Consider the following 72,089-nt stretch of genomic DNA (forward strand, 5'->3'; position numbering starts at 1 on the left):
AAATCCCACCTCAATTTAACCCAGACTGGTCATACACTTCCAAATAACCCCAGCATACCCAGAACCTGAAGAACAAACCAAACGTGGCGCCACAAAGCACATCATTCAGCTAACACTGCAAGTCTCACTCATGAAGACCAACCCTCAGAAGTCAGGGTCCAGGAGCCTGGAAATCAAGGCCTATTTGAAATCGGCTGTCACAACCCCACAACAAAGCGGCGTAGGGTCGGCAAGTTATAACGAGGAGACTGGATGTTGGTATAAAGTTAGGAAGACCGTCGCATCGTGCATCTTAACCCCACGACGAAGTGGCTTCGGGTCGGGAAACTGGGTGTCCGATTATCTGTTAAATATCAAACCTCAAACTAACTTTACTTCGGTCTGAAACCGAGGTCTGAAAGTGTCCCTGGAAGTTCATTTCCTGAATACAACAAAACCTAAACTATTTCATAATCAAGACCATGAAAAAAGTTTCTTTTCCTTTTTGACTCTACCATTTCTAAACTCAGCAATCATTAATAAGTTTTATTCAATGCATTTTAAATGATTTCCAACAGCGCAATAAACAAACTTGCTGAAAGACAAAAACTGCGCAGTGGAGGCTTGGTGCTGAACAATGGGGCAGGGGTTTCTCTCCACATGTGCTAAAAACGTACCTTTCCCAGTTTGATCCAAACGGAGGAAGACAACTTGATTCAGCTCCCAGACTTTAAAACCTTTAAGCAAGCAATTGTATCTCACGGCTCCACCGTCTGATTCACCCGAAGAAGACAATAAAATCCATTAAAACTAAGTACGCAACAAAGAAATAAGAAACTGCACAGCTTCCTGGGCTACTTCTACTCCCTGGCAACACCCACTTCCTCCTACCCTAACACCAGCAAGTTTTGCAGGCTTCCTTTTCCTTTCGCACTCCTTGTCAAGAGAGGAAATATGCGTGCGCATAGTTATGTCATTGTGTATTACGGTAACCACCGTCGAACACAAACGTAGACGTACAGCTTCTTGGTCATGTCACCCATTGACACAATCTTTTTTACCCTGGTTTATGGTATTTTAAATACTTACTAAACAATGTATTAATTTAAAAGAATGTAAATGGTTGCAGACTGAAGTTTAGCAGTGCTAATGTCACTTTTCCCAGTTTGTGTATTGATGAGACTGAAGTAGAGGCAGCAGGCTGGGTGCAGGTTGGTGGTTTTTGTGCAAAGAACAATCCTACACTTATAATGATATTAATTACTTTATATGTTTCTTCAGTATCTAATTTCTTGATTTAACCAGTGTGTATGGGTTGTTGTTGTTTTCTTTGTATTCTTCTTATGTCTTTATAATGTGTACTGTTCTATCATTAAAAACAATGAATGAATCAATCAAATAAACAAAGTCCTGATGGAGTTATAAATAGTTTTCACATCACTTTTATCACTCTTGTTTATTTCTTTGTTTCACTAATATGTGAATACCTAACCTTTATTGAGTATTTGTGATAAAAGGTGGTGAGCGAGGCAGTAGGTGAAGGTGCAAGGAACCAGCAACTTAACACAAAAACAACATGTCTAAGAAAGGTTACATGTTAAATATGCTGTGACATTTAATTTGCCATTCTCAAAGTTATCATCCATATGGAAATGTATTACTTAGCTGTTTCACATGCTTACGTGCTCTTGGGCAAGACATTAAAGCCTGTACTACTGATTTGCTAATCAGTGTATGTATTGCGCTTCTTTGAATGCGTGAATAAAAAAGTCCATACTGTAAGATTTAGGTTGGACTGAAACAAAAAATATTGTTTGTTGTTTTCACTGTCAGGATATTGTTTCATGATAAGTCAGATTCTCAGTCATTTATTTATTTAGATTACTGATTGGGTAAAGAGACAGAGAATATGCTATAAGAGTTGTGATGTATGGGTTTGGAGTTTGTTTTATTTTCTTCAACTATTTTTTTATGTATAAAAAGCACTTTGTGCTAAATAATGTATGAAAAATGCTGAACAAATAAAACTTGAATTTGAACATAAACATACTGACAAAGACACAAACATGATAACATATTCTGTCATTTAAAGCTTTATTGACAAAAATGAAGACATTATTAACAGTGTCATCATTAGTGGCACTGCACATGTTTTCTTCCAAAATATAAGGATAAAAATGTCATACTTTCCGTTCTTCCCTCCTGTTTATTCTTAACACAAGTTGATATTACTGATAACAGGAGATATAAGAAAAGCGACTGTTTGGAGGTCTGAAGATGGTAAAAAATTTGCTTTAAAACCTGGCTTTATATGACTGTTTAATCATTATGGAAGGATTCAGGTTTTTAATGTGGTAAAAACCCGTAAGATAAAGCTCTGTATCTGTTTTTAAATCTCTGCTGAAGACCCATCTGTTTATGCCGACAAGCCAACATTTTGACCTGATTTTAAATAATTGTAATTATTTTACTCTCATTTCTAGTATTTATATATTCACGTCCTCTTATATGTTTTTTATTCCATTTAGTTTAACTCTGCACATTGTGGTGTTTGGGTCAACTTTGTTGTTTTTAAAGTGTCTTATGAATAAAGTTGCATTTCGTTTCAAGCTGGTGGATGAAGCTTTTCAAGAAGCAAACATTGTTTTCGGTTTTATGAATAAAGACCAAATTTAATTTTCACAAGCACTGAAAACAGAGGCTTAAAGTTTACTGCTTTTTGGGAATCAAACGTTAATCTGGAAGGCTTACTTTGATGAGTCAGCTTTAAATCTCATGGCTTATTTTAGTGTCTTTAATAAAGAGCAGAGCTTTTTCTATATGAGAGCAGGCTTGTTTGCTTTTATACCTACATGCATTACTAGTATCCTTCCAAACTGTGCAAACGTCCTGCGCTCAAGTTTGAGCTCTTCCCTTCTCACTCAGACTCCTTATCAATAAATAAATCTGTTGCTGACAAGAGGTTCGAAGAATTTAACCTTTTGTAATGAGTATGAAGCCTCTGACGTGTTCAGTAATAATTCACTGCATTATACCTTTAAAGTTAAAGAGAAAAAGCATCAAATACTTAAAAAGTAACTGTGTTGGAGAAATAGAGATCATTTAACTTCTGGAGCATATTCTAAAGTAAAACAAGTGTTTACAGGAAGTTATAGAAGACTTAATCGACCATTAAACATTTAGGAAGACGGAGCCCAGTTTTAAAATAAAGTTTGACATATTTGCAGGGACATTTTGTGTCAAGTAAAGAGTTCAGGGAGAGCTGTGTGGTATCTGAGAGTAAACCTGGCAAGTCTGCTGTTAGAGCCATGTAAAAGTTGTCTTTATTTTGTATATTTTTGTACATAACATTATAATGGAACCATTTTGTTGTTATAAGTAATGCACTTTTTATCCTGCCATGGAAAATTTTGTTAGGTTTTGTATAGTTTAATAATATTTTTGCCTTTATGTTTCACAGTTGAATTGACCATTTCAGGCTCTTTTTATGCTCCTGTATTTAGGACTGTGAAGACAGTGCGCTGCGGAGTGCGCTTGTTCAGTGGTTTTTGTAAATGAAGCAGGACGAGGAGCTACAGTTTTTCTGACCATGAATAGAGATGTTTATATTTATATTTTGTTTGGTTAAATATTCACTGCAGTTTTGTGGTGTTTTTTTTTTCTTTCTTTAATAACCGGCGATAATTTTTTGTATCCGTTTGCTTCATTTTTTCGTCTTGAGTCGGAAACCTCGTGTCCTGCAAGAGTGGCCTGAACAGGTTCGATTATGTTGATTTTACATTGCCACTACACCTGCTCTTAAGCATTAATTATAACCAAACTCAACTTTAAGAGGTTGGTTCTGTTAGACATTTAAATTCTTTACACGTGACAGTGCTGAGTTTCATCTGAGATATAGTTATTCCTTTTACAAAACAAAGTCCCACAGGGATAAGGCCTCCTAATAAAACGACCGCACACAATCCCAGTACAACAGAAAGTTGAATCTGTTCCAGACTCCATGACTGTGGGTTCATCGTTGGTGTCTGAGACTGGATCTGATCCCCGGCTGCTGTGAAGGAGATGAAATACATCTGTTAATACCTGTTCATGATAACCAAATGAATAAATTAGACTCAATAGAAATTAGTTGAATCTTGAACCAAGAATCTTTGTGGGTGTTTTGACAGATTTATAAATGATGCTTTGGTGGAACCAGTGAAACTTGTTCACAGAGATTTAGATCTTATAAAGCATTAATTTTCTTGCACTCAACTCAAAATGTATTTAATTCTGGTGATTTGCATTCTCCCTCTTGTATTGTTGATCCACTATGATGAAGATTGAGTACAAAGATTTTGTAAAAAAAAAAAAAAAAAACTCATTAAAACAGATTTAATGATGTTTTTTCGTAGACTTGAAGTCAACTCACCTTTGACATTCAGTTGACAGCATGCAGAATTGGATCCACAATTGGTATTCACTTCACACACATACAGACCAGAGTCATTAGTTGTGAGTCTGGACGCATGAAGTCTGATTCGTCCTTCTCTGATGAGGTTTTTATCACTCTGGACTCGTCCTGCAAACTGTTGATCCAGAGACTCTGGTGCCTCATCACCATCATATACTTGATACAGATCTGAAGATTTGTGATCAGATAATTTATAACAAAGGACATTTATAGTTGTTTTGATGTTATGTTGCACGCCATCATATTTTTGTCAACTTTGCTGTTTCTCAATATGAAGTTTCACCACTTCAGACTGACAGAAGAAGAAAACAGACTAAGTTTTATCCTGATTGTACCACAGCAGGAAAATCAGCAACAAGCCACAGAGCACATAAACTGCAAAGGATACAAAGAGAAAGGCTACACCTGACACGTCGTGATCACGTTAAATACAAGATAAAGTTTACAATCTCTTTCCTTCATCCTAAGTTTTACCAATAGCCCGAAAATGACCCGGTTCCTTCTCACCTGGAGAGAAAATCACTTCCAATGTGGTTTTTATGTTTTCATTCGAGACGCTGTTTCCAGGATCGCAGCTTGATTTAGTGACAAATTTATCCTTCTGTACATGTGTCTGCTCAGCAAGATAAAGGTTTTAGGGGATCAGATGTTTCCGCGAATTGTTCTTTACTCATCAGACGATACTTCCCCTTTTGTTGTTGTGACAAACAGCAGGGCCTGCTCTCTGAACTTATACTGTACAACGCCGCTTCTGTGAAACTGCGTTTTGCTGAATTACAGCATGAAACTAGTCGTTAATGATCACGGTGTCAACAAGTAAAATTGAATTTTCGATTAAAATTTAAATAAACTGAATAAAAAAAACAGAAGTAATAGTATTAGCACTTGAAGTTTACTGCTAAATGTGAACAATATCTTAGTGATTCTTTCTGCTGAAACATCATCTCCCATGAGCCTTTGCGGCTGGTGAGAAAGATGTGTCTCTTTCTGTTTCATTATAAACTGGCTGCTGTTGTCAATAAATATATTCCTGCTACTATTCAGACATGGATATTTACAGAGGTAACATGGTTTCATTGTCAGACTCCGTTTCAGTGTTTTCTCATAAACTTTATTATTAAATGTCCTTACAATATAGATAACATTTTATATGAATTAAGACAAAGAAACTAAAGAGCAGAAATCCTTTTTTCTCTCATTCTTTCATTGTATCCAGATAAACAGTTTGCAGGACGAGTCCAGGGTGATAAAAACGTCCTCAGAGAAAGAAGAATCAGACTTCATGTGTCCAGACTCAGAAGTGAAGACTCAGGTGTGTACAGATGTCAGGTGAACACAGGTTACAGATGGAGCTCTGCCAACTTTCTCCACTTTTATACACAGTTGTCTTCTGTTAGCTGGACTAAAACAATGAGTACAGTAACTATTGTCTATGAAGGACAGGGCTCAGACTGAGAGGTGGACATGAGGGATATTTCTGTGGTCCTCTGCCACAGTGACAAAACATCTGGACATGTCGACTTGCAGTGCTTCCACAATGTCAAAGAGACCATGTGTTTTGGGAGGACTGACTATTTACATGAGAAGGGAATTTAGTTTTGACACGTGAGTGAAGTGTTTTGGGAGAGATATGAGCTTCTGCTGGTGAGCTGTGGTGTTGTGCTGAACTGTAAGACTGTTTTGTTAAATGATCTGAGAGTTTAGAGAACGTCTTTTCTGTTTCAAGAAACGAGCCAAACCGATGGAGAAGAACTGTAATGTATAGTTCAAGGGTTTATCCTGTATTTATCAAGCTGTCAGACCTCCAAACAGACCCAGTTGTTCCAGCTCACTGTATCACATGTTTTCATTTTAATTATTGTTTCATGCACTGCCTCACCTCATGTTTCTGTAAAATTATATGTACATAATATAAACTTTTTTTTTTTAATCAAACATTAAACAGTTTATCTATGTTTTTCTATTGCTGATATTTTTTTTTTTAAACAAAACAATCTTTTTACCAGTAAATATTTAATTTTATATCTACATAACACTCCCACTAACTACATAAACCAGTGGATATCGATAATGTTGTAGGGGGATAAAAAAAAAAAAAAAAGGAAGCAGAAGAGAATATAAAGCAAAATACTAGAATAAAAAACAAATATAAAGAGTCTTTATAAAAGTAAAATAATGAGTGTAAGAAGAACTTTACAGACAAACAGGAGAAAACACAGTTACATTTCTATGAGGAGCATCTGGATAAACACATCTCTGTTGTTCCAGATTTGTCCACCAGGTGGCAGCACACCATCATGCTGACATAGGAAGTAACATTGACAAAGGTTTCTGTAAAAACACACCTCAGTGTGTTCAAACTTTTCAGTGTGTTCATCATGTGGAGTCATGTCATGATAAAGTGAAGCGTCAGGAGACATAAAAGCAAGAAGTTTTTATTCTAATCTTTAATATCAGCATCAGGACTGTGTGTCTGATCCAGTTTCATCATCACACACAGGATAGAAAGCTGCTGCTGCATGAAGAAACATCCAGAACTGGAATAAGAAACACTCTCATCACTCAGTTTCCCTCCACTTCATTTCAGCCCAGACCTTCCTCATTTCCATCTTTTCCTTTATATTTTCCATCAAGTTCTTTTGAGGCTCAGTTTCCTGTTTTATGTTGGAATATTAATTCCTCACCGTACCGACATGAGTTGTTGTTCCTTCCATAAATTCATGGAGCTGCAGTTCTGCCATGTGAGAGAGAACATTATTATTTACCTCATTATTCCAGATGCAACCCTGGTGGAGCTAAACTGACTCGGACCAAGAATAAAAACATAGAAGCCATCATTGACGAGGCTTTATTTTCTAATCAAAAGGATGCATCTGTCCCTAGTAAATATTTCTCTCCTGTTATATCGCTACTCCGCGAGAAGAAGTGGCTTCTCGTGGAGAATGTAACAAGCTTATAAACCTGACTTCCACTGATGATGTAGAAAAACAGGATCTTTACATCAACACAGTTTCATCTGAATTCATTCCCAGTGATCATTTATTGATCAGCTTGTGACACATCCTGCAGCCCACTGTGATGTTTGTCTTCATTCTGAATTACAGGATGACGGTGAAACACTCTTTATGTGAAATCTACAGTCAGAGAGAAGCTCCGTGTTTCTGCAGCTCTTTCACATGTGGATCATCCTGTCATTCATCAGCTGAGTTCAGGACCTCAGTCCTGCTCTGGATCTGTGTGACTGATAACAGACAGAAAGTAGAGATGAAACACTGGAACAGTCTCATCAAAACTTTAATAAAACATGTTTAAATGGAGCTGATTTCCTTTTGCCAATAATAAAAGTAAAGATTCTTTGTAGGAGGATTGAAATCACACAATTTGATGAGACGGAGGTGTTAGAAGCTCAAACTTGTGTTTCTTTTATTGTTTGTTTAAACTTTAGTCAGAACTTCTGTAATTACTATGATATTCATTGAAACCTTTGTTTGGTTCATAATGCTTGGAATAAAATGTCATGAATCTGGTTAAATGAAACTCAAAGAGTCTCCTGTTAACTTCCATCACATCCAGTTCAGCTGAGATTTTTCCTCTAAATAAAGAGTCTGAAATCATTTCTTGCTACTTGCAGCTGCACAACTAAAAAGTACAAAGGTAAAACCTGCAGTAATATATCAGGTTTCATTCTGAAATGGATCAAGTTCTTGTACTAAGCAAAAGTAAAAATGGACTTTGTCCCTGAAAAGCTGATTTTAACACTCATTGTTTTGTAAAAGAAAAAACCTTTAGAGGCTGACAGAACAGTGATGTATCTGCAGTCAGAGACATCAGATTGTAGAATAGACTGAATAAAACTGTAATAAGAGAAACTTTGACAAGAGTAAAATAGTTTTCAGAGATGTGAAATGACAGCAGTTTTCTCTGGTTCCTGGTTGTCAGGGACCAAGCAGTAAAGCCATGAGGACACAGAGGTCTTTTCTAAACCTGGGCTTTTATTGCTCAAACATGAGTGCAAAGAATCCAAAGAAATGAATAAACTAGCCAGCCTTTAATAGAGGTCACATAAATATAATGACACTCAGTGTCACTTGAACAGATCAAACTCAACTAAAGAAAACTGACCTCACACAGAGACACATCAGGGTAAGTTAGAAAGTGCTTCAGCCAAACCAAATTACACAGAGAGGGGAAAACAACATGCTGAACAATAACCAGACTAAACTCAAGAACCTGCATAGTAATAATGTCCATCAGCTGTAACAGCTTTCAGATATAATCAGAGTCCACATCATCATGTCTTGTTGGGTCCAGACAGCAGTCTGTCTGAGTCAACATGGGACTCTGTAAAAGCTACATTACTGCCATCTACTGGTTTTACTGGGAGATGCAGTTTCAGGATGATCACTTCACACCAGCAGCTACTTTGTCAGAGTCTGAATGAACAAGTCTAAAGAGAGATAAAGAGTTCATGCTGTACTGTCACATCATCCCATAAGACATTAAAGTATCATTTACACACATGCTGCTGAACAAAACACTGAATGTTTCTGGTCTAAAATCCATTTCTGCTCTGATGAAACCATATGAGACATCAGGACCAGTTTGCTTTCCATCTTGTGAGTCTAAACCCTGCAGCAGTCTCACACAGTGGTTCTTCTTCTTTCCACCTTTTACAAATATTTTACATGTATATATGAGTGGAGCAGAGAGCACATGTTCCTCTCAGTCTCTAATCACATGTTGGTCGTCTCTCTGTCTCTCATCCTGTCTGTTTGTCTCAGTGGGTGAAGATAGAAAAGAGAAAAGGTCAGAGGTCTGTCAGGATGTTCAGGAAGACCAGCATCATGGACCTTCATCTTTCTGCTAAACATCTGCTCTGACGTTGCTGAGATGGCTCCATTATGATTTTGTTTTGAGTATTTGCAGGAGTCGTGCTGATCAGTGGTCAAACCTGGGTCATGTCTGACCACTGATCAGCTCTGGGTGACTCCCAGGGTTGGGATGCAAATAATGTCTGCTTCCCTTCTTTGCAGCCTTTCAGCTGGGCTGTAACAGTGGTCTCCACAGTAGATTTAGAAAAACAGATTATTAAAATGAATCCAGTCATCAGAGCTGCTGCTGTTATCAGTCCCAGTGCAGCAAAGAGGCCGATCCTTCCTCGACTGTCTGCTTGTTGTTTCTCAGCTGGTTTCTGATGTTGATCCTGATGAGAAGCTGCTGTAAAGGACATCAAATATAACATAATTACTCTCATGATGAAGAGAATCAGGGTTGTTGTGTTAAAAAGGTTTTCAGAGCAGATTTCTAGATGGAAGTAAAACTGTGTAGAAGCTGCTCTTTTTCCACCATGTACAAGGTCAGTTCATAGAGAACTGGGCTTTATGTTAGAACTGGACTGAAACTGAACATTCCTGTGTGTTGTCAACTCTGAAAAGTTGAAGCTTATTAAACTTATTCAAGTTTGAACAGAACATGAACAGAAAATCCTACATTTGTTTTGGAAACAAGAAAATCTTTTTACAAAAGAAAGAAGAAAGTAGCTTCACTCACCTGTAACATTTAGTCGACATGTTTCAGTGCTGAAGCCATAATCTGTCGTTACGTCACAATCATACAGACCAGAGTCATTAGTTGTGAGTCTGGACACATGAAGTCTGATTCGTCCTTCTCTGATGAGGTTTTTATCACTCTGGACTCGTCCTGCAAACTGTTGATCCTGAGACTCTGGTACCTCATCACCATCATATACATGATACAGAGTTAAGACTCTGTTATCAGTTATCAGTCTACAGGTGATAAACAGGAACCTCCAGGATGTGTCAGGTTTGGTTGTGAACGTCCACTCCAGTGTGATGTTGTGCTTCTCCTCTGCCTGATAGGAGCTCTGTGTCACATTCACTACAAATGTTGCTGCTGAGGAGACAGAGCGGGAAAGAGAGGAGCAGACACACTGACAACTGGAACATGGGAGTCTTTAACTACATCTAGAGACGTTTCTGAAGATGAAAACTCACCACAGACACATGAGATGAGGATGAGGAGCAGCAGCGTCCTGCAGATCATCTTCTTCCTGTGAGAGGAGACAGAGGTGAAGAGTCATGAACACATGAGGTCAAAGTTCAGTCATTCCAGCATCTGATCCTGTTCATCATCCTGTTTATTACACATCACTGACCAAAGAACTTTCTGACTCAACTATATGAACTACAACCACTGACATGGAAGCTGTCACCATGGAAACCTGCACTTTGTGTTTCTATGGAAAAGTTTGATTTGTTCTTCAGGAATGTGTTTCTACCAGCAGGAGGCGCCAGAGACAAACTGCAGCTGAAACAGGTAAACTTAGCAGCTGGAAGTAAAGAGCATTTATTCCTGCTGTTATTTACAAGTTTATTTATTACAAGTAGGTCTGATATTCACAATATCATCCACTAATTTTACAAATTCCTCTGATTTAATTTTACTTTGATAGTCAAGGTCCTAGCTATACAGCTTTTTTTTTTTTTTTTTTTTTTTTTTTAAATAAAATGAATGCATTTTAATGCTCTTATGCTACTTATATTTGTTGTGTTATCATGCCGAATGTCGTAAAATGTGGGTCAACTTTGTTGCTTTTCAAAATGCATCATCATAAATATGATGTTGCACCACTTCAGACTGACAGAAGAAGAAAACAGACTAAGTTTTATCCTGATTGTACCACAGCAGGAAAATCAGCAACAAGCCACAGAGCACATAAACTGCAAAGGATACAAAGAGAAAGGCTACACCTGACACGGACAAGCACACAAATAACACAATCTAGATCACATTGTGTGGAACATTTTGTTAAAGCTTCCACAACAAGAAACTTTCATGTTTTTCTTTCTAAGTGTTGTTAAACCCAGAGGGCAGAGTTAGGAGGTGACTACTTGGACTCAAGCTAATGGAGCTAAACTGCTCAAACTAAACATGCAGTGAAATATTAAAACATGCAGAAAAAGCCGCATCAACAGCGATCCTGTCACATGTTTACTTCACAAACACTAAAATAACATGTTTTATGTGTGAATGAAGCTGAGAAGACTGCGTGGGATCTTCCTCTAAAATACTGAGAATCAGATGATTCAGAAATGAAAAACAAACAACAGACACGTGAATAAAGTTAAAGACAGAAGTTAAAACATCCACACATACCTGCGTACTTTTCCACGTACAACATGAAACTTTTTAACACTATAATGAAGTCGGTTATGACGTCACATCGCTACATTCTAGTAAAAAAGTACAAACTCTATTCTTCATCCAAAGTCCTCACAGTCCAGCCTTTTCTCCAGCTGGACCGCGTACAGCTCTTGTTATGGCTTTTTAGACGTTAGACACGAGTGGATTTTATCACGCCTTTATTCTGGTCTCGACATTCCTCCCGCGTGCATGTCAACCCGAACCACACAATCAGACAACCAGGAGGTAGATTGATGAGTGTTTTCTACATCATGTCTCCAAGCAGCTGCAAAAAACCAGCACTGACAGAATGAGCGAGTTATTCTGTACTTCACGTCATTAATAAGACGGTTCCCCCACTTTACATCCAGTTTTTCATTCGTTTAATTTAATTCATAAAGTGACAACAAGTCACCATGGATTATTATATTTTCATTCATCGTGTCCTTTTAGTTTATTCCTGTTGATTTATTGGTGTTATATTGAGGTGCAGACTGCATTTCACTGCAATCGCCTCACATCTGCCTCACTACGAGCGTCCCGGAAGTCCACCTTACACAACCACTCTCCTGTGGATGGCATGTAGACATGTAGACATATTAACTACTAAAACTAATCGCTCAGTGTTTTAAAGGAGTTTCCTCCAAAGACCCACAAATCAGAAACAGAGAACAGCTGAGTAGAAAACATAATAGACTTTATTTATAGCAATTGATAGGAATATCTAGTTATCGTCCGACAACACACCATCCTACAGGAGGGATAACAGGCGGCGGTGTGTTCATAAATACTCATAGTGAAACATATCAGGGTAGACCCCCCCCCTAACCACATACACACCTAAAACAAAGTCTTGTATGAGCAGCAATATCTGCTCGTCATTTATTCCACAGGTTACAGAGACATTTCAGAAAGAAAAAAGGAGTAATTCTGACAAAACAACGTGAGCAGCGAGCGCAGCTTACTTCCTCATCTCGCGCACAGCAACACATTTTGGCAGCCATTTGGTGGAAGCAACACTAAAACATCCATTACAACCTGAGTAAAATAAGTCGGGGTAATTTTAAAGAAACTGAAGAACATTTAATGTGTTTCAGACTTGGAGTGTGTCGGAGAGCTGCAGAAAGCAGAAAAAACGGGAAAAATACTTACAGAGAAACTTTATCATGATCTTTTCTTGTCAGGTCTGTGAACTGTTCAGAGTTTCAACATAAATCTCTGAGTTGTAAATTAGAAAGTAAGTTTTAGCCGTAAGATGTAAGAAACTGCTTCAGAGGCAGCTGTGGAGGAAAGAAATGAGGAAGAGGAGCAAAGCTTTCCGGGGGCAGATGAGCTGTTTGATGAAGCAGGTAACGTGACAGCAGGTCAACACATGACAGAGCAGAGCATCATAAACATGTTCTCAAAAACAAACAAACAAACAAAAACATTCCCTCATTTCGTCTGGTTGAGCCGTCTTGCTCAGCAGCATGTGGACGTTTGGATAATAAAAATGAGCTTGTTGTCAGGATGAGGAGAGAAACAACTGCAGGACTGTTGAGAAGACGATGACTGTAGCTGCAGCTGATCCAATCTGTCCACCATCGCTTCATGGATCCATAAAACTTATTGCAGTCATAAATTCTTTGGTAAAATAACAATTAATTACATGTTTGTTTTAAAATAAGCACTTATTAACCTCAAACTTGCAGGTAAAAGACACCTGTTAGTGTGCCACCTTTCTGACAATCTAAAGAAGCCCATTGGAAAGCCTTCTTTTATTTAGACTCACATCAAACAGCAATAAATAGCATAAAATGATTGCTTATCAAATTATTACAAATCTCATCTCAGTTTAGTCTCTAATATTTACATTTGTTTGAAGCAATACAATATTTAAACCACTACATCTTACATGCATGACTTATAAGAGCCAAGAAGTGGGACAGATCTGCTGAAGGTTGGAAAGCAGCTTGTCACTGATTAGCAAAAGACTTAATTAACCAATAAAGAAGTGACCTACTCATCCAGGAATGCTCCAGATGTGGATGGACGCTTTGCAGCAGGAACAGCTGGATGATAATGTTGCAGAAAGGAAGCAACATGATGCATGTGAAGTTAGACTGCCCTCCATTTCTTCTTTACACATGTTGTGGAAATGTCATCGTAACGAAGAGGGCCCATTATTGGCGGGTTAATTATTGCTAGCGGGTTCAGCTACAGTGATCTTTCATGGCAAAAGAATGCAGCTGATTCACGAGTGTAGCAGTTGAAGGACTGTATTAGTAAAAGATAGTGAATGACTGTTCCTGTTTTTGGGTTATTTTTCTTCTTTGTCAAGTCTGTGTGCGTTCAGAAAACAAGTGAGTGTTTAAGTTTGTTAGCTGACCTGTTTTAATGTTGTAATTATTAGGCCTGATATTGCTATTGTTGCAGCATGCAAAGCATGGCCCAGTCATGGGATGTAGTTATTTACTTATTTGTCTTTATTGTATTTTTTTATCTCTTTGTTTGCTCCTGTATGATGTAGAAGTATTTACCTGGATATGTTTATTTCTGTTCTTAGAGTGGTTGTAAAGTGCTCTAACAGCTAAATATGTATAGATAACATTTTATTGTGTATTATATGTCTGTTGCTGAAAACCCCACATCTACAAGTCAACCCAAACAGTTATTTCCATGTTTAAAGTCATAAACAACCCAGACCAAGAAGGAACTTGTCATCCTTGTGCATTCTGACAGATGCCCCCTGGTGGCCACAGTGAAATTAGTCAAGTGCTACATCCTAACCAGCCAACAAAACATTCATGGTTCAGCTTTTTATTCATCTAATCCATCGTCTATACTTTTTATTTAATAATCCTGATGCATTTGTTATTGGTCTGAAGTGATCATACTGCCCTTTGAGCAGCTCTGGACTTCCTCTCTGCGGATTTGAATCTGTACCACTCTGTTCATTTAATACTGTTCAATAAACTTTGTAATCTTTTCATATCAGAACCAGCGTCCTCGTGATTGACAGAATGTTTTTCCTCCTCACACACATATAATTACATTATATGAAAATTTCTATAACTAGAGTCCAATTTTACCATCATAAGAACGTAAAACTTCTCACCGTTCTGTGCTGTTCAGCAGACGGAGGCAGTTAAATGGCTTTCGAGTGTTCATCACATGGTTCCTCCTCTTTCCTGTCAACATCTGCTATAAAACCACAAAACAAAGCTGCTAACATGAACTTCAAACAACATGAAGCAACATGAAAACTTCTCGGTGCTTCTTTTTTCTTTTCCTTTGTTAAACAATAAGAATCAATATTCTTTTTCATTTAATTTTATTTGTAATCTGATTATCAAATTCTGAATTACAGTAAGAACAAAACAGCTGGCAGGGTGTTGCCAGTCAAGTCATAAGGATTAAAACAAACAGTGGATAAAAAGGCTTTTAAAAATAATAGACACAAGCTCTTTCCACACACTCACACACACACACACACACACACACACACACACACACACACCCACACACACTCACACACACACACACACACACACACAAGGACATCGAGTAAAGAACCCACCCACATTCCCCGAAAACCATCATTGCCTGAATACTGTCTCTTTAACTGAATTCTGGTTAATAAAACAACTAAAAACATGAAGTAAGTGATAAAAATTCTGACTTGGTGCTGATGTGAGGAAACAATACCTCGGGATCCATCCACACCAGGAGCCAGTCCCCCGCATGCTCATAGGGGCCGCTGCCACAGCAACCGCACAACTCCCAGGCAGCAACGGGGCCACCCCGCAGCCGTGAAGCTGCAGTGCTGGACTTTGTCTAAAAGCTCACACTCAAAGAAACCATAAAAAGTTTTTAAAAGCGATGTGGGGATCGGGTCTAAAAAGCAGGTTGTTGGATTTAGCTGGGAGAAAACTCGACCAAGCATCTGTGCATCAACCAGAACAAAACTCTGTTTCCTCAGATAAAAACAATGCTTCAGATCGATTAAAATCAACACTATGCTGAGATAAAAGACTGGATCTAAGAGTATTGATCTTACTTCTGAAGTGGTCTGCATAGTCCTCACCATCACCATCAATGGTGCTGTGGAAAGGGAACAGTAGCAAGATCCTGGACGTGCACATCAGTGAGGATATCCCAGGCCGCCAACGGCACATGACTGGTGAAGAAAGCCCAGCAGTGCTTCTGCTTTTTCAGCAGATTAAAGAGAATGAAAGCCTGATGGACCGGCTGCATCAGGCCTGGCAGCTGCAGAACAGAAAAACTCTGCAGAACACAGCAGGGAAGATCATCGATGTTTCACTCCTCCTACTGCTGGAGGTTTACAGCCTGCTTCTCACCTGGAAAGCAGTTGTCTTGTAATGGACGTGGTAATTCCAGTATAAACTGGAAAAGCACTCGGAGAGCGGAAACCTCCGCCAAGCACGATGTTAAAGAATCCTTTAAAAAGTTCCTGGATCCAAACGGTGATTTGAATCACCACCTAAATTAAATCTCATCTTCTTTTTAACATTTACAACAAGTCCTGAAAATTTCATGAAAATCCGTCCATAACTTTTTGAATTATTTTCAACACAAACAGATAAATGCCGGGTAAGACATGACATCCTTGGTAATAATCTGAGATCTGCAGCATCATAAGGTCTGTTCTGTATTTTACATTGTACAATATTTTCCTTGTATTACAACCTCACTGTTTACAGGAATGTTCTTTTGGTTTGGAAAGTTTATTTTTGATATAATGAAATAAAATAAAATGAAAAAAACATACAAAAAACAAAAGTAACTTAAAAAAAAACAGTATGTTTACAGATTACATCAAAACAAAATAGCAGATTACAACCTGCACTACAGCTCCAAATAATAAAATTATTTATTCTGGTCATTATGGGCATGTATGCGTGTGTGTGTGTGTGTGTGTGTGTGTGTGTGTGTGTGTGTGTGTGTGTGTGTGTGTGTGTGTGTGAATGTATTCATGGATCATTTTTGTTTTTGTATCTTGTTTTTAAAAGATACTTTTTTTTTTTTTTTTGCAGTGTTTGCTGGAGACAAACGTCCTTTTTTCATACAAAATCAGACTTTAGAAAGTGACGAAGCTTAAAGTGAATCTGAACAAGTGAATTAGATCTGAATAATCCTTTGAGCTCACAGCTGCTGTGTGTCGTCTCAGAGTTCATCATGAACCGGTAATCACACGAGACGGATCAAAGTGCAAACAGATTTTTCTTTCACTTTGAAGATATTTTACGGAAAGGAAATCGCTAAAAATAGTTTATTTTACATGTTGAAGTTTTTTTTCTCCTTTTTCTAAACAAACCAGACGTTTTATAACTGGAAACTTTTCTGCCGGGTAAGAATCCTTCATCACAGCTCATTCAGTCATCGTGGAGAAATCCCGTAATTTAATGAGCCTTAACGCACATTTTTCAGCATATATATTATTGTTTTACTTTCCAAGAGAAATGTGGAAACATTTATCGGTGGTATTTCAGAGCTGAGCGATGTCTCGTCAGAGGATCAGGGTATGCAGGACATTTCTGATGTTTCTCCTCAGAGTTGCCGTTTTTCTGCTGCCAACACTTCAGTGCTGCCGAGGTGAATTTACAAACGCTCAGTAAAGTTACAGATTGTAAAAATAATATGGTTTGGATCGTTACAATGACTACATACCTTCTGAATGCAGCTTGTAGATGTTTGGCTCTATTTTTCTCATAACTTTGGATGATTTCTGTCATCATTTTTTTAAAATTTGTGTTGATTTTATGTGTCTTTATGTGGCGTATTCAGCAGGTGTAGTACAGAGGTCGCTTCCAAGCTGGCCTGGAATGAGTTTGCTTCTTTCTTTACTGACAAAACTCAGAAAATCAGGATGGCAGTCAGTTTGATCCCAGTAGCAGTACATTTAATTTTACTGTCTGCTGAGAGGAGACAAAAATACCACGACACACTTTTCTCTAACACTGATGAGATCATTTGCCATCTGAAATCCACCACTTCCTGCCTTCATGCTATGCTAACAGGGTTTTTCAGAAGGTTTCAGGATGCGTGACCCCAGATAGGATACGGATTTTAAACATGTATGTCTGTATGTAAGTCGCTTTGGATAAAAGCGTCTGCTAAATGACTGTAGAATAGAATAGAATAGAATAGAATATGTCGCCGTTTTCAGGTGTCTTCCCTCATCCCCTAAACACAGTCGTCATCAAGCCACTTCCAAAAAAGAAACTTAGACTTTTCACTCAAGAGCAGCTAGAAGCTGATATGAAACTTCCCCTTTGTTAGTTTATAGAAAAACGCCGTCTTTCAGCAGTTACACAACTTCCTGACAATAAATAACTGTCATGGTGACTACCAGTGAGGTTTTTGGTCACACCACAGCACTGATACTGCTCCAGTCAAGGCCTGAAATGACATCCGCTTCAGCACAGTCAGGGGAAGCAGTTCAGTCCTGGAACTACTGGATCTCAGCGCTGCATTTGACGCGGTCGACCATAACATTATACCAGCCAGCTGAAAAACTGAGTGGGACTCTCTGGCACTGCAATGAATCTGTCTCAGTCCTATTGGAAAGACAGGGACAACTTTGTGTCCATGTAACTAAATCTGAGGGAATCTGTTGAGGCTCCGTCTTGGGGTCACTGCAAATAATGATAAACAACTAAATATGTTACAATATTCATGCTAATGACACAAATCTTCATTACCATCTCCATGGGAGGATACAATCTCATTCAATCTCTGATCACATGCATGGCTGTACCAGAACTTCGGTCTGTTACATAAGAAGACAGAAATAGTATTTAAAGCCAATGGAGAAAGACTTAAAGTCAACAATCAGTGACAAACAGCTAAAATAAAAACCAACAACAAAGTCTGAAATCTTGGTTTAATGCAATGGTTCCCTAACCCCCCAGGCATGGCGTGGCGAGGCTAAATAAAACCTGGGAGTTTTGACACTTGACTGGACTTTACTGATGGGAAATTATGATAAATCAACAAGAGAGATTTCAAGTAATAAAAAGGAGAACAAAATACATGATGGAGCATATCTGCCCCTGCTTGACCAGGAGGAGTAACAATCAATGGTTGGTAATGAAGAGACCACAGTGTGTTGCACGTATCAAAATATTATCATCAGAGAGTATGAAATGTGGAACCAATTCCAACATCACTTGGGGATTTTTCATCCTCTTTTTTACTTCAGAAATAAACATTATTGAAGGGAGGCCCTGCAGACAAAGTTTAGGAACCACTGGTGTGGTGATATCTTGAACTGCTGGACTCAGACCTGAATTTGAAGGCATTAAGACAGTTGTGAAGTCGGCATTTTACCAATAAAAAATCATTGAAGATTAAAGGACAGGTGAGTCAGAAGGATTTCTGCTTCTGTCTTTAGATTAGATTAGTTTATTCCAATGTGCAGGTCTCCTTAAAAAGTCCATCAAACAGCTGTAGTCACTCCAAAATGCTGCTGCTCCAGTCCTCACTGAGACCAAGAAAGTGGATCATATGAGTTCAGTCTTCAGATCTTTACACTGGCTTCCTGTCTGGTGAAGAAACCACTTCTGTTAGTTTAGAAAGTACTGAATGGTTTAGGACCTAAATTCATCCATTCTGGTTTGTTATCAACCAACCAGACATGACCTGATGGTCATCAGGGTCAGAAGTCAACAGCGTTCAGATTTTATGCTCCTCACATGTTTAGCTTAAAAACCTACTCAGCTTCTGAGGAAGTCTGCTTCACTGAACATCTTGCAAATGGAAATGAAAGTAATACAGATAAACTTCATTAATGCATCCACTTAGCTTGGTTTGTTAAGGGAAGCAAACTGGTTTGGTCATCAGAGAAGCAAAATAAATGGCAAACACCATTAAACATCAAGAAAAGGGAAATTATGATCAAAGAGTCCATTTCTCAACTCACAGTGGTTCCTTTGTGCTCACGGTTTTGGAGGGAAAAGACTGGGCTGGTCTAAAGGGTTGGGTTTTCTAACTTCCTGCTGGTTCCAATTGGGGAACAGGTAATGGTGGGAGTGGTGACAACAGGGAAGGTGCTGGAAAAAAAAACTTGTGATTTAAACATTAGCCTTTTGTCTTTATATTTGAATTATTTTAAGTTTAAAATTGTATTTTCATTGCTTCCTTCTTCCAACTGCAATCCTTTTAATATTGTATGTAAAGCAGTTTCAGCAGTTTTGTGCATGAAATGTGCCAAACAAGCAAATTTATGATTAAAACAATTTTAACTTCAACCAAAGCCAAGAACTGAGTCCAGAAAAAGATGAAGTCTTGACCAGAGCAAACTAAAATGACCATTTAAGATCGTATTTGTTCCTTTTGTTGCAGGTCATCTTCTTGGTGGTCCATCTCAGCAGAAAGTGGCACTCGTTGGCGATGATGTAATATTACCATGTTTCCTGAAAACACCGGTGGATGCTACGGATATGGTGCTGGAGTGGGCGAGACCTGATCTCAGTCCTGGATTTATACATGTGTGGAGGGACAGACAGGAAGTTGTTGGAGACAAACAACCATCCTACCTGGGAAGAACATCCTTGTCAGAGGACAAACTGATGCATGGAGATGTGTCTCTGACAGTGTTCAGAGTTCAACTCAGCGATGAAGGAACTTACAGATGTCTCATTCCCCAACTGGGATTAGCTTCATTTGTTCATCTCACTGTAGGTGGGTAAACGTGTCCGTTGTCCAGAAAATGCAGCTGAGCAGGTGGGATGATAGCATTAAAGGCTAAAAGAAACCTACAAACAGGATCCTGCTTGAGGTCCTGGGGAGTCCAGGTGCAGGTGTAGCTATTAATGATGAAGGCCTTGAAGCTGGCTGGTGTTAAAGATGTTTGTGAAGAGCAGAGCCAGCTGATAAATCTAGTGTTCCAGTCCAGCTGCTGAATTAAAACTAAACAACTGCTGCTACTCAGACTGAAAGCTGCTGGGGGACATCAGTTCAGCTGCTGCAGCAGAGCTAACATGCAGTTTGTTGATGTGCAGCTGGTAACTGTATCCTATCTTCCACCAGGTTCTGTCTCTGCAGTCACTGTGGAAATTTGTTCAGATAACAGCAGCAGTTTGGTGCTGAGGCGTCAATCTGCAGGCTGGCATCCAGAACCTGAGCTGCTCTGGCTGGACGACGAGGAAAACCTCCGCTCTGCTGGTCCTGCAGAGACACTCGGAGCTCCTGATGGTCTATTTAATGTCAGCAGCACGTTGATTGTTGAGAAGAGACACAAGAACAACGTCACTTGCAGAGTTCAACAGAAGAACATCGACTGCAGCAGAGAGGCACACATACACGTTGCAGGCATGATTATTTCTTCTTTTTCTTTTCAGTTTTAAACACGAGTAGAGTGATGAAAATATCAAACGTGCTTTATCTTTTCAGATAACTCCATGTTCCCACTTTTAACTACGCTTTTCGTGATGGTTGCCGTTTGCTTTGTGTTGATTCCTACTGTCATCTTTGTTACAAATGGTAAGTCAACTCCATCCAACACATGCACAAACATAAAGCGTGGTGTGTGTGTGTGTGTGTGTGGGGGGGGGGGGGGGTTCCAGCTATGACAAACACATTAAATGGTGTTTACATAGAAAAAAAAATCACATTTTTCATTTAAAAATTACTACTCAAAATGGTTTGATACAAACAATTACATCCCCTTTTGGGTTTTTTTTTCTGTTGGTGGTCGATGGGCAGGATATAACGTGTGTAGGATCATACAGTACAAGATCCAGAAACGCTGTTTGGATGTCTAGAGGTGGGGTGGAGAGTGATAAGGGAAGTGTGTCATTATTTCTAACAATAACAAATGCAGCTAGTGGTGTAGTGGTCCCTCAAGAAGTGAGCCTACTATCAATCGTTTGCCCTTTTCTAAAAAACAGAAAAAATTAGCCCAGAAAAACACTGTTATTTTTGTTGTTTTTTTTTTTTGAAAAAGTGACATGTAAGTTTTCCCCAAAGCTCCATCTGTGTTTTTGCTCATTGTCACATAATTTCTGCCCTTTGGTTTCAGAGTTATGAAATAACTAAACCACTATGTTCAGGCTAAAGTTAGCACAGCTGATGACTAACTGCACCAGTGTAGCATGGGTAACGTGAGCTGAGCTGCTGGGCGACGTAGTTACATGTGTAGGGATGTTTGTCATTGTAAAAGCAGCATTACTGGGGTTTTAGAAGTAGGTTTACTCTATGCTGACTGAAAAAGAAGTGGGTATACTCCGTATACAGTTGTAAAAGGGGAAGATAAGGTAAAAAGAATGGAGTGGACAGAAAGGTACAGAATTAGTCTGAAATACATGTTTAAAAAATCACAATGTAAACTTCAATAGTGCAATAGCACTACAGTACTACAGCAGTACAGTACCACAGTTTTTCTACTACAGTACGGCACTTCTAAAACAGTTTGCAAACAAAACATAAAAAAAAATAGATTAAAACAATAAAAACAAAATAAATAGGAAATTAAACCAATGAGGCTAATATATAAAACAAAATGAAGGCATATTAACCTGAAGCAGTCTCATACTGGGCTGAAAGCCAAAGAATGAAAATGGGTTTTAAGATGAGTTTTAAAAACTTAAACAAAGTTTGTGCGAGAACATTAAATTGAGTGGCTGTACTGTAAGATTAGAATTTTTTTCTTAATATCTTCCTGGTCATGTAACCTTCTGACCCCAAATCGGTCCTGAAGTCCTACACTGTCTGTTTGAGAAACACTTTGTTTTTATTACATTTCAATATAACAATTATTTTTTATGATTAATGTAAATCTTCCATATACAGTTGTGTTCATATGTATTCATACCTTTTTATTAAAGAAAAGGCTGAATTTACAACAGTCACTCAAATAACTGGAGACTTAAAAAAGGAACAATAACTATAAATTTGCAAAAATATAATTTAGTAATATAAAACACTGTTTTTTCATTCAATTAAGTTGAAAAAAAAAAAAAAACAAACAACAACAGTGGGACAAAACACCTGTCAACAGGTGCAGAAGTCTGACTGAGAGGAACAGAAAACACCTGACTGGAGCGGAAACATTAAAGGATTGTTCAACTAAATATTACTTTATGACTGATGGAATATGTAATAAATTATCTTATTTGTTTGCTTTTAAAAAAACATTTCGATTGAACCAGAATTAGAAAATAATGTAATGATTTTCATAAAATTTTTATTTCTTATTACTTTAGTCAATTTCAGCTTATTTTACAGGCAGCTGTTTTTTTCCTTCTTTAATGAAAGGGTCTGAATAAATATGAGCACAACTGCACCCGCGTATACCCTGGACTACACCACTAGATGCAGCTTCACAATGAAAGCGACAATCTATTTTCTCATCAGCATTTTTGTAACAAATGTGCATTAATGCAGGCAGAATGACACACAACTTTTTACATGGTATATAAATCAGAATTGACCTCATACCGGCTGCACTCTTATTACTCCAGCCCTCCTGATTTTAATATAAATGTTATTTTATTTCTGTGCAAGCAGCCACCAGGAGGCTCGTCTGCAAAAGACGAAGAAGGAAAGAAGAAGAACAAAACGTCACCAAAGTCGTTACCACAAACCAGCAACCTGAGCTAAAAGAAAGGAGAAATCAGTCAACAGAAAAACTGATGGAAACTGAAAAAACAAATGACTGTGGGGGTAGCGATCTAACCAGTGAAGCCATTATGCAGAATGAAAGCAATGAGGGAACTGCGTTGAAAAAGGAAGTCTAAATGATGGGTCCACACAAGAGCTGCAAGAAAAAGCCTCTTCCCTGCTAAATGAATGTAGCAGCAGTTTCTGCTTGCAAAGCTGCATCTGAACAGGACAATACTTCAGGAAAATAAATCAAGAAAAGACAATGGAAGCTTCAAGTTCAGGAAATCCACACTGTGGGTCAGATTGCACTGAAACAGGAGGATCGCGTCAGAGTGGCCCGTAAAAATGTTTTTCATTTTCTTTGTTTAGAACAGGGGTGCCCAAAGTGTGGCCCACGGGCCAAAATCGGCCCGCCAGCACGTTGCTTTTGGCCCGCTAGTTGTTGCTTATATTAACACGCTGCAGAGCTTGATGAAAAGACAATACTTTGTGTCATGAACCTCAATAAGTCCAGACTCAGAGGGACTCTGACTGACTCAGCCAGGTGCAACCCAACATGGAGAGACTGGTCATGTCCAAAGATCAACTTCATGTTTTCCATTAAGTATCAGTAACTTGACTTGTTCATCATGCTCTGTTTCTTCTTGTTGACGTGTTGCTCTTGTTTGAAGTCTAGTGGCTGTAATTATTGTTTCTTGCCCCTTTAACTGAGGCTTTATTGTTCTTTTGCCATATTTTTTTATGTAACATCTTATTTGCCCAGATAGGAAAAATACACTGCATTAGCTATTGAACAATAAATAAAATAACTTGATACATTTACTCGTGTTTCATCCTTAACGCTGTCCTGTGGATCCCTGGATCATTTTCAGTTTGGCCCTTTGAGGCAAAATGTTTCGGCACCCCTGGTTTAGAGTCAGGTAAAAGGAGAAGTTATGCTCCCACTTCTCGGGTTTGTGCAGATCAGAAGAGAAATATACGGCATATGCTGTGGGATGACTAGCAACACAACGTGTTATGCTGTCATCTTGGTTATTTACCAGAAGCAGTGAGTGACAGATGAGGGCTTTAGCCATGATCCAGCAGCTGGAATAACTTTCTTTTCTTATGGAGGCATTTTAGTCTCCTCTTCGTCACGGTTTAGCTCTAATTCGTTGAGGTTTGCTGGTGTCTGAAGGCCCTGACCATAGACTGTATATAAAGAGATGGGTGGAGCCTCCATGACGTCACCCATAAGTTTCTGAAGAGTGGAATTGAAGCTCGGTGGGCGGTTCCTACCTTTGCCATCTTGGCAGAGGCATGCGTGTCTTCTCACCCGGAAAATACAAATATGGGCAAAGAGGTGGAGCTGAGAGGGGGGCTGTGAGCGTCATGGTGGATGATTGACATCAAGCAAACTCTGAGCTGCCTGTAGCTAAGAGCTAGCTGAGCTAACCCGGAGATAACAGGAGCTAACCAGCTAACGGAGGTAAGCGGGCTAAAGCTAAGTCATGTTGTTAACCAGCTAAAAACCGCGGTTGTTCTACGTTCTTCTTACTTGAAGCGGGAGATCGGGTACCTGTCAATCAAAAGGACACGCCCATAAATATGCTGAGTTTTGTGATTAAATTACTTTTAAACGGGCAAGTTAGAAAAAAAATCACTCCTCCCACAGTTGTCATGAAGGTAAACCTGACCTATTAAACCTAAAATGGATTTTTGAACCAGGCTGTAAACATGTTTATTTCTGCTGTGAAGTTGGTCTTTTTAACATGGGAGTCTATGGGGATTTGCTCTGTTTTGCAGCCCCTAGTGGATGAAGGGGGAACTGCAGTTTTATGCACTTCTGCATAGGCTTCTCTTTTAACTGTCGAAAGTTGCCATTTGGTCCAGACGCAGCATTTCAGAGAGATTCAGGTCTGGACTTTGACTGGATCATGTCAACACCTTCTTTTCTTCAGTCGTAGCTTCAGTCGTTCAGATCGCAGCTGAGAGGAAACCCTAAAAATTGGCTTTAATAAGATGGACAATAAAAGAAACTGAAATTTCAAGCTTTTTCTGTCGAACTGAACATGTGACTGGTGGATAAACAGTGAATGGAGATTTCTTTCCATGTAAACATGATGAACACAATAAAAGAAACATCCAAAGTGAGTTGATCAGAGTGGCAAAGTGACATCAAATGAAGACGTCCTGTATCAACAGTCCAGTTTGAAACTGATTTAAAACAGGAGGAGGAAACGACTCAACACCTTCATCAGCAGATCATTCGTCTTCCTGATGAGCAGCAGTCACTTTGTGTCAACATTGTTCTCAACCAGAGACCCTGTGGACGTATGCGTCCCAGTTCCACAGCTGGAAAAGCAGCAGGACTGAAGTTTGATCAGTGGTGGAGTGTTTACCTGCAGCAGCCTGGAGTTCGGAGGATGTTGCTTCTTATTCTGTAACCATGAACCAAACTGCGTGTTTTTTATATGATGCTGACATGTCTGATGTCCATCAAGCAGCAGGATGTTCTTCTGTTCCTTTTTCAGATAGTCACATGGAGTTAAAATCTTTTTTACTGCAAAACTGAGAAGAGTGTTGTAGCTGAGAGGAAACAGCAGACGGCAGCTTGACACTGACAAGACAAAGAACTGAAACTGCAAGATTTGTATTATTTAGTCTAAGAAACTTTAATTTTTAACTGAACTTTATCAGTTTGATTGTAATCACATAAATAAAAATTAACTTAATGTTCATTTAGTCAAAGTTCTTCATTATTACATAGAAGAGAGTTTTTTCCCAGACTAAAGTCCAGCAGCTGATCTTTGGATTTCATACTTTGTATGTTTTAAATGCTGAATTTAATTTAATTTTACCAAAAATAAGAAAGGAAACACAAAAATAAGAGGTACATCATTACAGTGATTTATTTTAAAAAATATTTATTTTCCAGGAAAAATAAAGGAACAAATTTGAAACTTGAAAAAGACACTTTAATACATTCTTAAATGCGTCCAAAGAACAACTTTAATGTGCAAAAAGACATTTTTTCGGCCTCTGAACAAACACTGGATAGTCATCATGTACTAATAAAATGTAGCGCAAACAGAACTAAAAGCTGAAAAGATTGGATCTCTGCAACAAATGTTCCAGTGAATTACTGAACATGTCCCAGCGTCGTCAGAGAAAAATAAAAACTTTTGCTTCTGGAGCTTCACACATCCGAAGATAAACAAGCTAAAAAACAGCTAATACTGCTAAATATTCTAGCGTTACATTATTTATCACCATTTCTGTTTATTTTTTTTGGATCTTTCGGGACCATTAAAAATCAACTGAATTACAACTTTAATGTTAAAGCAAACAAAAAGGATAAAAAAAGTTTAAAGTTCAAAAGTTAAAGCTACATAACTTCAGCACCAAAGCACTGCATGCTAACACTTAGCTTAACATGTAGCATTGTAAAAGAAATGTGTTATTTTTTTAAGGAAAGCTTGATTGAAAAACAACTATGTCTCTAAACAATTGTTGTTTTTTCTGTCATTGTTTCTTTTTATAAATATGAGATCTGGAGCCTTGACTGGGAAAATCACGTTCGTACACTTCTGCATGCTAGCACTAGAAATCATAAAACCACTGAGTTCTCCATGTCTCTGCTGCTTCATTAAGCTTAGTCTTCAGTGTTAACGAGTGGGAAAAATGTTAGTTATGACCTCTTACATGACCGTACACGGCCTTATAAGTCAGAGAAGAGTGATTTTTAAACTTTGAGGTGAAAAACATTTCATATTCTCTGGACTCACCTAGCTTAGCTTATCTTAGCTTATCTGATCTGTCTGTGTGTTTGTATGCGACAAAGGATGCACAGACCTGGACGAGCCAGGTCTGCTGCTGCTTGGCTCACCGTTGCCTGATCAGCAACACTTACAGTACCAGGTTGTTTTTCTCAACTTGTTTTAGTGAGCTTAATTCTATTAATGCTTGAAATTTTGCTGTCAGTGCAGTAATTGTTAAGAAAAAAAAACAAAAAAAACAAAAAACAAAAATCAAATTTTCCCCCACAATATTCGAACTTTTAAAGTTTTTCAGTCCAACTAATGACTTGTTAGGAAATCAAAATGTGCTGGACCGAGACCCAGAGTCATACAGTGGTGGAAAAATATTCTTTTCCAGCCAGACTGTGAAGAAGTAAAAACCACTGAACAACATCACATCTGCTGTTAGTATCGCTACACAGTAAATACTGGTCTTTCCTTGATCTGCTTTCACCGTGTTTGGTGTCTCAGAGTTCCTCTCAGGTTCAGGACGATCCATCGCCGCTGTAAACGGACAAAACGCATCTGTTTTAATGCAGTGCCAAATACAAACACATCAGAACAGAAACTGGAAAAAAATTATCCTGTTCCACCAACTTACCTGTAACGTTGAGGTGAAATCTTGCAGAGCTGAAGCTGTAATCTGTTCTCACTTTACACACATACAGACCAGAGTGATTAATTGTGAGTCTGGACACATGAAGTCTGATTCGTCCTTCTCTGATGAGGTTTTTATCACTCTGGACTCGTCCTGCAAACTGTTGATCCTGAGACTCTGGTACCTCATCACCATCATGTACATGATACAGAGTTAAGACTCTGTTATCAGTTATCAGTCTACAGATGATAAACAGGAACCTCCAGGATGTGTCAGGTTTGGATGTGAACGTCCACTCCAGTGTGATGTTGTGCTTCTCCTCTGCCTGATAGGAGCTCTGTGTCACATTCACTACAAATGTTGCTGCTGAGGAGACAGAGAGGGAAAGAGAGGAGCAGACACACTGACAACTGGAACATGGGAGTCTTTAACTACATCTAGAGACGTTTCTGAAGATGAAAACTCACCACAGACACATGAGATGAGGATGAGGAGCAGCAGCGTCCTGCAGATCATCTTCTTCCTGTGAGAGGAGACAGAGGTGAAGAGTCATGAACACATGAGGTCAAAGTTCAGTCATTACAGGTAGATGAAGAAAAATCTCTGGTCTATCTAGATCTTTCTGCCTTTTATTGGACTTTGAGAAAGTCTCAGAACAGAATTGATGTTAAACATCAAATATTCTAAACTTAAAGACTGGGATCTCTTACCGTACTGGTTTGTAAAACACAAAGTCCTGCAGCAGCTGCAACGCAGACTGAAAATCAGGCTCAGCAGCAGGCGGACGAGGAGATGGACTGTCATGAACATGGATCTCCCTGTCAAGAGAAATAAGCATAGTTTAATTCATGTTACACTGGTAATTCAGTTTAATTCAGCTTTATTTGTATAGCGCCACTTCCCAACAATGTTGTCACAGGGCACTTTACATACACAAATCAACATTCACATCATTTCAAGCCAATTCATACATGGCCTATAATAGAAACCAACTGATTACATCGAATCATGACTTCGATCCAATCCTCCATCCTGAGCTGCACACGGCGACAGTGGGAAGGAAAAAACTCCCTTTTAACAGGAAGAAAACCTCCATAATATGGAAATGGTTTGATATTGTTTGTGTGTTTTTATCGTTTTTAATATATCTTAATAATATTCTGACACCACGTAGTTTGTATGATATCATCAATAATTTAATTGTAAGTTAATTTCATAAACATCAGTCCATATAATAATATCATAACAAGAATAAAATCTTAATAAAAGGTTTTAATAATATCCAGCACACACTTATTCCAAAGCTGTTATAAAACAAGAGCAATACTTTGTGTCACTTAGTGTTGGGTCGGTCAAGACTTTTTATTTTTTGAGTCCTTTAATCGGCACACTGATTGATACATAAAATTCAGCATGAAAAGGAACATTATTTGTTGCAAGCATGAGGCTTGTGTTCATCCATCTTGGAAGTAAAAATAGTATTCTGATGAAAACATCATGAAATGCCACAAAGCTTTCTTTTAAATGTAGCTTTACTATAACTGCACCAAAAAAGAGCAAAATAAAAATGTTTTCCACTCAGAAATGAGTGTTTTCTACATCATGTCTCCAAGCAGCTGCAAAAAACCAGCACTGACAGAATGAGCGAGTTATTCTGTACTTCACGTCATTAATAAGACGGTTCCCCCACTTTACATCCAGTTTTTCATTCGTTTAATTTAATTCATAAAGTGACAACAAGTCACCATGGATTATTATATTTTCATTCATCGTGTCCTTTTAGTTTATTCCTGTTGATTTATTGGTGTTATATTGAGGTGCAGACTGCATTTCACTGCAATCGCCTCACATCTGCCTCACTACGAGCGTCCCGGAAGTCCACCTTACACAACCACTCTCCTGTGGATGGCATGTAGACATGTAGACATATTAACTACTAAAACTACTCTAATCGCTCAGTGTTTTAAAGGAGTTTCCTCCAAAGACCCACAAATCAGAAACAGAGAACAGCTGAGTAGAAAACATAATAGACTTTATTTATAGCAATTGATAGGAATATCTAGTTATCGTCCGACAACACACCATCCTACAGGAGGGATAACAGGCGGCGGTGTGTTCATAAATACTCATAGTGAAACATATCAGGGTAGACCCCCCCCCTAACCACATACACACCTAAAACAAAGTCTTGTATGAGCAGCAATATCTGCTCGTCATTTATTCCACAGGTTACAGAGACATTTCAGAAAGAAAAAAGGAGTAATTCTGACAAAACAACGTGAGCAGCGAGCGCAGCTTACTTCCTCATCTCGCGCACAGCAACACATTTTGGCAGCCATTTGGTGGAAGCAACACTAAAACATCCATTACAACCTGAGTAAAATAAGTCGGGGTAATTTTAAATAAACTGAAGAACATTTAATGTGTTTCAGACTTGGAGTGTGTCGGAGAGCTGCAGAAAGCAGAAAAAACGGGAAAAATACTTACAGAGAAACTTTATCATGATCTTTTCTTGTCAGGTCTGTGAACTGTTCAGAGTTTGAACATAAATCTCTGAGTTGTAAATTAGAAAGTAAGTTTTAGGAAAAAAGTTAATGATAAAAATAATAGAAGTTAATATTAAAGAGAAAACCTTCCACATATTTGTTCCAGGCTGTCTGTAAGGTGCAACAGTATCTCCTGGAGGTCTCCTAACAAACAAGGACAATCCACTAGTTGGACTGGGACATACCTTTACTGCTTAGAGCAGATGAACAGAATTATAATATAGACAGAATAGGTTTGAGGAATCATTTTAATCTGTGTTATCTACTGAAGTTAAATAGATACCACATCTTTATTTATCAAGTTGGAACATTTTCTAAGTTTATCTACAAACCCTTTGTTTGTTCAATCCATGTGATTATTGCCGAAGTCTCACTGAACAAGTTCTCGGTTCTGAGCAGATTATCCGGTTCATGTTCTGCTGAAATAGAGCGAAAACTCCACCCACTCACTGCTAAACTGAAGACACCATGGACACACCTCCACAGCTCTGAAGATGTAAACAACGCTGAGAAAAACTTCATTTGTGCAACAGGATGCAAGGCAGGAACAGAAAATGTTTCTTCAGCAGGATTGGACCTGAAAGAAAGAAAGAAGAATAACAACAACAACAGTGAGTAAACCATAATGTTTCATCAGAGCTTTTTTCTTTTCCATGTTTTCTGTGTTTCACTGCTTAAAGCACAAACTGAATAAGTCACAGAGATTTTGTCTAAAATATTTAGATAAACACACATATGTGCATATATGTGTGTATGGTTGCATGAAGGCTGCATGCTGATGGGAAATTTTGGGTTTTTCTTTTGCAGACATTAGCAGCTTTTTTTTTTTTTAACACTGTGTGATTTAGTTTCTATATTTCTCTTTTCAGTTCTCCAGTACAGAACATGATCTGTGTTCAGTAAAAGTGTCGTATTTCATCCGCTGTATTTTTTCCCTTGTTTGTTTCGTTTAGATTTCTAAGTTTATCTAAAGTTTCTTGGAGTAGAATTTTTTCCAAATTTGTTTTCAGCAACAGACTGAAAAGTAAACAATGACTGAACCTATTTGAAGATCAACAGATTAGTTATTTACATACACATAATGTAATGTAGGCAGTTTGTCAATATAATAATCTACTCTTGATGCAAACACACATTTTCCAATCTTAGAAAACAGTATACATATAAAAAAAAACAGAACAAAACATGATCTTGGGATTACAGCTACTGCAAAAATGACAGAGACTGAATCTCTGTCTAAAAAAGACAAATGTTAGGAGCATTATATGAATAAGGTGTTAAAATGAAAATATTCATGTTTTTCTAGCCATACAGGATGTAGTAAGATGAGTAAGTATGACACAAGTACGAATAAAAAAATGAGTGAAAACTAACAAGACTTTAAGTTGAACCTGGCCCCACCTTGTTACAGAAAAATGATTCTTAAACAGAAATAACTTCATCTAGATGACATTTTGATAAAAAAAAATATATATATATAAAAAGTGCAGGTTTCCATGGTGACAGCTTCCATGTCAGTGGTTGTAGTTCATATAGTTGAGTCAGAAAGTTCTTTGGTCAGTGATGTGTAATAAACAGGATGATGAACAGGATCAGATGCTGGAATGACTGAACTTTGACCTCATGTGTTCATGACTCTTCACCTCTGTCTCCTCTCACAGGAAGAAGATGATCTGCAGGACGCTGCTGCTCCTCATCCTCATCTCATGTGTCTGTGGTGAGTTTTCATCTTCAGAAACGTCTCTAGATGTAGTTAAAGACTCCCATGTTCCAGTTGTCAGTGTGTCTGCTCCTCTCTTTCCCTCTCTGTCTCCTCAGCAGCAACATTTGTAGTGAATGTGACACAGAGCTCCTATCAGGCAGAGGAGAAGCACAACATCACACTGGAGTGGACGTTCAACACCAAACCTGACACATCCTGGAGGTTCCTGTTTATCATCTGTAGACTGATAACTGATAACAGAGTCTTAACTCTGTATCATGTACATGATGGTGATGAGGTACCAGAGTCTCAGGATCAACAGTTTGCAGGACGAGTCCAGAGTGATAAAAACCTCATCAGAGAAGGACGAATCAGACTTCATGTGTCCAGACTCACAACTAATGACTCTGGTCTGTATGATTGTGAAGTAACGACAGATTATGGCTTCAGCACTGAAACATGTCGACTAAAAGTTACAGGTGAGTGAAGCTACTTTCTTCTTTCTTTTGTAAAAAGATTTTCTTGTTTCCAAAACAAATGTAGGATTTTCTGTTCATGTTCTGTTCAAACTTGAATAAGTTTAATAAGCTTCAACTTTTCAGAGTTGACAACACACAGGAATGTTCAGTTTCAGTCCAGTTCTAACATAAAGCCCAGTTCTCTATGAACTGACCTTGTACATGGTGGAAAAAGAGCAGCTTCTACACAGTTATACTTCCATCTAGAAATCTGCTCTGAAAACCTTTTTAACACAACAACCCTGATTCTCTTCATCATGAGAGTAATTATGTTATATTTGATGTCCTTTACAGCAGCTTCTCATCAGGATCAACATCAGAAACCAGCTGAGAAACAACAAGCAGACAGTCGAGGAAGGATCGGCCTCTTTGCTGCACTGAGACTGATAACAGCAGCAGTTCTGATGACTGGATTCATTTTAATAATCTGTTTTTCTAAATCTACTGTGGAGACCACTGTTACAGCCCAGCAGAAAGGCTGCAAAGAAGGGAAACAGGAGCAAATTGTTTGCAGAGACTGCTGCAGGGTTTAGACTCACAAGATGGAAAGCAAACTGGTCCTGATGTCTCATATGGTTTCATCAGAGCAGAAATGGATTTTAGACCAGAAACATTCAGTGTTTTGTTCAGCAGCATGTGTGTAAATGATACTTTAATGTCTTATGGGATGATGTGACAGTACAGCATGAACTCTTTATCTCTCTTTAGACTTGTTCATTCAGACTCTGACAAAGTAGCTGCTGGTGTGAAGTGATCATCCTGAAACTGCATCTCCCAGTAAAACCAGTAGATGGCAGTAATGTGGCTTTTACAGAGTCCCATGTTGACTCAGACAGACTGCTGTCTGGACCCAACAAGACATGATGATGTGGACTCTGATTATATCTGAAAGCTGTTACAGCTGATGGACATTATTACTATGCAGGTTCTTGAGTTTAGTCTGGTTATTGTTCAGCATGTTGTTTTTCCCCTCTCTGTGTAATTTGGTTTGGCTGAAGCACTTTCTAACTTACCCTGATGTGTCTCTGTGTGAGGTCAGTTTTCTTTAGTTGAGTTTGATCTGTTCAAGTGACACTGAGTGTCATTATATTTATGTGACTTCTATTAAAGGCTGGCTAGTTTATTCATTTCTTTAGATTTTTTTTGCCCTCATGTTTGAGCAATAAAAGCCCAGGTTTAGAAAAGACCTCTGTGTCCTCATGGCTTTACTGCTTGGTCCCTGACAACCAGGAACCAGAGAAAACTGCTGTCATTTCACATCTCTGAAAACTATTTTACTCTTGTCAAAGTTTCTCTTATTACAGTTTTATTCAGTTTATTCTACAATCTGATGTCTCTGACTGCAGATACATCACTGTTCTGTCAGCCTCTAAAGGTTTTTTCTTTTACAAAACAATGAGTGTTAAAATCAGCTTTTGAGGGACAAAGTCCATTTTTACTTTTGCTTAGTACAAGAACTTGATCCATTTCAGAATGAAACCTGATATATTACTGCAGGTTTTACCTTTGTACTTTTTAGTTGTGCAGCTGCAAGTAGCAAGAAATGATTTCAGACTCTTTATTTAGAGGAAAAATCTCAGCTGAACTGGATGTGATGGAAGTTAACAGGAGACTCTTTGAGTTTCATTTAACCAGATTCATGACATTTTATTCCAAGCATTATGAACCAAACAAAGGTTTCAATGAATATCATAGTAATTACAGAAGTTCTGACTAAAGTTTAAACAAACAATAAAAGAAACACAAGTTTGAGCTTCTAACACCTCCGTCTGATCAAATTGTGTGATTTCAATCATCCTACAAAGAATCTTTACTTTTATTATTGGCAAAAGGAAATCAGCTCCATTTAAACATGTTTTATTAAAGTTTTGATGAGACTGATCCAGTGTTTCATCTCTACTTTCTGTCTGTTATCAGTCACACAGATCCAGAGCAGGACTGAGGTCCTGAACTCAGCTGATGAATGACAGGATGATCCACATGTGAAAGAGCTGCAGAAACACGGAGCTTCTCTCTGACTGTAGATTTCACATAAAGAGTGTTTCACCGTCATCCTGTAATTCAGAATGAAGACAAACATCACAGTGGGCTGCAGGATGTGTCACAAGCTGATCAATAAATGATCACTGGGAATGAATTCAGATGAAACTGTGTTGATGTAAAGATCCCGTTTTTCTACATCATAAGTGGAAGTCAGGTTTATAAGCTTGTTACATTCTCCACGAGAAGCCACTTCTTCTCGCGGAGTAGCGATATAACAGGAGAGAAATAGTTACTAGTGACAGATGCATCCTTTTGATTAGAAAATAAAGCCTCGTCAATGATGGCTTCTATGTTTTTATTCTTGGTCCGAGTCAGTTTAGCTCCACCAGGGTTGCATCTGGAATAATGAGGTAAATAATAATGTTCTCTCTCACATGGCAGAACTGCAGCTCCGTGAATTTATGGGAGGAACAACAACTCATGTCGGTACGGTGAGGAATTAATATTCCAACATAAAACAGGAAACTGAGCCTCAAAAGAACTTGATGGAAAATATAAAGGAAAAGATGGAAATGAGGAAGGTCTGGGCTGAAATGAAGTGGAGGGAAACTGAGCGATGAGAGTGTTTCTTATTCTAGTTCTGGATGTTTCTTCATACAGCAGCAGCTTTCTATCCTGTGTGTGATGATGAAACTGGATCAGACACACAGTCCTGATGCTGATATTAAAGATTAGAATAAAAACTTCTTGCTTTTATGTCTCCTGACGCTTCACTTTATCATGACATGACTCCACATGATGAACACACTGAAAAGTTTGAACACACTGAGGTGTGTTTTTACAGAAACCTTTGTCAATGTTACTTCCTATGTCAGCATGATGGTGTGCTGCCACCTGGTGGAGAAATCTGGAACAACAGAGATGTGTTTATCCAGATGCTCCTCATAGAAATGTAACTGTGTTTTCTCCTGTTTATGTCTGTAAAGTTCTTCTTACACTCATTATTTTACTTTTATAAAGACCCATTATATTTGTTTTTTATTCCAGTATTTTGCTTTCTATTCTCTTCCGCTTCCTTTTTTATCCCCCTACAACATTATCAATATCCACTGGTTTATGTAGTTAGTGGGAGTGTTATGTCGATATAAAACAAAATATTTATTGGTAAAAAGATTGTTTTATTCTTTTCTTTTTTTAAAATAATACATATTTTCTGTTGCTGATAAACTGTTTAATGTTTGATAAAAAAAATATATATATATTTTATTTCCATGATGTACATATAATATGACAGAAACATGAGGTGAGGCAGTGCATGAAACAATAATTAAAATGAAAACATGTGATACAGTGAGCTGGAACAACTGGGTCTGTTTGGAGGTCTGACAGCTTGATAAATACAGGATAAACCCTTGAACTATACATTACAGTTCTTCTTTCCAAGGAAACTGTAACCATTATTATTATTCACACACATAAAGTAACTTCCATCCAGCAGAGTAAAAAGAAAATGGAAACAGCAGATTAATATGCTGGAATATAAACACAAACATAAAACAAGGAAATCAAACGTTCCAGGAGATTCATATATGGTATTCATGCTATTATGTTCTTGACTAATTTAGACAACTGAACAGACTTCTGTGCATGTGATAACTTGTACAATGAAATGATGCTGACATGTTGTGGAGAGAACAAGCATTAGACTGAGAATCAACAAGCGGTTCCATCAACAATATCTGTTCACTTGGTAATTGTGCTAAATGTAGGCTAACTGTGCTGCCTTTAGGCTTCCTGTACTGAAGCATCTGCAAAGATGTACTGAGACACTGAGACATACACTAAGACATCTGCAGTCTCAGGAAATTAATGGGAAATTCAATCATGTGAACAATTGCCAAGTGGTTTGGAGGTTTGTCGTGTTATTTTGAGATTGTTTCTGTTTCAAGAAATGAGCCAAACCAATGCAGAAAAACTGTCATCTGGAGGGATTTGACCAAAGCAGATGATGATGTCATGAAAACGCAGAGAATTGGATTAAATTATATTGTATCTGCAAGTTGATCAGTGCAATGAGAAATGCTCCTCTAAGGACTGATTGTTGTGGATTTTGAACTAATAGTTCTGAGAATGATAAATGTTGTGAGAAAAACATCAAATCGACTGAGAAAAACTGTAAATGAAGCTCTGATGATGAAAGGGATGTTTTAGGGTTGTCTCTGTGGGACGTCAACATATCGTTTCTCTCTGCTTTTTCTCTTCATGACAACAAAAGCAGTGATAGAAATGATCAGTAGAGGAAGTGCTGAAACTCCAAATCCCATCAGAATGAATGGTGAGATGTTTCCTCCTCTCTCTGGTTGTGGTCTGATGGTTGGTCTCTGAGGTGGGAGCTCTTCTACAGCTTCTGGAAATAACATCATATTTCTAGGTTGAAAATGGACTCATGGACTGATGGTGTTCACAGATTCCACACATTCTAGTAAATAATCCACTTCTCAGCAGTCAAACTTCATTAAACTGGTTTCACAGTTTAACGTAGGAAAATACAGATATTCATAAAGAAGAAGGAAAAAAAAGAAACTATTTTAATCTCAGTAAACTTACCAGTAACATTGAGCTGACAGCTGGCAGAGCCCCATCCAGAATCTGTGTTCACCTGACATCTGTACACACCTGAGTCATTAGTTCTGAGTCTGGACACATGAAGTCTGATTCGTCCTTCTTTGAGGACGTCTTTATCACTCTGGACTCGTCCTGCAAACTGTTTATCTGTATACAATGAGGCTTCAACACCTTTAAAAACATGAAACAGGACTTTGAGCTTTTCAGCAGCTTTAAGTTCACAGTAGATGAAGAGAGAGTCGGGGGAGCTGTCAGGTTTGGTTGTGAACGTCCACTCCAGTGTGATGTTGTGCTTCTCCTCTGCCTGATAGGAGCTCTGTGTCACATTCACTACAAATGTTGCTGCTGAGGAGACAGAGAGGGAAAGAGAGGAGCAGACACACTGACAACTGGAACATGGGAGTCTTTAACTACATCTAGAGACGTTTCTGAAGATGAAAACTCACCACAGACACATGAGATGAGGATGAGGAGCAGCAGCATCCTGCAGATCATCTTCTTCCTGTGAGAGGAGACAGAGGTGAAGAGTCATGAACACATGAGGTCAAAGTTCAGTCATTCCAGCATCTGATCCTGTTCATCATCCTGTTTATTACACATCACTGACCAAAGAACTTTCTGACTCAACTATATGAACTACAACCACTGACATGGAAGCTGTCACCATGGAAACCTGCACTTTGTGTTTCTATGGAAAAGTTTGATTTGTTCTTCAGGAATGTGTTTCTACCAGCAGGAGGCGCCAGAGACAAACTGCAGCTGAAACAGGTAAACTTAGCAGCTGGAAGTAAAGAGCATTTATTCCTGCTGTTATTTACAAGTTTATTTATTACAAGTAGGTCTGATATTCACAATATCATCCACGAATTTTACAAATTCCTCTGATTTAATTTTACTTTGATAGTCAAGGTCCAAGCTATACAGCTTTTTTTTTTTTTTTTTTTTTTTTAAAATAAAATGAATGCATTTTAATGCTCTTATGCTACTTATATTTGTTGTGTTATCATGCCGAATGTCGTAAAATGTGGGTCAACTTTGTTGCTTTTCAAAATGCATCATCATAAATATGAAGTTTCACCACTTCAGACTGACCCAAGAAGAAAACAGACTAAGTTTTATCCTGATTGTACCACAGCAGGAAAATCAGCAACAAGCCACAGAGCACATAAACTGCAAAGGATACAAAGAGAAAGGCTACACCTGACACGGACAAGCACACAAATAACACAATCTAGATCACATTGTGTAGAACATTTTGTTAAAGCTTCCACAACAAGAAACTTTCATGTTTTTCTTTCTAAGTGTTGTTAAACCCAGAGGGCAGAGTTAGGAGGTGACTACTTGGACTCAAGCTAATGGAGCTAAACTGCTCAAACTAAACATGCAGTGAAATATTAAAACATGCAGAAAAAGCCGCATCAACAGCGATCCTGTCACATGTTTACTTCACAAACACTAAAATAACATGTTTTATGTGTGAATGAAGCTGAGAAGACTGCGTGGGATCTTCCTCTAAAATACTGAGAATCAGATGATTCAGAAATGAAAAACAAACAACAGACACGTGAATAAAGTTAAAGACAGAAGTTAAAACATCCACACATACCTGCGTACTTTTCCACGTACAGCATGAAACTTTTTAACACTATAATGAAGTCTGTTATGACGTCACATCGCTACATTCTAGTAAAAAAGTACAAACTCTATTCTTCATCCAAAGTCCTCACAGTCCAGCCTTTTCTCCAGCTGGACCGCGTACAGCTCTTGTTATGGCTTTTTAGACGTTAGACACGAGTGGATTTTATCACGCCTTTATTCTGGTCTCGACATTCCTCCCGCGTGCATGTCAACCCGAACCACACAATCAGACAACCAGGAGGTAGATTGATGAGTGTTTTCTACATCATGTCTCCAAGCAGCTGCAAAAAACCAGCACTGACAGAATGAGCGAGTTATTCTGTACTTCACGTCATTAATAAGACGGTTCCCCCACTTTACATCCAGTTTTTCATTCGTTTAATTTAATTCATAAAGTGACAACAAGTCACCATGGATTATTATATTTTCATTCATCGTGTCCTTTTAGTTTATTCCTGTTGATTTATTGGTGTTATATTGAGGTGCAGACTGCATTTCACTGCAATCGCCTCACATCTGCCTCACTACGAGCGTCCCAGAAGTCCACCTTACACAACCACTCTCCTGTGGATGGCATGTAGACATGTAGACATATTAACTACTAAAACTACTCTAATCGCTCAGTGTTTTAAAGGAGTTTCCTCCAAAGACCCACAAATCAGAAACAGAGAACAGCTGAGTAGAAAACATAATAGACTTTATTTATAGCAATTGATAGGAATATCTAGTTATCGTCCGACAACACACCATCCTACAGGAGGGATAACAGGCGGCGGTGTGTTCATAAATACTCAAAGTGAAACATATCAGGGTAGACCCCCCCCCCTAACCACATACACACCTAAAACAAAGTCTTGTATGAGCAGCAATATCTGCTCGTCATTTATTCCACAGGTTACAGAGACATTTCAGAAAGAAAAAAGGAGTAATTCTGACAAAACAACGTGAGCAGCGAGCGCAGCTTACTTCCTCATCTCGCGCACAGCAACACATTTTTGCAGCCATTTGGTGGAAGCAACATTAAAACATCCATTACAACCTGAGTAAAATAAGTCGGGGTAATTTTAAATAAACTGAAGAACATTTAATGTGTTTCAGACTTGGAGTGTGTCGGAGAGCTGCAGAAAGCAGAAAAAACGGGAAAAATACTTACAGAGAAACTTTATCATGATCTTTTCTTGTCAGGTCTGTGAACTGTTCAGAGTTTGAACATAAATCTCTGAGTTGTAAATTAGAAAGTAAGTTTTAGCCGTAAGATGTAAGAAACTGCTTCAGAGGCAGCTGTGGAGGAAAGAAATGAGGAAGAGGAGCAAAGCTTTCTTCCTCAATCAGGGGCTTCCCAGTTATTTACAGTCGACTCGCAACTGCAGAGGTTGTAAACTGGTTCGTCTCACTTAACGAGGAAAAGCGAGGAGGGCGGGGGCACATGAGCTGTTTGATGAAGCAGGTAACGTGACATCAGCAGGTCAACACATGACAGAGCAGAGCATCATAAACATGTTCTCAAAAACAAACAAACAAACAAAAACATTCCCTCATTTCGTCTGGTTGAGCCGTCTTGCTCAGCAGCATGTGGACGTTTGGATAATAAAAATGAGCTTGTTGTCAGGATGAGGAGAGAAACAACTGCAGGACTGTTGAGAAGACGATGACTGTAGCTGCAGCTGATCCAATCTGTCCACCATCGCTTCATGGATCCATAAAACTTATTGCAGTCATAAATTCTTTGGTAAAATAACAATTAATTACATGTTTGTTTTAAAATAAGCACTTATTAACCTCAAACTTGCAGGTAAAAGACACCTGTTAGTGTGCCACCTTTCTGACAATCTAAAGAAGCCCATTGGAAAGCCTTCTTTTATTTAGACTCACATCAAACAGCAATAAATAGCATAAAATGATTGCTTATCAAATTATTACAAATCTCATCTCAGTTTAGTCTCTAATATTTACATTTGTTTGAAGCAATACAATATTTAAACCACTACATCTTACATGCATGACTTATAAGAGCCAAGAAGTGGGACAGATCTGCTGAAGGTTGGAAAGCAGCTTGTCACTGATTAGCAAAAGACTTAATTAACCAATAAAGAAGTGACCTACTCATCCAGGAATGCTCCAGATGTGGATGGACGCTTTGCAGCAGGAACAGCTGGATGATAATGTTGCAGAAAGGAAGCAACATGATGCATGTGAAGTTAGACTGCCCTCCATTTCTTCTTTACACATGTTGTGGAAATGTCATCGTAACGAAGAGGGCCCATTATTGGCGGGTTAATTATTGCTAGCGGGTTCAGCTACAGTGATCTTTCATGGCAAAAGAATGCAGCTGATTCACGAGTGTAGCAGTTGAAGGACTGTATTAGTAAAAGATAGTGAATGACTGTTCCTGTTTTTGGGTTATTTTTCTTCTTTGTCAAGTCTGTGTGCGTTCAGAAAACAAGTGAGTGTTTAAGTTTGTTAGCTGACCTGTTTTAATGTTGTAATTATTAGGCCTGATATTGCTATTGTTGCAGCATGCAAAGCATGGCCCAGTCATGGGATGTAGTTATTTACTTATTTATCTTTATTGTATTTTTTATCTCTTTGTTTGCTCCTGTATGATGTAGAAGTATTTACCTGGATATGTTTATTTCTGTTCTTAGAGTGGTTGTAAAGTGCTCTAACAGCTAAATATGTATAGATAACATTTTATTGTGTATTATATGTCTGTTGCTGAAAACCCCACATCTACAAGTCAACCCAAACAGTTATTTCCATGTTTAAAGTCATAAACAACCCAGACCAAGAAGGAACTTGTCATCCTTGTGCATTCTGACAGATGCCCCCTGGTGGCCACAGTGAAATTAGTCAAGTGCTACATCCTAACCAGCCAACAAAACATTCATGGTTCAGCTTTTTATTCATCTAATCCATCGTCTATACTTTTTATTTAATAATCCTGATGCATTTGTTATTGGTCTGAAGTGATCATACTGCCCTTGAGCAGCTCTGGACTTCCTCTCTGCGGATTTGAATCTGTACCACTCTGTTCATTTAATACTGTTCAATAAACTTTGTAATCTTTTCATATCAGAACCAGCGTCCTCGTGATTGACAGAATGTTTTTCCTCCTCACACACATATAATTACATTATATGAAAATTTCTATAACTAGAGTCCAATTTTACCATCATAAGAACGTAAAACTTCTCACCGTTCTGTGCTGTTCAGCAGACGGAGGCAGTTAAATGGCTTTCGAGTGTTCATCACATGGTTCCTCCTCTTTCCTGTCAACATCTGCTATAAAACCACAAAACAAAGCTGCTAACATGAACTTCAAACAACATGAAGCAACATGAAAACTTCTCGGTGCTTCTTTTTTCTTTTCCTTTGTTAAACAATAAGAATCAATATTCTTTTTCATTTAATTTTATTTGTAATCTGATTATCAAATTCTGAATTACAGTAAGAACAAAACAGCTGGCAGGGTGTTGCCAGTCAAGTCATAAGGATTAAAACAAACAGTGGATAAAAAGGCTTTTAAAAATAATAGACACAAGCTCTTTCCACACACTCACACACACACACACACACACACACACACACACACACACACACACACACACACACACACACACACACACACACACAAGGACATCGAGTAAAGAACCCACCCACATTCCCCGAAAACCATCATTGCCTGAATACTGTCTCTTTAACTGAATTCTGGTTAATAAAACAACTAAAAACATGAAGTAAGTGATAAAAATTCTGACTTGGTGCTGATGTGAGGAAACAATACCTCGGGATCCATCCACACCAGGAGCCAGTCCCCCGCATGCTCATAGGGGCCGCTGCCACAGCAACCGCACAACTCCCAGGCAGCAACGGGGCCACCCCGCAGCCGTGAAGCTGCAGTGCTGGACTTTGTCTAAAAGCTCACACTCAAAGAAACCATAAAAAGTTTTTAAAAGCGATGTGGGGATCGGGTCTAAAAAGCAGGTTGTTGGATTTAGCTGGGAGAAAACTCGACCAAGCATCTGTGCATCAACCAGAACAAAACTCTATTTCCTCAGATAAAAACAATGCTTCAGATCGATTAAAATCAACACTATGCTGAGATAAAAGACTGGATCTAAGAGTATTGATCTTACTTCTGAAGTGGTCTGCATAGTCCTCACCATCACCATCAATGGTGCTGTGGAAAGGGAACAGTAGCAAGATCCTGGACGTGCACATCAGTGAGGATATCCCAGGCCGCCAACGGCACATGACTGGTGAAGAAAGCCCAGCAGTGCTTCTGCTTTTTCAGCAGATTAAAGAGAATGAAAGCCTGATGGACCGGCTGCATCAGGCCTGGCAGCTGCAGAACAGAAAAACTCTGCAGAACACAGCAGGGAAGATCATCGATGTTTCACTCCTCCTACTGCTGGAGGTTTACAGCCTGCTTCTCACCTGGAAAGCAGTTGTCTTGTAATGGACGTGGTAATTCCAGTATAAACTGGAAAAGCACTCGGAGAGCGGAAACCTCCGCCAAGCACGATGTTAAAGAATCCTTTAAAAAGTTCCTGGATCCAAACGGTGATTTGAATCACCACCTAAATTAAATCTCATCTTCTTTTTAACATTTACAACAAGTCCTGAAAATTTCATGAAAATCCGTCCATAACTTTTTGAATTATTTTCAACACAAACAGATAAATGCCGGGTAAGACATGACATCCTTGGTAATAATCTGAGATCTGCAGCATCATAAGGTCTGTTCTGTATTTTACATTGTACAATATTTTCCTTGTATTACAACCTCACTGTTTACAGGAATGTTCTTTTGGTTTGGAAAGTTTATTTTTGATATAATGAAATAAAATAAAATGAAAAAAACATACAAAAAACAAAAGTAACTTAAAAAAAAACAGTATGTTTACAGATTACATCAAAACAAAATAGCAGATTACAACCTGCACTACAGCTCCAAATAATAAAATTATTTATTCTGGTCATTATGGGCATGTATGCGTGTGTGTGTGTGTGTGTGTGTGTGTGTGTGTGTGTGTGTGTGTGTGTGTGAATGTATTCATGGATCATTTTTGTTTTTGTATCTTGTTTTTAAAAGATACTTTTTTTTTTTTTTTTTGCAGTGTTTGCTGGAGACAAACGTCCTTTTTTCATACAAAATCAGACTTTAGAAAGTGACGAAGCTTAAAGTGAATCTGAACAAGTGAATTAGATCTGAATAATCCTTTGAGCTCACAGCTGCTGTGTGTCGTCTCAGAGTTAATCATCAAAGTGCAAACAGATTTTTCTTTCACTTTGAAGATATTTTACGGAAAGGAAATCGCTAAAAATAGTTTATTTTACATGTTGAAGTTTTTTTTCTCCTTTTTCTAAACAAACCAGACGTTTTATAACTGGAAACTTTTCTGCCGGGTAAGAATCCTTCATCACAGCTCATTCAGTCATCGTGGAGAAATCCAGTAATTTAATGAGCCTTAACGCACATTTTTCAGCATATATATTATTGTTTTACTTTCCAAGAGAAATGTGGAAACATTTATCGGTGGTATTTCAGAGCTGAGCGATGTCTCGTCAGAGGATCAGGGTATGCAGGACATTTCTGATGTTTCTCCTCAGAGTTGCCGTTTTTCTGCTGCCAACACTTCAGTGCTGCCGAGGTGAATTTACAAACGCTCAGTAAAGTTACAGATTGTAAAAATAATATGGTTTGGATCGTTACAATGACTACATACCTTCTGAATGCAGCTTGTAGATGTTTGGCTCTATTTTTCTCATAACTTTGGATGATTTCTGTCATCATTTTTTTAAAATTTGTGTTGATTTTATGTGTCTTTATGTGGCGTATTCAGCAGGTGTAGTACAGAGGTCGCTTCCAAGCTGGCCTGGAATGAGTTTGCTTCTTTCTTTACTGACAAAACTCAGAAAATCAGGATGGCAGTCAGTTTGATCCCAGTAGCAGTACATTTAATTTTACTGTCTGCTGAGAGGAGACAAAAATACCACGACACACTTTTCTCTAACACTGATGAGATCATTTGCCATCTGAAATCCACCACTTCCTGCCTTCATGCTATGCTAACAGGGTTTTTCAGAAGGTTTCAGGATGCGTGACCCCAGATAGGATACGGATTTTAAACATGTATGTCTGTATGTAAGTCGCTTTGGATAAAAGCGTCTGCTAAATGACTGTAGAATAGAATAGAATAGAATAGAATATGTCGCCGTTTTCAGGTGTCTTCCCTCATCCCCTAAACACAGTCGTCATCAAGCCACTTCCAAAAAAGAAACTTAGACTTTTCACTCAAGAGCAGCTAGAAGCTGATATGAAACTTCCCCTTTGTTAGTTTATAGAAAAACGCCGTCTTTCAGCAGTTACACAACTTCCTGACAATAAATAACTGTCATGGTGACTACCAGTGAGGTTTTTGGTCACACCACAGCACTGATACTGCTCCAGTCAAGGCCTGAAATGACATCCGCTTCAGCACAGTCAGGGGAAGCAGTTCAGTCCTGGAACTACTGGATCTCAGCGCTGCATTTGACGCGGTCGACCATAACATTGTACCAGCCAGCTGAAAAACTGAGTGGGACTCTCTGGCACTGCAATGAATCTGTCTCAGTCCTATTGGAAAGACAGGGACAACTTTGTGTCCATGTAACTAAATCTGAGGGAATCTGTTGAGGCTCCGTCTTGGGGTCACTGCAAATAATGATAAACAACTAAATATGTTACAATATTCATGCTAATGACACAAATCTTCATTACCATCTCCATGGGAGGATACAATCTCATTCAATCTCTGATCACATGCATGGCTGTACCAGAACTTCGGTCTGTTACATAAGAAGACAGAAATAGTATTTAAAGCCAATGGAGAAAGACTTAAAGTCAACAATCAGTGACAAACAGCTAAAATAAAAACCAACAACAAAGTCTGAAATCTTGGTTTAATGCAATGGTTCCCTAACCCCCCAGGCATGGCGTGGCGAGGCTAAATAAAACCTGGGAGTTTTGACACTTGACTGGACTTTACTGATGGGAAATTATGATAAATCAACAAGAGAGATTTCAAGTAATAAAAAGGAGAACAAAATACATGATGGAGCATATCTGCCCCTGCTTGACCAGGAGGAGTAACAATCAATGGTTGGTAATGAAGAGACCACAGTGTGTTGCACGTATCAAAATATTATCATCCGAGAGTATGAAATGTGGAACCAATTCCAACATCACTTGGGGATTTTTCATCCTCTTTTTTACTTCAGAAATAAACATTATTGAAGGGAGGCCCTGCAGACAAAGTTTAGGAACCACTGGTGTGGTGATATCTTGAACTGCTGGACTCAGACCTGAATTTGAAGGCATTAAGACAGTTGTGAAGTCGGCATTTTACCAATAAAAAATCATTGAAGATTAAAGGACAGGTGAGTCAGAAGGATTTCTGCTTCTGTCTTTAGATTAGATTAGTTTATTCCAATGTGCAGGTCTCCTTAAAAAGTCCATCAAACAGCTGTAGTCACTCCAAAATGCTGCTGCTCCAGTCCTCACTGAGACCAAGAAAGTGGATCATATGAGTTCAGTCTTCAGATCTTTACACTGGCTTCCTGTCTGGTGAAGAAACCACTTCTGTTAGTTTAGAAAGTACTGAATGGTTTAGGACCTAAATTCATCCATTCTGGTTTGTTATCAACCAACCAGACATGACCTGATGGTCATCAGGGTCAGAAGTCAACAGCGTTCAGATTTTATGCTCCTCACATGTTTAGCTTAAAAACCTACTCAGCTTCTGAGGAAGTCTGCTTCACTGAACATCTTGCAAATGGAAATGAAAGTAATACAGATAAACTTCATTAATGCATCCACTTAGCTTGGTTTGTTAAGGGAAGCAAACTGGTTTGGTCATCAGAGAAGCAAAATAAATGGCAAACACCATTAAACATCAAGAAAAGGGAAATTATGATCAAAGAGTCCATTTCTCAACTCACAGTGGTTCCTTTGTGCTCACGGTTTTGGAGGGAAAAGACTGGGCTGGTCTAAAGGGTTGGGTTTTCTAACTTCCTGCTGGTTCCAATTGGGGAACAGGTAATGGTGGGAGTGGTGACAACAGGGAGGGTGCTGGAAAAAAAAACTTGTGATTTAAACATTAGCCTTTTGTCTTTATATTTGAATTATTTTAAGTTTAAAATTGTATTTTCATTGCTTCCTTCTTCCAACTGCAATCCTTTTAATATTGTATGTAAAGCAGTTTCAGCAGTTTTGTGCATGAAATGTGCCAAACAAGCAAATTTATGATTAAAACAATTTTAACTTCAACCAAAGCCAAGAACTGAGTCCAGAAAAAGATGAAGTCTTGACCAGAGCAAACTAAAATGACCATTTAAGATCGTATTTGTTCCTTTTGTTGCAGGTCATCTTCTTGGTGGTCCATCTCAGCAGAAAGTGGCACTCGTTGGCGATGATGTAATATTACCATGTTTCCTGAAAACACCGGTGGATGCTACGGATATGGTGCTGGAGTGGGCGAGACCTGATCTCAGTCCTGGATTTATACATGTGTGGAGGGACAGACAGGAAGTTGTTGGAGACAAACAACCATCCTACCTGGGAAGAACATCCTTGTCAGAGGACAAACTGATGCATGGAGATGTGTCTCTGACAGTGTTCAGAGTTCAACTCAGCGATGAAGGAACTTACAGATGTCTCATTCCCCAACTGGGATTAGCTTCATTTGTTCATCTCACTGTAGGTGGGTAAACGTGTCCGTTGTCCAGAAAATGCAGCTGAGCAGGTGGGATGATAGCATTAAAGGCTAAAAGAAACCTACAAACAGGATCCTGCTTGAGGTCCTGGGGAGTCCAGGTGCAGGTGTAGCTATTAATGATGAAGGCCTTGAAGCTGGCTGGTGTTAAAGATGTTTGTGAAGAGCAGAGCCAGCTGATAAATCTAGTGTTCCAGTCCAGCTGCTGAATTAAAACTAAACAACTGCTGCTACTCAGACTGAAAGCTGCTGGGGGACATCAGTTCAGCTGCTGCAGCAGAGCTAACATGCAGTTTGTTGATGTGCAGCTGGTAACTGTATCCTATCTTCCACCAGGTTCTGTCTCTGCAGTCACTGTGGAAATTTGTTCAGATAACAGCAGCAGTTTGGTGCTGAGGCGTCAATCTGCAGGCTGGCATCCAGAACCTGAGCTGCTCTGGCTGGACGACGAGGAAAACCTCCGCTCTGCTGGTCCTGCAGAGACACTCGGAGCTCCTGATGGTCTATTTAATGTCAGCAGCAGGTTGATTGTTGAGAAGAGACACAAGAACAACGTCACTTGCAGAGTTCAACAGAAGAACATCGACTGCAGCAGAGAGGCACACATACACGTTGCAGGCATGATTATTTCTTCTTTTTCTTTTCAGTTTTAAACACGAGTAGAGTGATGAAAATATCAAACGTGTTTTATCTTTTCAGATAACTCCATGTTCCCACTTTTAACTACGCTTTTCGTGATGGTTGCCGTTTGCTTTGTGTTGATTCCTACTGTCATCTTTGTTACAAATGGTAAGTCAACTCCATCCAACACATGCACAAACATAAAGCGTGGTGTGTGTGTGTGTGTGTGTGTGTGGGGGGGGGGGGTTCCAGCTATGACAAACACATTAAATGGTGTTTACATAGAAAAAAAATCACATTTTTCATTTAAAAATTACTACTCAAAATGGTTTGATACAAACAATTACATCCCCTTTTGGTTTTTTTTTTCTGTTGGTGGTCGATGGGCAGGATATAACGTGTGTAGGATCATACAGTACAAGATCCAGAAACGCTGTTTGGATGTCTAGAGGTGGGGTGGAGAGTGATAAGGGAAGTGTGTCATTATTTCTAACAATAACAAATGCAGCTAGTGGTGTAGTGGTCCCTCAAGAAGTGAGCCTACTATCAATCGTTTGCCCTTTTCTAAAAAACAGAAAAAATTAGCCCAGAAAAACACTGTTATTTTTGTTGTTTTTTTTTTTTGAAAAAGTGACATGTAAGTTTTCCCCAAAGCTCCATCTGTGTTTTTGCTCATTGTCACATAATTTCTGCCCTTTGGTTTCAGAGTTATGAAATAACTAAACCACTATGTTCAGGCTAAAGTTAGCACAGCTGATGACTAACTGCACCAGTGTAGCATGGGTAACGTGAGCTGAGCTGCTGGGCGACGTAGTTACATGTGTAGGGATGTTTGTCATTGTAAAAGCAGCATTACTGGGGTTTTAGAAGTAGGTTTACTCTATGCTGACTGAAAAAGAAGTGGGTATACTCCGTATACAGTTGTAAAAGGGGAAGATAAGGTAAAAAGAATGGAGTGGACAGAAAGGTACAGAATTAGTCTGAAATACATGTTTAAAAAATCACAATGTAAACTTCAATAGTGCAATAGCACTACAGTACTACAGCAGTACAGTACCACAGTTTTTCTACTACAGTACGGCACTTCTAAAACAGTTTGCAAACAAAACATAAAAAAAAATAGATTAAAACAATAAAAACAAAATAAATAGGAAATTAAACCAATGAGGCTAATATATAAAACAAAATGAAGGCATATTAACCTGAAGCAGTCTCATACTGGGCTGAAAGCCAAAGAATGAAAATGGGTTTTAAGATGAGTTTTAAAAACTTAAACAAAGTTTGTGCGAGAACATTAAATTGAGTGGCTGTACTGTAAGATTAGAATTTTTTTCTTAATATCTTCCTGGTCATGTAACCTTCTGACCCCAAATCGGTCCTGAAGTCCTACACTGTCTGTTTGAGAAACACTTTGTTTTTATTACATTTCAATATAACAATTATTTTTTATGATTAATGTAAATCTTCCATATACAGTTGTGTTCATATGTATTCATACCTTTTTATTAAAGAAAAGGCTGAATTTACAACAGTCACTCAAATAACTGGAGACTTAAAAAAGGAACAATAACTATAAATTTGCAAAAATATAATTTAGTAATATAAAACACTGTTTTTTCATTCAATTAAGTTGAAAAAAAAAAAAAAACAAACAACAACAGTGGGACAAAACACCTGTCAACAGGTGCAGAAGTCTGACTGAGAGGAACAGAAAACACCTGACTGGAGCGGAAACATTAAAGGATTGTTCAACTAAATATTACTTTATGACTGATGGAATATGTAATAAATTATCTTATTTGTTTGCTTTTAAAAAAACATTTCGATTGAACCAGAATTAGAAAATAATGTAATGATTTTCATAAAATTTTTATTTCTTATTACTTTAGTCAATTTCAGCTTATTTTACAGGCAGCTGTTTTTTTCCTTCTTTAATGAAAGGGTCTGAATAAATATGAGCACAACTGCACCCGCGTATACCCTGGACTACACCACTAGATGCAGCTTCACAATGAAAGCGACAATCTATTTTCTCATCAGCATTTTTGTAACAAATGTGCATTAATGCAGGCAGAATGACACACAACTTTTTACATGGTATATAAATCAGAATTGACCTCATACCGGCTGCACTCTTATTACTCCAGCCCTCCTGATTTTAATATAAATGTTATTTTATTTCTGTGCAAGCAGCCACCAGGAGGCTCGTCTGCAAAAGACGAAGAAGGAAAGAAGAAGAACAAAACGTCACCAAAGTCGTTACCACAAACCAGCAACCTGAGCTAAAAGAAAGGAGAAATCAGTCAACAGAAAAACTGATGGAAACTGAAAAAACAAATGACTGTGGGGGTAGCGATCTAACCAGTGAAGCCATTATGCAGAATGAAAGCAATGAGGGAACTGCGTTGAAAAAGGAAGTCTAAATGATGGGTCCACACAAGAGCTGCAAGAAAAAGCCTCTTCCCTGCTAAATGAATGTAGCAGCAGTTTCTGCTTGCAAAGCTGCATCTGAACAGGACAATACTTCAGGAAAATAAATCAAGAAAAGACAATGGAAGCTTCAAGTTCAGGAAATCCACACTGTGGGTCAGATTGCACTGAAACAGGAGGATCGCGTCAGAGTGGCCCGTAAAAATGTTTTTCATTTTCTTTGTTTAGAACAGGGGTGCCCAAAGTGTGGCCCACGGGCCAAAATCGGCCCGCCAGCACGTTGCTTTTGGCCCGCTAGTTGTTGCTTATATTAACACGCTGCAGAGCTTGATGAAAAGACAATACTTTGTGTCATGAACCTCAATAAGTCCAGACTCAGAGGGACTCTGACTGACTCAGCCAGGTGCAACCCAACATGGAGAGACTGGTCATGTCCAAAGATCAACTTCATGTTTTCCATTAAGTATCAGTAACTTGACTTGTTCATCATGCTCTGTTTCTTCTTGTTGACGTGTTGCTCTTGTTTGAAGTCTAGTGGCTGTAATTATTGTTTCTTGCCCCTTTAACTGAGGCTTTATTGTTCTTTTGCCATATTTTTTTATGTAACATCTTATTTGCCCAGATAGGAAAAATACACTGCATTAGCTATTGAACAATAAATAAAATAACTTGATACATTTACTCGTGTTTCATCCTTAACGCTGTCCTGTGGATCCCTGGATCATTTTCAGTTTGGCCCTTTGAGGCAAAATGTTTCGGCACCCCTGGTTTAGAGTCAGGTAAAAGGAGAAGTTATGCTCCCACTTCTCGGGTTTGTGCAGATCAGAAGAGAAATATACGGCATATGCTGTGGGATGACTAGCAACACAACGTGTTATGCTGTCATCTTGGTTATTTACCAGAAGCAGTGAGTGACAGATGAGGGCTTTAGCCATGATCCAGCAGCTGGAATAACTTTCTTTTCTTATGGAGGCATTTTAGTCTCCTCTTCGTCACGGTTTAGCTCTAATTCGTTGAGGTTTGCTGGTGTCTGAAGGCCCTGACCATAGACTGTATATAAAGAGATGGGTGGAGCCTCCATGACGTCACCCATAAGTTTCTGAAGAGTGGAATTGAAGCTCGGTGGGCGGTTCCTACCTTTGCCATCTTGGCAGAGGCATGCGTGTCTTCTCACCCGGAAAATACAAATATGGGCAAAGAGGTGGAGCTGAGAGGGGGGCTGTGAGCGTCATGGTGGATGATTGACATCAAGCAAACTCTGAGCTGCCTGTAGCTAAGAGCTAGCTGAGCTAACCCGGAGATAACAGGAGCTAACCAGCTAACGGAGGTAAGCGGGCTAAAGCTAAGTCATGTTGTTAACCAGCTAAAAACCGCGGTTGTTCTACGTTCTTCTTACTTGAAGCGGGAGATCGGGTACCTGTCAATCAAAAGGACACGCCCATAAATATGCTGAGTTTTGTGATTAAATTACTTTTAAACGGGCAAGTTAGAAAAAAAATCACTCCTCCCACAGTTGTCATGAAGGTAAACCTGACCTATTAAACCTAAAATGGATTTTTGAACCAGGCTGTAAACATGTTTATTTCTGCTGTGAAGTTGGTCTTTTTAACATGGGAGTCTATGGGGATTTGCTCTGTTTTGCAGCCCCTAGTGGATGAAGGGGGAACTGCAGTTTTATGCACTTCTGCATAGGCTTCTCTTTTAACTGTCGAAAGTTGCCATTTGGTCCAGACGCAGCATTTCAGAGAGATTCAGGTCTGGACTTTGACTGGATCATGTCAACACCTTCTTTTCTTCAGTCGTAGCTTCAGTCGTTCAGATCGCAGCTGAGAGGAAACCCTAAAAATTGGCTTTAATAAGATGGACAATAAAAGAAACTGAAATTTCAAGCTTTTTCTGTCGAACTGAACATGTGACTGGTGGATAAACAGTGAATGGAGATTTCTTTCCATGTAAACATGATGAACACAATAAAAGAAACATCCAAAGTGAGTTGATCAGAGTGGCAAAGTGACATCAAATGAAGACGTCCTGTATCAACAGTCCAGTTTGAAACTGATTTAAAACAGGAGGAGGAAACGACTCAACACCTTCATCAGCAGATCATTCGTCTTCCTGATGAGCAGCAGTCACTTTGTGTCAACATTGTTCTCAACCAGAGACCCTGTGGACGTATGCGTCCCAGTTCCACAGCTGGAAAAGCAGCAGGACTGAAGTTTGATCAGTGGTGGAGTGTTTACCTGCAGCAGCCTGGAGTTCGGAGGATGTTGCTTCTTATTCTGTAACCATGAACCAAACTGCGTGTTTTTTATATGATGCTGACATGTCTGATGTCCATCAAGCAGCAGGATGTTCTTCTGTTCCTTTTTCAGATAGTCACATGGAGTTAAAATCTTTTTTACTGCAAAACTGAGAAGAGTGTTGTAGCTGAGAGGAAACAGCAGACGGCAGCTTGACACTGACAAGACAAAGAACTGAAACTGCAAGATTTGTATTATTTAGTCTAAGAAACTTTAATTTTTAACTGAACTTTATCAGTTTGATTGTAATCACATAAATAAAAATTAACTTAATGTTCATTTAGTCAAAGTTCTTCATTATTACATAGAAGAGAGTTTTTTCCCAGACTAAAGTCCAGCAGCTGATCTTTGGATTTCATACTTTGTATGTTTTAAATGCTGAATTTAATTTAATTTTACCAAAAATAAGAAAGGAAACACAAAAATAAGAGGTACATCATTACAGTGATTTATTTTAAAAAATATTTATTTTCCAGGAAAAATAAAGGAACAAATTTGAAACTTGAAAAAGACACTTTAATACATTCTTAAATGCGTCCAAAGAACAACTTTAATGTGCAAAAAGACATTTTTTCGGCCTCTGAACAAACACTGGATAGTCATCATGTACTAATAAAATGTAGCGCAAACAGAACTAAAAGCTGAAAAGATTGGATCTCTGCAACAAATGTTCCAGTGAATTACTGAACATGTCCCAGCGTCGTCAGAGAAAAATAAAAACTTTTGCTTCTGGAGCTTCACACATCCGAAGATAAACAAGCTAAAAAACAGCTAATACTGCTAAATATTCTAGCGTTACATTATTTATCACCATTTCTGTTTATTTTTTTTGGATCTTTCGGGACCATTAAAAATCAACTGAATTACAACTTTAATGTTAAAGCAAACAAAAAGGATAAAAAAAGTTTAAAGTTCAAAAGTTAAAGCTACATAACTTCAGCACCAAAGCACTGCATGCTAACACTTAGCTTAACATGTAGCATTGTAAAAGAAATGTGTTATTTTTTTAAGGAAAGCTTGATTGAAAAACAACTATGTCTCTAAACAATTGTTGTTTTTTCTGTCATTGTTTCTTTTTATAAATATGAGATCTGGAGCCTTGACTGGGAAAATCACGTTCGTACACTTCTGCATGCTAGCACTAGAAATCATAAAACCACTGAGTTCTCCATGTCTCTGCTGCTTCATTAAGCTTAGTCTTCAGTGTTAACGAGTGGGAAAAATGTTAGTTATGACCTCTTACATGACCGTACACGGCCTTATAAGTCAGAGAAGAGTGATTTTTAAACTTTGAGGTGAAAAACATTTCATATTCTCTGGACTCACCTAGCTTAGCTTATCTTAGCTTATCTGATCTGTCTGTGTGTTTGTATGCGACAAAGGATGCACAGACCTGGACGAGCCAGGTCTGCTGCTGCTTGGCTCACCGTTGCCTGATCAGCAACACTTACAGTACCAGGTTGTTTTTCTCAACTTGTTTTAGTGAGCTTAATTCTATTAATGCTTGAAATTTTGCTGTCAGTGCAGTAATTGTTAAGAAAAAAAAACAAAAAAAACAAAAAACAAAAATCAAATTTTCCCCCACAATATTCGAACTTTTAAAGTTTTTCAGTCCAACTAATGACTTGTTAGGAAATCAAAATGTGCTGGACCGAGACCCAGAGTCATACAGTGGTGGAAAAATATTCTTTTCCAGCCAGACTGTGAAGAAGTAAAAACCACTGAACAACATCACATCTGCTGTTAGTATCGCTACACAGTAAATACTGGTCTTTCCTTGATCTGCTTTCACCGTGTTTGGTGTCTCAGAGTTCCTCTCAGGTTCAGGACGATCCATCGCCGCTGTAAACGGACAAAACGCATCTGTTTTAATGCAGTGCCAAATACAAACACATCAGAACAGAAACTGGAAAAAAATTATCCTGTTCCACCAACTTACCTGTAACGTTGAGGTGAAATCTTGCAGAGCTGAAGCTGTAATCTGTTCTCACTTTACACACATACAGACCAGAGTGATTAATTGTGAGTCTGGACACATGAAGTCTGATTCGTCCTTCTCTGATGAGGTTTTTATCACTCTGGACTCGTCCTGCAAACTGTTGATCCTGAGACTCTGGTACCTCATCACCATCATGTACATGATACAGAGTTAAGACTCTGTTATCAGTTATCAGTCTACAGATGATAAACAGGAACCTCCAGGATGTGTCAGGTTTGGTTGTGAACGTCCACTCCAGTGTGATGTTGTGCTTCTCCTCTGCCTGATAGGAGCTCTGTGTCACATTCACTACAAATGTTGCTGCTGAGGAGACAGAGAGGGAAAGAGAGGAGCAGACACACTGACAACTGGAACATGGGAGTCTTTAACTACATCTAGAGACGTTTCTGAAGATGAAAACTCACCACAGACACATGAGATGAGGATGAGGAGCAGCAGCGTCCTGCAGATCATCTTCTTCCTGTGAGAGGAGACAGAGGTGAAGAGTCATGAACACATGAGGTCAAAGTTCAGTCATTACAGGTAGATGAAGAAAAATCTCTGGTCTATCTAGATCTTTCTGCCTTTTATTGGACTTTGAGAAAGTCTCAGAACAGAATTGATGTTAAACATCAAATATTCTAAACTTAAAGACTGGGATCTCTTACCGTACTGGTTTGTAAAACACAAAGTCCTGCAGCAGCTGCAACGCAGACTGAAAATCAGGCTCAGCAGCAGGCGGACGAGGAGATGGACTGTCATGAACATGGATCTCCCTGTCAAGAGAAATAAGCATAGTTTAATTCATGTTACACTGGTAATTCAGTTTAATTCAGCTTTATTTGTATAGCGCCACTTCCCAACAATGTTGTCACAGGGCACTTTACATACACAAATCAACATTCACATCATTTCAAGCCAATTCATACATGGCCTATAATAGAAACCAACTGATTACATCGAATCATGACTTCGATCCAATCCTCCATCCTGAGCTGCACACGGCGACAGTGGGAAGGAAAAAACTCCCTTTTAACAGGAAGAAAACCTCCATAATATGGAAATGGTTTGATATTGTTTGTGTGTTTTTATCGTTTTTAATATATCTTAATAATATTCTGACACCACGTAGTTTGTATGATATCATCAATAATTTAATTGTAAGTTAATTTCATAAACATCAGTCCATATAATAATATCATAACAAGAATAAAATCTTAATAAAAGGTTTTAATAATATCCAGCACACACTTATTCCAAAGCTGTTATAAAACAAGAGCAATACTTTGTGTCACTTAGTGTTGGGTCGGTCAAGACTTTTTATTTTTTGAGTCCTTTAATCGGCACACTGATTGATACATAAAATTCAGCATGAAAAGGAACATTATTTGTTGCAAGCATGAGGCTTGTGTTCATCCATCTTGGAAGTAAAAATAGTATTCTGATGAAAACATCATGAAATGCCACAAAGCTTTCTTTTAAATGTAGCTTTACTATAACTGCACCAAAAAAGAGCAAAATAAAAATGTTTTCCACTCAGAAATGAGTGTTTTCTACATCATGTCTCCAAGCAGCTGCAAAAAACCAGCACTGACAGAATGAGCGAGTTATTCTGTACTTCACGTCATTAATAAGACGGTTCCCCCACTTTACATCCAGTTTTTCATTCGTTTAATTTAATTCATAAAGTGACAACAAGTCACCATGGATTATTATATTTTCATTCATCGTGTCCTTTTAGTTTATTCCTGTTGATTTATTGGTGTTATATTGAGGTGCAGACTGCATTTCACTGCAATCGCCTCACATCTGCCTCACTACGAGCGTCCCGGAAGTCCACCTTACACAACCACTCTCCTGTGGATGGCATGTAGACATGTAGACATATTAACTACTAAAACTACTCTAATCGCTCAGTGTTTTAAAGGAGTTTCCTCCAAAGACCCACAAATCAGAAACAGAGAACAGCTGAGTAGAAAACATAATAGACTTTATTTATAGCAATTGATAGGAATATCTAGTTATCGTCCGACAACACACCGTCCTACAGGAGGGATAACAGGCGGCGGTGTGTTCATAAATACTCATAGTGAAACATATCAGGGTAGACCCCCCCCCCCCCTAACCACATACACACCTAAAACAAAGTCTTGTATGAGCAGCAATATCTGCTCGTCATTTATTCCACAGGTTACAGAGACATTTCAGAAAGAAAAAAGGAGTAATTCTGACAAAACAACGTGAGCAGCGAGCGCAGCTTACTTCCTCATCTCGCGCACAGCAACACATTTTGGCAGCCATTTGGTGGAAGCAACACTAAAACATCCATTACAACCTGAGTAAAATAAGTCGGGGTAATTTTAAATAAACTGAAGAACATTTAATGTGTTTCAGACTTGGAGTGTGTCGGAGAGCTGCAGAAAGCAGAAAAAACGGGAAAAATACTTACAGAGAAACTTTATCATGATCTTTTCTTGTCAGGTCTGTGAACTGTTCAGAGTTTGAACATAAATCTCTGAGTTGTAAATTAGAAAGTAAGTTTTAGGAAAAAAGTTAATGATAAAAATAATAGAAGTTAATATTAAAGAGAAAACCTTCCACATATTTGTTCCAGGCTGTCTGTAAGGTGCAACAGTATCTCCTGGAGGTCTCCTAACAAACAAGGACAATCCACTAGTTGGACTGGGACATACCTTTACTGCTTAGAGCAGATGAACAGAATTATAATATAGACAGAATAGGTTTGAGGAATCATTTTAATCTGTGTTATCTACTGAAGTTAAATAGATACCACATCTTTATTTATCAAGTTGGAACATTTTCTAAGTTTATCTACAAACCCTTTGTTTGTTCAATCCATGTGATTATTGCCGAAGTCTCACTGAACAAGTTCTCGGTTCTGAGCAGATTATCCGGTTCATGTTCTGCTGAAATAGAGCGAAAACTCCACCCACTCACTGCTAAACTGAAGACACCATGGACACACCTCCACAGCTCTGAAGATGTAAACAACGCTGAGAAAAACTTCATTTGTGCAACAGGATGCAAGGCAGGAACAGAAAATGTTTCTTCAGCAGGATTGGACCTGAAAGAAAGAAAGAAGAATAACAACAACAACAGTGAGTAAACCATAATGTTTCATCAGAGCTTTTTTCTTTTCCATGTTTTCTGTGTTTCACTGCTTAAAGCACAAACTGAATAAGTCACAGAGATTTTGTCTAAAATATTTAGATAAACACACATATGTGCATATATGTGTGTATGGTTGCATGAAGGCTGCATGCTGATGGGAAATTTTGGGTTTTTCTTTTGCAGACATTAGCAGCTTTTTTTTTTTTTAACACTGTGTGATTTAGTTTCTATATTTCTCTTTTCAGTTCTCCAGTACAGAACATGATCTGTGTTCAGTAAAAGTGTCGTATTTCATCCGCTGTATTTTTTCCCTTGTTTGTTTCGTTTAGATTTCTAAGTTTATCTAAAGTTTCTTGGAGTAGAATTTTTTCCAAATTTGTTTTCAGCAACAGACTGAAAAGTAAACAATGACTGAACCTATTTGAAGATCAACAGATTAGTTATTTACATACACATAATGTAATGTAGGCAGTTTGTCAATATAATAATCTACTCTTGATGCAAACACACATTTTCCAATCTTAGAAAACAGTATACATATAAAAAAAAACAGAACAAAACATGATCTTGGGATTACAGCTACTGCAAAAATGACAGAGACTGAATCTCTGTCTAAAAAAGACAAATGTTAGGAGCATTATATGAATAAGGTGTTAAAATGAAAATATTCATGTTTTTCTAGCCATACAGGATGTAGTAAGATGAGTAAGTATGACACAAGTACGAATAAAAAAATGAGTGAAAACTAACAAGACTTTAAGTTGAACCTGGCCCCACCTTGTTACAGAAAAATGATTCTTAAACAGAAATAACTTCATCTAGATGACATTTTGATAAAAAAAAATATATATATATAAAAAGTGCAGGTTTCCATGGTGACAGCTTCCATGTCAGTGGTTGTAGTTCATATAGTTGAGTCAGAAAGTTCTTTGGTCAGTGATGTGTAATAAACAGGATGATGAACAGGATCAGATGCTGGAATGACTGAACTTTGACCTCATGTGTTCATGACTCTTCACCTCTGTCTCCTCTCACAGGAAGAAGATGATCTGCAGGACGCTGCTGCTCCTCATCCTCATCTCATGTGTCTGTGGTGAGTTTTCATCTTCAGAAACGTCTCTAGATGTAGTTAAAGACTCCCATGTTCCAGTTGTCAGTGTGTCTGCTCCTCTCTTTCCCTCTCTGTCTCCTCAGCAGCAACATTTGTAGTGAATGTGACACAGAGCTCCTATCAGGCAGAGGAGAAGCACAACATCACACTGGAGTGGACGTTCAACACCAAACCTGACACATCCTGGAGGTTCCTGTTTATCATCTGTAGACTGATAACTGATAACAGAGTCTTAACTCTGTATCATGTACATGATGGTGATGAGGTACCAGAGTCTCAGGATCAACAGTTTGCAGGACGAGTCCAGAGTGATAAAAACCTCATCAGAGAAGGACGAATCAGACTTCATGTGTCCAGACTCACAACTAATGACTCTGGTCTGTATGATTGTGAAGTAACGACAGATTATGGCTTCAGCACTGAAACATGTCGACTAAAAGTTACAGGTGAGTGAAGCTACTTTCTTCTTTCTTTTGTAAAAAGATTTTCTTGTTTCCAAAACAAATGTAGGATTTTCTGTTCATGTTCTGTTCAAACTTGAATAAGTTTAATAAGCTTCAACTTTTCAGAGTTGACAACACACAGGAATGTTCAGTTTCAGTCCAGTTCTAACATAAAGCCCAGTTCTCTATGAACTGACCTTGTACATGGTGGAAAAAGAGCAGCTTCTACACAGTTATACTTCCATCTAGAAATCTGCTCTGAAAACCTTTTTAACACAACAACCCTGATTCTCTTCATCATGAGAGTAATTATGTTATATTTGATGTCCTTTACAGCAGCTTCTCATCAGGATCAACATCAGAAACCAGCTGAGAAACAACAAGCAGACAGTCGAGGAAGGATCGGCCTCTTTGCTGCACTGAGACTGATAACAGCAGCAGTTCTGATGACTGGATTCATTTTAATAATCTGTTTTTCTAAATCTACTGTGGAGACCACTGTTACAGCCCAGCAGAAAGGCTGCAAAGAAGGGAAACAGGAGCAAATTGTTTGCAGAGACTGCTGCAGGGTTTAGACTCACAAGATGGAAAGCAAACTGGTCCTGATGTCTCATATGGTTTCATCAGAGCAGAAATGGATTTTAGACCAGAAACATTCAGTGTTTTGTTCAGCAGCATGTGTGTAAATGATACTTTAATGTCTTATGGGATGATGTGACAGTACAGCATGAACTCTTTATCTCTCTTTAGACTTGTTCATTCAGACTCTGACAAAGTAGCTGCTGGTGTGAAGTGATCATCCTGAAACTGCATCTCCCAGTAAAACCAGTAGATGGCAGTAATGTGGCTTTTACAGAGTCCCATGTTGACTCAGACAGACTGCTGTCTGGACCCAACAAGACATGATGATGTGGACTCTGATTATATCTGAAAGCTGTTACAGCTGATGGACATTATTACTATGCAGGTTCTTGAGTTTAGTCTGGTTATTGTTCAGCATGTTGTTTTTCCCCTCTCTGTGTAATTTGGTTTGGCTGAAGCACTTTCTAACTTACCCTGATGTGTCTCTGTGTGAGGTCAGTTTTCTTTAGTTGAGTTTGATCTGTTCAAGTGACACTGAGTGTCATTATATTTATGTGACTTCTATTAAAGGCTGGCTAGTTTATTCATTTCTTTAGATTTTTTTTGCCCTCATGTTTGAGCAATAAAAGCCCAGGTTTAGAAAAGACCTCTGTGTCCTCATGGCTTTACTGCTTGGTCCCTGACAACCAGGAACCAGAGAAAACTGCTGTCATTTCACATCTCTGAAAACTATTTTACTCTTGTCAAAGTTTCTCTTATTACAGTTTTATTCAGTTTATTCTACAATCTGATGTCTCTGACTGCAGATACATCACTGTTCTGTCAGCCTCTAAAGGTTTTTTCTTTTACAAAACAATGAGTGTTAAAATCAGCTTTTGAGGGACAAAGTCCATTTTTACTTTTGCTTAGTACAAGAACTTGATCCATTTCAGAATGAAACCTGATATATTACTGCAGGTTTTACCTTTGTACTTTTTAGTTGTGCAGCTGCAAGTAGCAAGAAATGATTTCAGACTCTTTATTTAGAGGAAAAATCTCAGCTGAACTGGATGTGATGGAAGTTAACAGGAGACTCTTTGAGTTTCATTTAACCAGATTCATGACATTTTATTCCAAGCATTATGAACCAAACAAAGGTTTCAATGAATATCATAGTAATTACAGAAGTTCTGACTAAAGTTTAAACAAACAATAAAAGAAACACAAGTTTGAGCTTCTAACACCTCCGTCTGATCAAATTGTGTGATTTCAATCATCCTACAAAGAATCTTTACTTTTATTATTGGCAAAAGGAAATCAGCTCCATTTAAACATGTTTTATTAAAGTTTTGATGAGACTGATCCAGTGTTTCATCTCTACTTTCTGTCTGTTATCAGTCACACAGATCCAGAGCAGGACTGAGGTCCTGAACTCAGCTGATGAATGACAGGATGATCCACATGTGAAAGAGCTGCAGAAACACGGAGCTTCTCTCTGACTGTAGATTTCACATAAAGAGTGTTTCACCGTCATCCTGTAATTCAGAATGAAGACAAACATCACAGTGGGCTGCAGGATGTGTCACAAGCTGATCAATAAATGATCACTGGGAATGAATTCAGATGAAACTGTGTTGATGTAAAGATCCCGTTTTTCTACATCATAAGTGGAAGTCAGGTTTATAAGCTTGTTACATTCTCCACGAGAAGCCACTTCTTCTCGCGGAGTAGCGATATAACAGGAGAGAAATAGTTACTAGTGACAGATGCATCCTTTTGATTAGAAAATAAAGCCTCGTCAATGATGGCTTCTATGTTTTTATTCTTGGTCCGAGTCAGTTTAGCTCCACCAGGGTTGCATCTGGAATAATGAGGTAAATAATAATGTTCTCTCTCACATGGCAGAACTGCAGCTCCGTGAATTTATGGGAGGAACAACAACTCATGTCGGTACGGTGAGGAATTAATATTCCAACATAAAACAGGAAACTGAGCCTCAAAAGAACTTGATGGAAAATATAAAGGAAAAGATGGAAATGAGGAAGGTCTGGGCTGAAATGAAGTGGAGGGAAACTGAGCGATGAGAGTGTTTCTTATTCCAGTTCTGGATGTTTCTTCATGCAGCAGCAGCTTTCTATCCTGTGTGTGATGATGAAACTGGATCAGACACACAGTCCTGATGCTGATATTAAAGATTAGAATAAAAACTTCTTGCTTTTATGTCTCCTGACGCTTCACTTTATCATGACATGACTCCACATGATGAACACACTGAAAAGTTTGAACACACTGAGGTGTGTTTTTACAGAAACCTTTGTCAATGTTACTTCCAATGTCAGCATGATGGTGTGCTGCCACCTGGTGGACAAATCTGGAACAACAGAGATGTGTTTATCCAGATGCTCCTCATAGAAATGTAACTGTGTTTTCTCCTGTTTATGTCTGTAAAGTTCTTCTTACACTCATTATTTTACTTTTATAAAGACCCATTATATTTGTTTTTTATTCCAGTATTTTGCTTTCTATTCTCTTCCGCTTCCTTTTTTATCCCCCTACAACATTATCAATATCCACTGGTTTATGTAGTTAGTGGGAGTGTTATGTCGATATAAAACAAAATATTTATTGGTAAAAAGATTGTTTTATTCTTTTCTTTTTTTAAAATAATACATATTTTCTGTTGCTGATAAACTGTTTAATGTTTGATAAAAAAAATATATATATATTTTATTTCCATGATGTACATATAATATGACAGAAACATGAGGTGAGGCAGTGCATGAAACAATAATTAAAATGAAAACATGTGATACAGTGAGCTGGAACAACTGGGTCTGTTTGGAGGTCAGACAGCTTGATAAATACAGGATAAACCCTTGAACTATACATTACAGTTCTTCTTTCCAAGGAAACTGTAACCATTATTATTATTCACACACATAAAGTAACTTCCATCCAGCAGAGTAAAAAGAAAATGGAAACAGCAGATTAATATGCTGGAATATAAACACAAACATAAAACAAGGAAATCAAACGTTCCAGGAGATTCATATATGGTATTCATGCTATTATGTTCTTGACTAATTTAGACAACTGAACAGACTTCTGTGCATGTGATAACTTGTACAATGAAATGATGCTGACATGTTGTGGAGAGAACAAGCATTAGACTGAGAATCAACAAGCGGTTCCATCAACAATATCTGTTCACTTGGTAATTGTGCTAAATGTAGGCTAACTGTGCTGCCTTTAGGCTTCCTGTACTGAAGCATCTGCAAAGATGTACTGAGACACTGAGACATACACTAAGACATCTGCAGTCTCAGGAAATTAATGGGAAATTCAATCATGTGAACAATTGCCAAGTGGTTTGGAGGTTTGTCGTGTTATTTTGAGATTGTTTCTGTTTCAAGAAATGAGCCAAACCAATGCAGAAAAACTGTCATCTGGAGGGATTTGACCAAAGCAGATGATGATGTCATGAAAACGCAGAGAATTGGATTAAATTATATTGTATCTGCAAGTTGATCAGTGCAATGAGAAATGCTCCTCTAAGGACTGATTGTTGTGGATTTTGAACTAATAGTTCTGAGAATGATAAATGTTGTGAGAAAAACATCAAATCGACTGAGAAAAACTGTAAATGAAGCTCTGATGATGAAAGGGATGTTTTAGGGTTGTCTCTGTGGGACGTCAACATATCGTTTCTCTCTGCTTTTTCTCTTCATGACAACAAAAGCAGTGATAGAAATGATCAGTAGAGGAAGTGCTGAAACTCCAAATCCCATCAGAATGAATGGTGAGATGTTTCCTCCTCTCTCTGGTTGTGGTCTGATGGTTGGTCTCTGAGGTGGGAGCTCTTCTACAGCTTCTGGAAATAACATCATATTTCTAGGTTGAAAATGGACTCATGGACTGATGGTGTTCACAGATTCCACACATTCTAGTAAATAATCCACTTCTCAGCAGTCAAACTTCATTAAACTGGTTTCACAGTTTAACGTAGGAAAATACAGATATTCATAAAGAAGAAGGAAAAAAAAGAAACTATTTTAATCTCAGTAAACTTACCAGTAACACTGAGCTGACAGCTGGCAGAGCCCCATCCAGAATCTGTGTTCACCTGACATCTGTACACACCTGAGTCATTAGTTCTGAGTCTGGACACATGAAGTCTGATTCGTCCTTCTTTGAGGACGTCTTTATCACTCTGGACTCGTCCTGCAAACTGTTTATCTGTATACAATGAGGCTTCAACACCTTTAAAAACATGAAACAGGACTTTGAGCTTTTCAGCAGCTTTAAGTTCACAGTAGATGAAGAGAGAGTCGGGGGAGCTGTCAGGTTTGGTTGTGAACGTCCACTCCAGTGTGATGTTGTGCTTCTCCTCTGCCTGATAGGAGCTCTGTGTCACATTCACTACAAATGTTGCTGCTGAGGAGACAGAGAGGGAAAGAGAGGAGCAGACACACTGACAACTGGAACATGGGAGTCTTTAACTACATCTAGAGACGTTTCTGAAGATGAAAACTCACCACAGACACATGAGATGAGGATGAGGAGCAGCAGCGTCCTGCAGATCATCTTCTTCCTGTGAGAGGAGACAGAGGTGAAGAGTCATGAACACATGAGGTCAAAGTTCAGTCATTCCAGCATCTGATCCTGTTCATCATCCTGTTTATTACACATCACTGACCAAAGAACTTTCTGACTCAACTATATGAACTACAACCACTGACATGGAAGCTGTCACCATGGAAACCTGCACTTTGTGTTTCTATGGAAAAGTTTGATTTGTTCTTCAGGAATGTGTTTCTACCAGCAGGAGGCGCCAGAGACAAACTGCAGCTGAAACAGGTAAACTTAGCAGCTGGAAGTAAAGAGCATTTATTCCTGCTGTTATTTACAAGTTTATTTATTACAAGTAGGTCTGATATTCACAATATCATCCACGAATTTTACAAATTCCTCTGATTTAATTTTACTTTGATAGTCAAGGTCCAAGCTATACAGCTTTTTTTTTTTTTTTTTTTTTTTTTAAATAAAATGAATGCATTTTAATGCTCTTATGCTACTTATATTTGTTGTGTTATCATGCCGAATGTCGTAAAATGTGGGTCAACTTTGTTGCTTTTCAAAATGCATCATCATAAATATGAAGTTTCACCACTTCAGACTGACCCAAGAAGAAAACAGACTAAGTTTTATCCTGATTGTACCACAGCAGGAAAATCAGCAACAAGCCACAGAGCACATAAACTGCAAAGGATACAAAGAGAAAGGCTACACCTGACACGGACAAGCACACAAATAACACAATCTAGATCACATTGTGTAGAACATTTTGTTAAAGCTTCCACAACAAGAAACTTTCATGTTTTTCTTTCTAAGTGTTGTTAAACACAGAGGGCAGAGTTAGGAGGTGACTACTTGGACTCAAGCTAATGGAGCTAAACTGCTCAAACTAAACATGCAGTGAAATATTAAAACATGCAGAAAAAGCCGCATCAACAGCGATCCTGTCACATGTTTACTTCACAAACACTAAAATAACATGTTTTATGTGTGAATGAAGCTGAGAAGACTGCGTGGGATCTTCCTCTAAAATACTGAGAATCAGATGATTCAGAAATGAAAAACAAACAACAGACACGTGAATAAAGTTAAAGACAGAAGTTAAAACATCCACACATACCTGCGTACTTTTCCACGTACAGCATGAAACTTTTTAACACTATAATGAAGTCTGTTATGACGTCACATCGCTACATTCTAGTAAAAAAGTACAAACTCTATTCTTCATCCAAAGTCCTCACAGTCCAGCCTTTTCTCCAGCTGGACCGCGTACAGCTCTTGTTATGGCTTTTTAGACGTTAGACACGAGTGGATTTTATCACGCCTTTATTCTGGTCTCGACATTCCTCCCGCGTGCATGTCAACCCGAACCACACAATCAGACAACCAGGAGGTAGATTGATGAGTGTTTTCTACATCATGTCTCCAAGCAGCTGCAAAAAACCAGCACTGACAGAATGAGCGAGTTATTCTGTACTTCACGTCATTAATAAGACGGTTCCCCCACTTTACATCCAGTTTTTCATTCGTTTAATTTAATTCATAAAGTGACAACAAGTCACCATGGATTATTATATTTTCATTCATCGTGTCCTTTTAGTTTATTCCTGTTGATTTATTGGTGTTATATTGAGGTGCAGACTGCATTTCACTGCAATCGCCTCACATCTGCCTCACTACGAGCGTCCCAGAAGTCCACCTTACACAACCACTCTCCTGTGGATGGCATGTAGACATATTAACTACTAAAACTACTCTAATCGCTCAGTGTTTTAAAGGAGTTTCCTCCAAAGACCCACAAATCAGAAACAGAGAACAGCTGAGTAGAAAACATAATAGACTTTATTTATAGCAATTGATAGGAATATCTAGTTATCGTCCGACAACACACCATCCTACAGGAGGGATAACAGGCGGCGGTGTGTTCATAAATACTCATAGTGAAACATATCAGGGTAGACCCCCCCCCTAACCACATACACACCTAAAACAAAGTCTTGTATGAGCAGCAATATCTGCTCGTCATTTATTCCACAGGTTACAGAGACATTTCAGAAAGAAAAAAGGAGTAATTCTGACAAAACAACGTGAGCAGCGAGCGCAGCTTACTTCCTCATCTCGCGCACAGCAACACATTTTTGCAGCCATTTGGTGGAAGCAACACTAAAACATCCATTACAACCTGAGTAAAATAAGTCGGGGTAATTTTAAATAAACTGAAGAACATTTAATGTGTTTCAGACTTGGAGTGTGTCGGAGAGCTGCAGAAAGCAGAAAAAACGGGAAAAATACTTACAGAGAAACTTTATCATGATCTTTTCTTGTCAGGTCTGTGAACTGTTCAGAGTTTGAACATAAATCTCTGAGTTGTAAATTAGAAAGTAAGTTTTAGCCGTAAGATGTAAGAAACTGCTGCAGAGGCAGCTGTGGAGGAAAGAAATGAGGAAGAGGAGCAAAGCTTTCTTCCTCAATCAGGGGCTTCCCAGTTATTTACAGTCGACTCGCAACTGCAGAGGTTGTAAACTGGTTCGTCTCACTTAACGAGGAAAAGCGAGGAGGGCGGGGGGGGGGGGGGGGGGCAGATGAGCTGTTTGATGAAGCAGGTAACGTGACAGCAGGTCAACACATGACAGAGCAGAGCATCATAAACATGTTCTCAAAAACAAACAAACAAACAAAAACATTCCCTCATTTCGTCTGGTTGAGCCGTCTTGCTCAGCAGCATGTGGACGTTTGGATAATAAAAATGAGCTTGTTGTCAGGATGAGGAGAGAAACAACTGCAGGACTGTTGAGAAGACGATGACTGTAGCTGCAGCTGATCCAATCTGTCCACCATCGCTTCATGGATCCATAAAACTTATTGCAGTCATAAATTCTTTGGTAAAATAACAATTAATTACATGTTTGTTTTAAAATAAGCACTTATTAACCTCAAACTTGCAGGTAAAAGACACCTGTTAGTGTGCCACCTTTCTGACACTCTAAAGAAGCCCATTGGAAAGCCTTCTTTTATTTAGACTCACATCAAACAGCAATAAATAGCATAAAATGATTGCTTATCAAATTATTACAAATCTCATCTCAGTTTAGTCTCTAATATTTACATTTGTTTGAAGCAATACAATATTTAAACCACTACATCTTACATGCATGACTTATAAGAGCCAAGAAGTGGGACAGATCTGCTGAAGGTTGGAAAGCAGCTTGTCACTGATTAGCAAAAGACTTAATTAACCAATAAAGAAGTGACCTACTCATCCAGGAATGCTCCAGATGTGGATGGACGCTTTGCAGCAGGAACAGCTGGATGATAATGTTGCAGAAAGGAAGCAACATGATGCATGTGAAGTTAGACTGCCCTCCATTTCTTCTTTACACATGTTGTGGAAATGTCATCGTAACGAAGAGGGCCCATTATTGGCGGGTTAATTATTGCTAGCGGGTTCAGCTACAGTGATCTTTCATGGCAAAAGAATGCAGCTGATTCACGAGTGTAGCAGTTGAAGGACTGTATTAGTAAAAGATAGTGAATGACTGTTCCTGTTTTTGGGTTATTTTTCTTCTTTGTCAAGTCTGTGTGCGTTCAGAAAACAAGTGAGTGTTTAAGTTTGTTAGCTGACCTGTTTTAATGTTGTAATTAATAGGCCTGATATTGCTATTGTTGCAGCATGCAAAGCATGGCCCAGTCATGGGATGTAGTTATTTACTTATTTATCTTTATTGTATTTTTTATCTCTTTGTTTGCTCCTGTATGATGTAGAAGTATTTACCTGGATATGTTTATTTATGTTCTTAGAGTGGTTGTAAAGTGCTCTAACAGCTAAATATGTATAGATAACATTTTATTGTGTATTATATGTCTGTTGCTGAAAACCCCACATCTACAAGTCAACCCAAACAGTTATTTCCATGTTTAAAGTCATAAACAACCCAGACCAAGAAGGAACTTGTCATCCTTGTGCATTCTGACAGATGCCCCCTGGTGGCCACAGTGAAATTAGTCAAGTGCTACATCCTAACCAGCCAACAAAACATTCATGTTTCAGCTTTTTATTCATCTAATCCATCGTCTATACTTTTTATTTCATAATCCTGATGCATTTGTTATTGGTCTGAAGTGATCATACTGAACCCATGAACTTAAGTCTGGTTACACAGAGTATGCACAGTGTCTTTCCAGACAGGCATACCAGGTTCTTGTGCCTGAGATGTCTGTACTCTGATCAGATTTACCAAAACACTTGACGGGTTTATGGCTGCAGTCGGATGTCATGAGGCCATGGCAGTTTGGTGGACATCTGGATTTTACTCTAAGATAACAACAGACCATTCTTGTTTAGATGAACAGATTTAGGGCTTAAATTGACGCCCTCATGTGAAGGTAAAAAGGAGGCTTAGTCGCATCTTCAGATTTCTGCCCTTTGAGCAGCTCTGGACTTCCTCTCTGCGGATTTGAATCTGTACCACTCTGTTCATTTAATACTGTTCAATAAACTTTGTAATCTTTTCATATCAGAACCAGCGTCCTCGTGATTGACAGAATGTTTTTCCTCCTCACACACATATAATTACATTATATGAAAATTTCTATAACTAGAGTCCAATTTTACCATCATAAGAACGTAAAACTTCTCACCGTTCTGTGCTGTTCAGCAGACGGAGGCAGTTAAATGGCTTTCGAGTGTTCATCACATGGTTCCTCCTCTTTCCTGTCAACATCTGCTATAAAACCACAAAACAAAGCTGCTAACATGAACTTCAAACAACATGAAGCAACATGAAAACTTCTCGGTGCTTCTTTTTTCTTTTCCTTTGTTAAACAATAAGAATCAATATTCTTTTTCATTTAATTTTATTTGTAATCTGATTATCAAATTCTGAATTACAGTAAGAACAAAACAGCTGGCAGGGTGTTGCCAGTCAAGTCATAAGGATTAAAACAAACAGTGGATAAAAAGGCTTTTAAAAATAATAGACACAAGCTCTTTCCACACACTCACACACACACACACACACACACACACACACACACACACACACACACACACACACACACACACACACACACACAAGGACATCGAGTAAAGAACCCACCCACATTCCCCGAAAACCATCATTGCCTGAATACTGTCTCTTTAACTGAATTCTGGTTAATAAAACAACTAAAAACATGAAGTAAGTGATAAAAATTCTGACTTGGTGCTGATGTGAGGAAACAATACCTCGGGATCCATCCACACCAGGAGCCAGTCCCCCGCATGCTCATAGGGGCCGCTGCCACAGCAACCGCACAACTCCCAGGCAGCAACGGGGCCACCCCGCAGCCGTGAAGCTGCAGTGCTGGACTTTGTCTAAAAGCTCACACTCAAAGAAACCATAAAAAGTTTTTAAAAGCGATGTGGGGATCGGGTCTAAAAAGCAGGTTGTTGGATTTAGCTGGGAGAAAACTCGACCAAGCATCTGTGCATCAACCAGAACAAAACTCTGTTTCCTCAGATAAAAACAATGCTTCAGATCGATTAAAATCAACACTATGCTGAGATAAAAGACTGGATCTAAGAGTATTGATCTTACTTCTGAAGTGGTCTGCATGTGAGGACTCACCATCACCATCAATGGTGCTGTGGAAAGGGAACAGTAGCAAGATCCTGGACGTGCACATCAGTGAGGATATCCCAGGCAGCCAACGGCACATGACTGGTGAAGAAAGCCCAGCAGTGCTTCTGCTTTTTCAGCAGATTAAAGAGAATGAAAGCCTGATGGACCGGCTGCATCAGGCCTGGCAGCTGCAGAACAGAAAAACTCTGCAGAACACAGCAGGGAAGATCATCGATGTTTCACTCCTCCTACTGCTGGAGGTTTACAGCCTCCTCCTCACCTGGAAAGCAGTTGTCTTGTAATGGACGTGGTAATTCCAGTATAAACTGGAAAAGCACTCGGAGAGCGGAAACCTCCGCCAAGCACGATGTTAAAGAATCCTTTAAAAAGTTCCTGGATCCAAACGGTGATTCGAATCACCACCTAAATTAAATCTCATCTTCTTTTTAACATTTACAAGTCCTGAAAATTTCATGAAAATCCGTCCATAACTTTTTGAATTATTTTCAACACAAACAGATAAATGCCGGGTAAGACATGACATCCTTGGTAATAATCTGAGATCTGCAGCATCATAAGGTCTGTTCTGTATTTTACATTGTACAATATTTTCCTTGTATTACAACCTCACTGTTTACAGGAATGTTTTTTTGGTTTGGAAAAGTTTATTTTTGATATAATGAAATAAAATAAAATGAAAAAAACATACAAAAAACAAAACTAAAAAAAAAACAGTATGTTTACAGATTACATCAAAACAAAATAGCAGATTACAACCTGCACTACAGCTCCAAATAATAAAATTATTTATTCTGGTCATTATGGGCATGTATGCGTGTGTGTGTGTGTGTGAATGTATTCATGGATCATTTTTGTTTTTGTATCTTGTTTTTAAAAGATACTTTTTTTTTTTTTTTTTTTGCAGTGTTTGCTGGAGACAAACGTCCTTTTTTTCATACAAAATCAGACTTTAGAAAGTGACGAAGCTTAAAGTGAATCTGAACAAGTGAATTAGATCTGAATAATCCTTTGAGCTCACAGCTGCTGTGTGTCGTCTCAGAGTTAACCATGAACCGGTAATCACACGAGACGGATCAAAGTGCAAACAGATTTTTCTTTCACTTTGAAGATATTTTACGGAAAGGAAATCGCTAAAAATAGTTTATTTTACATGTTGAAGTTTTTTTTCTCCTTTTTCTAAACAAACCAGACGTTTTATAACTGGAAACTTTTCTGCCGGGTAAGAATCCTTCATCACAGCTCATTCAGTCATCGTGGAGAAATCCAGTAATTTAATGAGCCTTAACGCACATTTTTCAGCATATATATTATTGTTTTACTTTCCAAGAGAAATGTGGAAACATTTATCTGTGGTATTTCAGAGCTGAGCGATGTCTCGTCAGAGGATCAGGGTATGCAGGACATTTCTGATGTTTCTCCTCAGAGTTGCCGTTTTTCTGCTGCCAACACTTCAGTGCTGCCGAGGTGAATTTACAAACGCTCAGTAAAGTTACAGATTGTAAAAATAATATGGTTTGGATCGTTACAATGACTACATACCTTCTGAATGCAGCTTGTAGATGTTTGGCTATTTTTCTCATAACTTTGGATGATTTCTGTCATCATTTTTTAAAAATTTGTGTTGATTTTATGTGTCTTTATGTGGCGTATTCAGCAGGTGTAGTACAGAGGTCGCTTCCAAGCTGGCCTGGAATGAGTTTGCTTCTTTCTTTACTGACAAAACTCAGAAAATCAGGATGGCAGTCAGTTTGATCCCAGTAGCAGTACATTTAATTTTACTGTCTGCTGAGAGGAGACAAAAATACCACGACACTTTTCTCTAACACTGATGAGATCATTTGCCATCTGAAATCCACCACTTCCTGCCTTCATGCTATGCTAACAGGGTTTTTCAGAAGGTTTCAGGATGCGTGACCCCAGATAGGATACA

The 72,089-nt window shown here is 38.5% G+C and overlaps 1 protein-coding gene across 1 annotated transcript in view; it reads right to left on the reverse strand.

Annotated features, from left to right (window-relative positions):
• LOC306768960 (uncharacterized protein) overlaps window positions 1-843 on the reverse strand; it is a 9,583-nt gene extending 8,740 nt beyond the window's left edge. Inside the window, exon 1 of the mRNA XM_079257450.1 lies at window positions 657-843. The gene's annotated coding sequence lies outside the window, so the exon portion shown is untranslated. The remainder of the gene's footprint in view (window positions 1-656) is intronic.
• Between the last annotated feature and the right edge of the window lie 71,246 nt (window positions 844-72,089).

This window comes from Telmatherina bonti (assembly GCF_933228915.1).
Source record: "Telmatherina bonti genome assembly, chromosome: 18".
Lineage (NCBI taxonomy): Eukaryota > Metazoa > Chordata > Actinopteri > Atheriniformes > Telmatherinidae > Telmatherina > Telmatherina bonti.